At 44.1% G+C, this 72,089-nt stretch overlaps 3 long non-coding RNA genes, 1 other non-coding gene and 7 pseudogenes across 4 annotated transcripts in view; 4 read left to right on the top strand and 7 right to left on the bottom strand.

Moving 5' to 3' along the window:
• Nucleotides 1-1,294, bottom strand: part of LOC140582426 (uncharacterized) — a 2,624-nt gene extending 1,330 nt beyond the window's left edge. Inside the window, exons 1-2 of the long non-coding RNA XR_011985395.1 lie at nt 1,100-1,294; nt 1-649 (exon numbers count right to left, since the gene is read on the bottom strand). The exon at nt 1-649 is cut by the window's left edge and continues 1,330 nt beyond it. This is a non-coding gene — a long non-coding RNA (uncharacterized lncRNA). The remainder of the gene's footprint in view (nt 650-1,099) is intronic.
• Nucleotides 1,295-18,299: 17,005 nt separating this feature from the next.
• On the top strand, nt 18,300-19,874 carry LOC140582428 (uncharacterized). The gene is made up of 2 exons (XR_011985397.1): nt 18,300-18,487; nt 18,926-19,874. It is a non-coding gene; the product is annotated as an uncharacterized lncRNA (long non-coding RNA).
• A 5,481-nt stretch (nt 19,875-25,355) lies between these two features.
• Nucleotides 25,356-25,493, bottom strand: LOC140582644 (U2 spliceosomal RNA; annotated as a pseudogene).
• On the top strand, nt 25,460-25,565 carry LOC140582648 (U2 spliceosomal RNA; annotated as a pseudogene).
• A 6,727-nt stretch (nt 25,566-32,292) lies between these two features.
• On the bottom strand, nt 32,293-32,472 carry LOC140582618 (U2 spliceosomal RNA; annotated as a pseudogene).
• An 8,173-nt stretch (nt 32,473-40,645) lies between these two features.
• LOC140582606 (U5 spliceosomal RNA) lies at nt 40,646-40,776 on the bottom strand (annotated as a pseudogene).
• A 364-nt stretch (nt 40,777-41,140) lies between these two features.
• LOC140582530 (U2 spliceosomal RNA) lies at nt 41,141-41,335 on the bottom strand. Its single transcript, XR_011985453.1, has one exon. It is a non-coding gene; the product is annotated as a U2 spliceosomal RNA (small nuclear RNA).
• Nucleotides 41,336-42,067: 732 nt separating this feature from the next.
• On the bottom strand, nt 42,068-44,659 carry LOC140582431 (uncharacterized). Its single transcript, XR_011985401.1, has 2 exons — nt 44,409-44,659; nt 42,068-43,548 (listed from the first exon to the last, which is right to left on the bottom strand). It is a non-coding gene; the product is annotated as an uncharacterized lncRNA (long non-coding RNA).
• Nucleotides 44,660-49,930: 5,271 nt separating this feature from the next.
• LOC140582632 (U2 spliceosomal RNA) lies at nt 49,931-50,108 on the top strand (annotated as a pseudogene).
• A 5,544-nt stretch (nt 50,109-55,652) lies between these two features.
• LOC140582496 (U2 spliceosomal RNA) lies at nt 55,653-55,758 on the bottom strand (annotated as a pseudogene).
• LOC140582643 (U2 spliceosomal RNA) lies at nt 55,725-55,862 on the top strand (annotated as a pseudogene).
• The last annotated feature ends 16,227 nt before the right edge of the window (nt 55,863-72,089 follow it).

The raw sequence follows: 72,089 nt of genomic DNA, 5'->3' as shown, positions 1-72,089 counted from the left end.
GGGCGTCCCCTGCGTCAGTCCCCTCCTCGTCACTGGCGTCCCACCTGGCGACCTCATCACTGGGCGCAGTTTAATGTGCGGCAGCTCCGCCAGAACATCCACCATGTTGGGGCCATTGGTGGGTCCTGCGCCACTTCCCTGACGATGACTCGTCTTCTGCTTCGGGCCCTGGATATTAGCAGGCGGAGGAGGAGGAGGCGGTGGAGGAGGAGGAGGGGGTGGGAAACAGCTTGGAGCTGAAGTGGGGACTATAAGAGTCCCAGTGGTCTCCGAACTGCTCCGGGGCATATTTGGGTCAGTCAGGGCACCAGCAAGCTGGGAGATCTCAGACCGTAAACGGTCCACCTCGTCTTCGAGGGCTGCAATCTTCTCCCAAACTGCCACCCACTGATCCCCGTGATCCCCGTGTCCACTGGGGAGGTGGATGCCACTCCCGACCTTTGCAGAGGCGTTGCCATTTATAGCAACCCCCGTTGCAACACTTCAGGATGTCTTCACAAAGCGCTGGGAAAGAAAAAAATCTCCAGTTGCAAAAAACTTGTTGCATTGCGCAGTTCAACGCAGAGGGGGCGACTCTGTGAAACAAGCGATCTTCCTTGGTCGAAAAAATACTGAATTCGGAACGGAATCAAATCCAAAAAAAAACAGTCTGCACACAAAGTACAGAGAGTTAGATGTCTTATTTAAACATCACACAAAATTATATTTTTTTCCATCATCCATTAACATACAGCGCAATCTCAGATCCACATTAGGCCATACTATACAGATTTCCTGAATAACATTAATATACACATATACATGTATATATTTATATATGCACATTATAAACATTTAAACCTGCAATGGTACTAACAGGGTGGCTAAACTGAATAACACCATATCACAGTCAACGTATTCCGATCAATTAGCAAGTAGCCTTATAGGTAGCTTTAGCATTTTACATACAACTACAAAAAATGATACATTAGCAAAGAAAATAATCAACCACACAATCAACAAAGGTTCACATTCATATCCTGACTGTTTTTCCTTCACACTAATGATCCCTATATCTATATTTTCCTTAACATTTAACCAAACAGGTAAATTGACCTACCAGGATATCCAAAAGAGAGCAATTGCACCAAAATCTTTCTATCCACTAATTGCTGCAATTGTATGCTTCGGCCAAAAAAAATAAACAGTGCTCTAAACGTTGATATCTACACAAATATATATATATATATGTAGATATATACGTTTATTTCTCTAAGTTGCCGTTCACTCTTCTTTCCGCTCTCTTTACCCGCCTTCCTCCGTCTAGAAAAGCCCGCCGGAAAAAAAACTCCCACCCTACCTTTCGGCACTCAGGAACGTCTTAAAGAGACAGCTGCCCACTTTGGTATACACACACTTATTGTAAGGTTCATGTCTCCCTCTTTACAAATTACGCTCTATAATAGCTTCAAATCATTATGGTACTTTAGCTTTATAGACCTGGCTTCATATGGTTTTGTTATTATTATTTTTGGTATTAGTATTATTATTTTAAGAATGAAGCTAAATAATATAGCCGCCCACTAATATGTCACATATGGGTTAAAATGCAGAGGACACATTTCGTCGTTGTGTGATGTGCCAAGAATGGCACTTGATCACAAAGTACAAATACTTTTTTACTTGCCAACATTCATAAGCAACGTTATTTTTCAGTACAGTGGCGGTTTTTATAAATCTTGGTGATTAATATTCGCGGAGAGCGTGGGGTTTCCATTTATCTATAACATTTATATTGTTAAAGGAAACACAGCTTAGCAAGCTGTTTAATTTTAATGACTGATTGTTTTCAGTATTAACTAGTATTTGTTTAACATTGGTTTAAAGTTGACTGCTGCTACTTTAGCAACAGCTCGGCATGCGCTCTCTGAGCTGATCCTAATCACTTTCATCCTTGATATTTCAGTCAGTCATGAATGGAGGTGTTTGTGAGAAACTTATTTATTTATTTTTTTAAAAAGATCCTTTATAAACACTCCAATACTTACTGCAGAAAATGATTTTACGCAATGTCCTGCAGTCCAGTTATGAAATACTAATCTAACAACATACAATGTGCTGCCCACAGAAACGCTGTCTGTGCGCAGCCTGCTGGCAAAAAGCGGAACTACAGTTACAGCAAATAAGGCAGAACGGAAACATCGGCGTCACTCCTTGGACTGATGATAGCTTATAAACAGTTCTCAGTGAACCAAATAGAATGAACCAAATTTCACTGGTCCCATGCAAACTGACACCCATCTGGAACAACCCTGACATCCTGTTAAATAAAAAAAGTGTTAAACTTCCTGGCTTGGCATAATAAAGGAATCAAGCGCCTCGAACATATAATCCAAGACAATTGCATGATATCATTTGACAAAATTACAGAAACTTATAACATTGAGAAAAACAAATACTTAGAATATCTTCAACTTAAATCAATAATACATAATAGATGGTGCCGTAAGCAATTAGATCTGGAGCTTTCACCAAAAATAGCAAACTTTTTAATAACTCCAACTAAAAAACTACTGTCTAGGATTTACGTGCATCTAGCAGAATCTGATACAACGCTCTCACTCCCTACCCACAAATGGGAAAGGGATTTGCTCATCAATCCAGACACTAACTTCTGGAGGCAAATTTGCTTGAATACCTTTCGAATGAATCAGAACTCCAACCTGCAGCTATTACAGTACAAAATTTTACACAGAACACACTACACAGGGCAGAGGATGTTCCAGATGGGTATCAGAGATACTGACATATGCCTAACTTGTAAGAAGGATGCACCAGATAATTACCTGCATGCTTTCTGGTATTGCACACCGGTCAACGAATTCTGGCAAAGGATTTGTGAAGACTCATCTACACACCTAGGGCACCCCATCCCACCCTCCCTCTCACTCTGCCTGCTTGGGGACCTCACCCCGCCTGGCTGGACCGGCTCCCCGTTTGCCGGGGGGTCTGGGGTTGTCCCGTCCTTGGCTGCTAGCTGGGGTCTCATCGGGCGTGGTGGGGTGGGTCTCTCCCGGTCTGCGCCTGGGGGGGGGGGGGGGGGGGGCGGTTCCCTACTGCCGGGCTGCTTGTGGCGCCCCTGAACACCTCGGTTGGCCGTCCCTGCCGGCTGTGCGGGGTCGGGGATGGGGACTAATTGGGGCCAGTCGGGGATTCCAGTCGGGGGGGGGCCCACTCCTGGCACACCCTTATTGCTCCCCTGGGCCCAACATCACATTTCACACAACACTAGGGCCTTGAGGGGCGGTGGGGAGGTGCGCCGAGAATTTTTACTTGCATGTTAGACACCACATGACACTAGGGCTGAGGAGGTGGGTTGAGGCAGGTGGGGCTCTGCCGTCTGCCAGCGGTGGAGCCCTCATACCCGAACTGCACCCACTAATTTTAATGCATTGTAGACATAAACACACAACTCTCTCACACATGTACATGCACACTTCACACCAACATGGGTCGGGGAGGGGATGGGGGCTGAGGAGCCCCCCCTAACTCTCTGTCTCTGGCCCTGTGCGGGGGGGGTGGCCCGCCGGGTGGAAGACCCATCATGGGGGGGTTCGGGCGGCCCTGGCGGGTGTGGGCGGCCTCCTCTCTTGGGCTGCGGGCCGGGTGGTGCTTGGCTCTGCTGCGCCGTGGTGGGGCCCTGGCGGGCGGTCCGGGGAATCTTGGGACGCTCTGGGCCCTGCTAGGCAGATTGCGGGGTTCGGTTTGGGCTGGGCGGGGGGTCTGCCGGTCGCCGCGGGTCCGCTCCCGGGTGGGGGGGGGGGTTCTTTGTATGGGCCCCCCTTGGATCGTCCTGCAGTGTTGGGGGGGAGGCGTGCCGGGTCGCTGCGGTGGGCGGCGGCCCGTCCTGCCGGGGGACGGGCTGGGGCCCCTCCGGTGTGTAGGGGGCCGTCCGCCGGGGGGGGGGTTGGTCCTGGTTGGTGGGGCCCTTTGGCCCTGGACCCGCGTGCCTCGGTGGGGGGGTTGCGAGTGGGGCTGGGGGGCTCGCCGCCCGTCCTCCCTCTGCGGGCCTCCCTGTGCGGGGGTTGGCGCCCCCTTAGTCCCTCGCGGGCTCCCTCTCGGGTTGGGCGGGTGGTTGTCTCTGGGATGCGTGGCTGTGGGCCCTTGTGCCGGGGGGGCGGTAGGGTGGCCTCGGTTGCCTGGTTCTCCTGCCTTCGCCTTGGGCCTGGGGGGGGGGGGGGGGGGGGGTGCTGTCACCTCCCCTGACGGCATCATATGCCAGCACATCCAATGACAAATCAGGTCACACCTGCACTTGCACATACATACAAGAATGGTTGAGCGATCAATATCATTATTATTATGACTTTTTAGGGTATGTTATAGATTTAGGAATTGAAATATACATATATAAGGGTACGGTCACGTGTGTGTATGCTACATATACACTCACCTAAAGGATTATTAGGAACACCTGTTCAATTTCTCATTAATGCAATTATCTAATCAACCAATCACATGTCAGTTGCTTCAATGCATTTAGGGGTGTGGTCCTGGTCAAGACAATCTCCTGAACTCCAATCTGAATGTCAGAATGGGAAAGAAAGGTGATTTAAGCAATTTTGAGCGTGGCATGGTTGTTGGTGCCAGACGGGCCGGTCTGAGTATTTCACAATCTGCTCAGTTACTGGGATTTTCACGCACAACCATTTCTAGGGTTTACTGGAAAAATTGTTGCCTGGTGTGATGAGTCTCGATTTCTGTTGAGACATTCAATTGGTAGAGTCAGAATTTGGCACAAACAGAATGAGAACATGGATCCATCATGCCTTGTTACCACTGTGCAGGCTGGTGGTGGTGGTGTAATGGTGTGGGGGATGTTTTCTTGGCACACTTTAGGCCCCTTAGTGCCAATTGGGCATCGTTTAAATGCCACGGCCTACCTGAGCATTGTTTCTGACCATGTCCATCCCTTTATGACCACCATGTACCCATCCTCTGATGGCTACTTCCAGCAGGACAATGCATCATGTCACAAAGCTCGAATCATTTCAAATTGGTTTCTTGAACATGACAATGAGTTCACTGTACTAATATGGCCCCCACAGTCACCAGATCTCAACCCAATAGAGCATCTTTGGGATGTGGTGGAATGGGAGCTTCATGCCCTGGATGTGCATCCCACAAATCTCCATCAACTGCAAGATGCTGTCCTATCAATATGGGCCAACATTTCTAAAGAATGCTTTCAGCACCTTGTTGAATCAATGGCACATAGAATTAAGGCAGTTCTGAAGGTGAAAGGGGGTCAAACACCGTATTAGTATGGTGTTCCTAATAATCCTTTAGGTGAGTGTATGTTGTCTTTCTCTTTTTAGCAGACATGGAAGCAGATTATCTGTTTTGTTTTTTTTCTTTTCTCCCTTTCTTTCCCCTCTCTCTCCCTCCCTCTCTTCCCCCCTTCTTCTCCTTTGTTCCCCCCCCCTTCTTTCGAGGAAGTAAATAAAAATAAAAAATAAATAAATAATAAAATAAATAAATAAATACAAATAAAGTAGTCCTCCGCAGAGGGGGGGTGGAGGAGGGAATATTTATTAAAAAAAAATAAAAAATAAAATAGAAAGAAATTACCATGCGAATGCGATCTGAATACGCGCTAATGCGGCTATTTAGAATGTGAATAGTGATCTTCGAGTGACAGTGGTACTACACACCCCCGATGCAGGTAAAACAAAGTAAGGTGACATGGTTTACTTTTTTGCCGATTTAACCTAATTTTTAAAAGTTTAATACTTCCGACAATGGACGTTTTGAAAAGAATGCAGATTACGGATTTAGTCAGCGTTTTTTTCATGTTTCTATAATAAGATTTCAGCGAGTCATGAGCTGAAATACACAAGAAAGATCGCGGCATTGCCGACGATGCCGTCGACTCCAGAGGGTTAAAGGTCTTAACTTTTTAATAGCATGCATATAAGGTGACATTTTAATTGTTTTATTGACCATATAGTTTTAATTAGGTTTAAATGGTGTATAATTGTATTTGCTGGTCTTATTGCCCTTTTCCTATTTTATGGGTAATAGTTCCCCAGCAGGCATTTTCTGTTGTAAAGATGTTGTTACAACGTTGTCTCTCAACATTGAATAACCGTTATCAGAGTGTTGGTTTACATAATATTTCCATATTGATTCAATGTTGAGATTCAACTTTGTTTATACAACAAATGTAAAGAGAATTAGTTAATGTAAACAGTGCAACAGTTAAGGCAGTAAATGATGTAAATAGTGCAGTACCACTAACACTGCCAAAAAAATGTAAATGTTCATGTTGGTTGTAGAAGAAGAATTAAGATTTAACATATGCTGTATCAAAGACACTTGGGTTTTTTCCTAACTGGAATTCATTTTGTGTTTGCCATCACCTCCTGCTCTGCACAGCAAATGTGCCAGTGTTAAATTAACACTGCATGGTGTCTATATGGGTCCACACCATTCAGTGTTGTCTTTAACACTTTTCAGTGTGCAGTGACTGTTGTTTGTACAGTGTTAATATTTATGAACTCTTATAGTGTTCAATTTACAACCTAGAGTGTTAAGACAATGTGTCTCCACCTCTTTCCAGATTGCAAGCCCATAAGGGTGGCACACAGGTACAAAATGGGTGGCCCATATCTGCCCTATTTTAATGTCTCTCATTTGAACTCATTTGGGCATTCAGCTGCTGTGTTTTACTAACCCACCATAATAAGAAAGACTCAGACCAACATAGCCTTTTATCTTTTTATGCAAGTTTCATTTCAGTTCAGCTCTTAATAACCAACAAACTGTGCTGAGAACCATCTGTGGTATAAAAGTGTGTGAAATATATGGCACCAAACACCGACTATGAAGCTAATCTGTGTTAGACTGCATAACATAGTTGTTTAGCAGGGCTGAAAGAAGGTGAGAGCTATCTTAATGACTGAAGGAGTGTATTTCGCTAAAACAGATACAATGGGTGGTGGCCTCATTGCTTTTAGACTACAACTTGCGATAGAGGAACAAATCAAATCACTTTGCTCATTTAATATTAAGACTTTCATTAAGCTTAATTTTTAGAAACCCACCACGATTGAGGATGGTATGGCACTGATATTAATCTTTACTAAATTACCATATGTGTTTTTCTGTGTTGGTGTAAGCTGATTTGTCTGAGCAGTGTAGTTCTTATATATCTGCATCCCCAAAGAAATCTCAATTGACAAGGCACATAATGTCCAAATGATCTTCCTGGAGGGCCAGGCTTAGAAAAGAAACAAAATGATTGGTTTTCTGTAGCATTTTTCACCCAGCCAATACCTTCTCTTGTTAAGCCATAGAGGCCAAACCATCCCTCCTGGTCCCTGGCTGGCACGCAGGAGCCATTTCTGGGGTTTTTGTTCTTGCCTTATTCATCACAATCGCGGTGGATTAAAAAAAAAAAAATCTATTAAATCAACAACAGTACTGTGTCATGCTATGCAAATATACATCCAGCACCACTGGTCTACTGCGGAGGAGGTGGTACCAGGAGCTGCACAAAAAAAAGAGTATCACAACTTTCCTGACACCTTTCTACATATGTTAATCATCCAAGGGAAGGACTGGCAATCAAACATATCCCCACGCCATTAAAATATAGACTACTCCGGAGAGATACCCTATACTTCTCCAAGAGTTTTTTTCTCTGACTCAATAGCAAGATGCTATAAGACCACAGCTCTCTATTCTTCAAGATCAATCAGAACCAAGCCAGTAAAACCTTAATATGAAACAAGAAAAAGCTGTAAGATCCTGTTTGGTCAGAGTCTTTCTCTTGATGGTGGGTAAATCTGAGATGGCTCTTCTGATCCTCATGACGTCTTGTGCGCATATTAAAATGGGGCAGATATGGGGCTGTGTAAAAGAGCGTGAACGATTGGCCTCACAAATAACAAATCAATGAATGAACATTAATAACTTTTACTTTAGATGTTGGTCAACTTCATGATTGCCTATGCTTACCTTTTGGATTGCCTGTGCCTAGGATCCACCTCTTCGACAGCTTCCAAGTGTTTGCAAAACCAGAGCAGCGCTCAAGCGGGAGACCGTTGGAGAATGCAGGAAGTGCGCATGCGCGAAGGCGGTTCGGCGCTCAGTCCAAACCGAGAGATTACAGCATTTTTAAAAAATATACCTCCAAAATATTAATAAATGTTTGCAGAGTGCTACCAGAATGATTTTTTCAACTTTAAAAAAAAATATATTATATTGTTATATTTCGACGCAAGATCAGCATAGTGCCAACACTGTTCCTGCTTGCTCACAGCAGGCATTGAAATCTCAACATCATATTTATGTTGAAACAATGTTGTCAACATAAAGACAGGATTTCAACTGTCATTCAACGTTGTGACAATGTCGGATGCCTGCTGGGTATGTATATTGGTTTGTATGTTTAGTGTCTGTCCTGTGCTGCCTTATGCTGTCTTACAAAGTCTTAATTACTTCTGTGTAAGAAGTGAAATTTTCTTTGTGTTATCCATATGTTGACTATGTGCATCTTTTTATGTCTGCACATTGAGCCTGGAGATACGCAATTTTGTTCAGCTATGCTTCCGTTGTTGTACTGTTGTATGGAGTGAATGACAATAAAGTTCACTTACTTATATAAATGATTTGATTCAATAGTCAGTTCTTGATGCCAGCATTTGGATTGAGTGGGCTGCTAGCCTTGGTGCACATGAACCTTTCCAGCGTTGCCATTCTCTATAGTAAATGCTGTTCTGCATATCAGGCAATCTGTGCACTGACTGGTGTGTTTTTATAGGTGAAGTACCCCTACGGAAATGCAGGCGGCCCAATCCGAGACCAGCGCGTAAGTCTCCCAAGCATTCGTTTCCTGTCTCCAATGAGACAGTGAGACGGCAGTATTTTTCTCAATGTGCAGTACTGACTGCCAAGTGTGCTGTCTGTCTGTCACTAACAGCCATCAATTGATTTGATTCTTGTATTTTTACACTTTATTTTGCATAATTGTACCGTCATTCTTTTATCAGAATGAAGGAGGAAACCTAAAGGACGGAAGGGGGCCATATACCAAGAACTTACAAAAGCTGCTATTCTCCAGTAACCCCTTCGATTCAACCCATGTGGGATCGCTACCATCCTGCATCGAGTCCCAACAACGTCGCACCCTGAGCCCTACTCACCAGCCTTATCATCAACTTCCTTCTTAGTTCCCTCACCAGTCCCATCCTCTTTTGTTTTACCTCCTTCTCCATCTCTTTTTATGGACTCCCCTCCTTCATCCCCATGCGTAGCCTCACCAGTTAGCCCAGCTCCAGAACCATCTTCAGCTCCAGCCGTAGTTCATCCCACCCCTCTGCCTCACGTTCTGGTGCAGGCCCCCTCATCTCAGCTGGTCATGGGTCCAACACCACCGTTTTTGTCCCCTTCTCTTGTTATTGAAAAAATGGAAAAATTCAATCATTACTATATAAGCAACTACAATAAGATGACCTATGATGCCAAGTGCTCTGCTCATTACTGGTGCCAGCAGTTCTGGAACGACTTCATGAGCTCAGCTCACATCTGCAAGCAACAGAGGAATGGAAACTCTGAGGCTCACTATTCGTACGGGGATAATGAGGGTGCCCCTGCGACCGAGACTTGATGAAGATGAGGTCAAATTTCCTAGTGATGTGCTGGACCAGCTGAGTGACATCCCTGGGGTTCTGGAGATGGCTGTGGAGATGGGCTATCTGTCAGATGTAAATAGCGACACTTCACATAACGTAAGATAACATAGGATAAGATAAGACAGGTAAAGGTATGTTTAAGAAACAATTGCATGGGAACTTCCGGTTGACGTTCGACATGTGAGGCTGTGAGGTCCTGGAGCTCAGTGAGCAATTTCATTTTCATTATATTTACATACTTGCAGAAGCCATATTGATAGATAAATATTTATCCGAAAAGTTTAACATCACTAATTGAAGGACTAAGGCAGCAAGAAAACGCGTTTAAAAGTTTTGTTTTCCTCCTCGTTTAAAAATGGCTAGTCGCTCACAGAAACCTGCTACAGCTAGCAAGAAGGCTACCACTGAGGGTGATGCACAGCAACTTTCTTCGGATTCGGTTGAGAAAATTATGACAGCGATTGAACTATTGGGCACGAAAATAGATACACAAACTGCTGTCCTCTGGCAAGAAATAACTTCTATCCGCCCAGAGTTGCATTCTACGGCTAGCTCCTTACAGACTGCTAATGCACAGCATTCCGAGCGTTTGGACGACCTCGAGCAGTCTACCACGGTGTGGAGCTCTACAGTCTTTACTTTGGAAACTGCCGTGAAAAAACTGCAGTCAGATGTGTGTAACCTGACAACTAAATGCATTGTTGGAATAGAGGAGGGCCAAGAGGGGACCAACCCGCGGCAATTCTGCGCAACTGCTTTGAAGGAGATACTGAACCTGGAGGAAACTCCATGTCTGGACCGGGGCCACAGTTCATTATCACCGAGGCCGTGGGAAGAGAAGAGGCCAAGACCATTCATAATCCGTGTACATTATGGTGACGTGAAGGATCGCATCCTTCGCCTCTCCAGCCAGAAGAAGCAGCTGTTTTACAAGGAGAAGCGTGTGCACATCTTTCCGGACTTCACTCTGGCGATAGCAAAGAAGCGAGCTGCCTTTAAAGAGCAAAGCAGCTCCTTAGAACTGTTAAGGATGTGAAATTTGGTCTCTGTTATCCAGCTACATTCCGTTTCACATTTGATGGCGAGGAAAAAATCTTTACCGATCCCCATCAGGCCATCTCGTATATAAAGACTACCATTCTCCTCCATCATGATCAGGTACAGACATAACTTTCAAAAACGGTCAGTGTTTTTTAAGTGACCAAACTGTACAGGTTTATTTCACCGTCAGTGTCAAAGTTGAATTAACCAGGTCTATAGCCTACTAAATGCAGATAGTGCTATGTTGCTCAATTTATGAGAAAGACATTTATTTTCCCTTTTTTCTCTCGGTTCTTATTAGTCTATGGAAAGGTTTGGTGTAGGCACTTTTTTCAACATGCCGGGAATTCTGGTTCTCTTCCTCATATAAATGGGCTATAACATATGAATAGTTGATTTTCTTGAGCTGCTTTTGTTTACTATAATTTTAAACCATTAAACCATAGTATTTCACATTAGGCTACTGAATTGAAAACCAATGGGCTGCTCTTTGATAGTACACTATGTTTAGTGGCCTAATATTAGTTTAGGCCTACTTCATTTGAGACATTACAAAATACATGGTATTTTGCACTATACTGTGGTACCTCGGTTCTCGAACTTAATCCGTTCCGGACTCCAGATCGAATCCTAAAAAGTTTGAGTTCTGATCTAATTTTTCCCATAAGAAATAATGGAAAACCAATTAATTGGTTCCCGGCCCCCCAAAATTACACCTAAATATGTGTGTGTGTGTGTTTTTAAGCATTTCAACACAAAATGAACAGGATAAAACAAGAAGAGCATTTTTTTTCTTAATGACTTCCAAAACGATAAAGATATTATCCCAACATTACCCCTGCCCCGATCGTCCGCTCCTTCCGTGTGCCACGCCCCCTCGTTAAGCTCGTGTGGGATCCCCATGTGATCAGCTGTTTCTGGTTGTTGTCATTAGTCCTCTGTATTAAGTCCGCTTGTAAATTTTGTTTCCCCAGTCCGGTCATTGGGTGCGTTCGACTTGCTTACAGCGCTGGCTTAAAGCAACGCATTCTGATCCTGACGCAATGCATTACGATTAGATGCATTGCGACCTCTCACCCGGCTGCACAAACTGGAACCGCCTCCGTGACGACACACCTTTGCCCTTATTGGCTGAAGAGTTTAGTTACATGCATGACGTTTGTATCCTAGGCAGTTCTTTTTTTTTTTTTTTTTTTTTATTGCCCACCACCACCCCTCCTCTTCGGAGGACAACTTTATTTTACATTACATTCAAGAGCAAAGAGTGTGGCTGCTCCGAACTCACCGGTACCATGGAAAAAGGAAGAGAAAAAAGAAAAAAAGAAAAACAGGGGGGGATACAGAAACAACAAGCGTAACAATAACAACAGACATCAATCACTATGGGGAGAGGGGGAGAAAAAAAAAAAAGGTATACAGAAATAATAACACTAAAAATGTAGGTAGGGGTGGAAAAAAATTAAGTGTAGGGGAATACAGAATACAAACAAGCATAAGAAACATAACACTCATCAAACAACAAAAATTATAACAACATCAGTGGTAATAATAATAATTAATAATGTGACAAATCGGCATTATATACACTCACCTAAAGGATTATTAGGAACACCATACTAATACGGTGTTTGACCCCCTTTCGCCTTCAGAACTGCCTTAATTCTACGTGGCATTGATTCAACAAGGTGCTGAAAGCATTCTTTAGAAATGTTGGCCCATATTGATAGGATAGCATCTTGCAGTTGATGGAGATTTGTGAGATGCACATCCAGGGCACGAAGCTCCCGTTCCACCACATCCCAAAGATGCTCTATTGGGTTGAGATCTGGTGACTGTGGGGGCCATTTTAGTACAGTGAACTCATTGTCATGTTCAAGAAACCAATTTGAAATGATTCGAGCTTTGTGACATGGTGCATTATCCTGCTGGAAGTAGCCATCAGAGGATGGGTACATGGTGGTCATAAAGGGATGGACATGGTCAGAAACAATGCTCAGGTAGGCCGTGGCATTTAAACGATGCCCAATTGGCACTAAGGGGCCTAAAGTGTGCCAAGAAAACATCCCCCACACCATTACACCACCACCACCAGCCTGCACAGTGGTAACAAGGCATGATGGATCCATGTTCTCATTCTGTTTACGCCAAATTCTGACTCTACCATTTGAATGTCTCAACAGAAATCGAGATTCATCAAACCAGGCAACATTTTTCCAGTCTTCAACTGTCCAATTTTGGTGAGCTCGTGCAAATTGTAGCCTCTTTTTCCTATTTGTAGTGGAGATGAGTGGTACCCGGTGGGGTCTTCTGCTGTTGTAGCCCATCCGCCTCAAGGTTGTGCGTGTTGTGGCTTCACAAATGCTTTGCTGCATACCTCGGTTGTAACGAGTGGTTATTTCAGTCAAAGTTGCTCTTCTATCAGCTTGAATCAGTCGGCCCATTCTCCTCTGACCTCTAGCATCAACGAGGCATTTTCGCCCACAGGGCTGCCGCATACTGGATGTTTTTCCCTTTGCACACCATTCTTTGTAAACCCTAGAAATGGTTGTGCGTGAAAATCCCAGTAACTGAGCAGATTGTGAAATACTCAGACCGGCCCGTCTGGCACCAACAACCATGCCACGCTCAAAATTGCTTAAATCACCTTTCTTTCCCATTCTGACATTCAGATTGGAGTTCAGGAGATTGTCTTGACCAGGACCACACCCCTAAATGCATTGAAGCAACTGACATGTGATTGGTTGATTATATAATTGCATTAATGAGAAATTGAACAGGTGTTCCTAATAATCCTTTAGGTGAGTGTACAGTCATTGACAAAAGTCTTGTCACATAAGGACATAGTAACTTAAAAAGGCATATAACTTTATTTCTAATCAATCAATTGTTACAATGAATGGATCAATTTAATGCCAAGGGCTTTCACATTAATAACTGGGTACAAAATGAAACAGTCAAAAAGTGTCCTGATGTTCACAGCTTGTTAAAGTCCATAACACCTGTTTTTGCAAGGACAAAAGTCTTGTCATGTCTTTTAATTATTCAACCAATCACAAATTAGAGGTTCACCTGTGACAAATATTGTAATTAACATAATCCCAGGTGTGTATAAAAAGAACCCCAGCACACCAGACCTTCACTTGAAGTGCAACCTAACTTCTGACAACATGCCAAAGATTCAACCACAGACCAAGTCTGCTGCTGAGGTGGCAGACATCGTTAATGTATTCAAACGTCAAGTGGAGAGGATTAAAAAAAGATATGAAGAAACTGGTGATGTTCATGACAAGCCCAGGTCAGGCAGACCCCGTAAGACAACTCTTTGAGAGGACCGTTTGTTGCTTCGAAAGTCCAGGGCCAACCCTTTTTCAACTGCAGCAGAGCTACATCAGAACTGGTCACCAGAAATCGCTGTGTCTACAAGAACAGTTTCTCGAATTCTCGCACGCAGTGGTCTCCATGGCCAAATTAGTGCTCAGAAACCAGCATTAACAAGAACACAACAAAAAAAGCATGTTGAATTTGCCAAGGCCCACAGCTTGCAGCAAGGATGGACAGAGGCAAAGTGGCAGAAGGTTGATTTTTCTGACGAATCATCCATTGAACTACATACCAAATGCCGCAAATACTGCAGAAGACCTGTTGGAACCCGCATGAACTCAAAATTCACCCAGAAAACAGTCAAGTTTGGTGGAGGAAAAATCATGGTTTGGGGTTACATCCATGGGGGTGTTCGAGAGATCTGCAGAGTGGATGGCAACATCAACAGCCTGAAGTATCAAGATATTCTTGCTGCCCATTACATTCCAAACCACAAGAGAGGGCAAATTCTGCAGAAGGATGGCGCTCCTTCTCATACTTCAGCCTCCACATTGAAGTTCCTGAAACTGAAGAGGATCAAGGTGCTCCAGGATTGGCCTGCCCAGTCACCAGACATGAACATTATTGAGCATGTCTGGGGTAAGATGAAGGAGGAGGCTTGGAAGACGAAACCAAAGAATCTAGACGAACCCTGGGAGTCCTGCAAAACTGCTTTCTTTGCCATTCCTGATGACTTCATCAACAAGTTATTTCAGTCATTGCCAAGACGTATGGATGTGGTCCTCCAAGCTCATGGGAGTCATACACATTATTAATTTTTTTTCCAAGGCACCATGACTTTATGTTCTGATGTTATTGTAGCATGTTTGGGAGCCCCCCAGCCCCACCCGCAACCCCCCCACCGAGGCAGGCGGGTCCAGGGCCGAAGGGCCCCACCAACCAGGACCACCCCACCCCCCCCCCGGCGGACGGCCGCCCACACACCGGAGGGGCCCCAGCCCATCCCCCGGCAGGACGGGCCGCCGCCCACCGCAGCGACCCGGCACGCCTCCCCCCCCAACACTGCAGGACGATCCAAGGGGGGCCCATACAAAGAGACCCCCCCCCACCCGGGAGCGGACCCGCGGCGACCGGGGAGCGGCAGACCCCCCGCCCAGCCCAAACCGAACCCCCCAATCCGCCTAACAGGGCCCAAGAGAGGAGGCCGCCCCCACACCCGCCAGGGCCGCCCGAACCCCCCCATGATGGGTCAGGGCCAGAGACAGAGACAGAGAGTTATGGGGGGGCTCCTCAGCCCCCATCCCCTCCCTGACCCATGTTGGTCTGAAGTGTGCATGTACATGTGTGAGAGAGTTGTGTGTTTATGTCTACAATGCATTAAAATTAGTGGGTGCAGTTCGGGTATGAGGGCCCCACCACTGGCAGACGGCAGAGCCCCACCTGCCTCAACCCACCTCCTCAGCCCTAGTGTCATGTGGTGTCTAACATGCAAGTAAAAATTGAGGGGCAGTGTCTCGGCGCACCTCCCCACCGCCCCTCAAGGCCCTAGTGTTGTGTGAAATGTGATGTTGGGCCCAGGGGAGCAATAAGGGTGTGCCAGGAGTGGGCCCCCCCCCGGCACCGGGGCCAGATCCCCGACTGGCCCCAATTAGTCCCCATCCCCGACCCCGCACAGCCGGCAGGGATGGCCAACCGAGGTGTTCAGGGGCGCCACAAGCAGCCCGGCAGCAGGGAACCGCCCCCCCCCCCCCCCCCCCCCCAGGCGCAGACCGGGAGAGACCCACCCCACCACGCCCGATGAGACCCCAGCTAGAAGCCAAGGACAGGACAACCCCAGACCCCCCGGCAAACGGGGAGCCGGTCCAGCCAGGCAGGGTGACCCCCGCCCCCCGGCCACCCCAGGCCCCCCCCCCAGGCGAGGCAGACGCTCCTCCCACCTCCCCCCCCAAACCACCCCACAGTGTCCGAGGGCCCCGCACCGGAATCGCCAACGGCAGACAACGACCCACCCCCACCAGGCAACGGGCCCGGGCAGACCAGGCCCCCCAGCATGCGGGCGACCACCCGCCCGGGAGCCGGAGCAGCGGCCCCAGCAGATAGAGCCCACGCCCCCAAACCCACACACCCCAGCGCAGCGGCCCAGGCGGAACCCAGAGGCCCCACCCTCCGATCCCCCCCCAGCGCGCCACCCACCCCGGGGGGGCAGAACCTCCCATCCCCCGCTCCGCCCCCAACAGGCCAGGCCAGCGGCCACCCAGAGACACTGACCACGCGCCCTCAGCCAAGAGAAACACCAGAGGACCCCAACAACCCAGCCTCCAACCCGGGACGGTGACGGCAAGGCCCCACCACCCGTGACGACATTACATTAAAAAATTAATTATTGGAGTCCAACTGTCTTCAACTGTCTTCATCGATCAAATGATTTTTCTTACAGGCAGACATCCTCTCCATGGAAACATAATCCAAGAGTAGATTTTTGAACAGATTTATGTTTAAATTCTCTTTTGACTTCCAGTTCAGAAGGATTGTTTTCTTAGCAACGGTTAGTACTGTGAGAAGCATGCAAGATTTATTCGTGTCCATATTAGTGCTAGTGAGGTCCCCAAGCAGGCAGAGTGAGGGGGAGGGTGGGATGGGATGCCCTAGGTGTGTAGATGAGTCTTCACAAATCCTTTGCCAGAATTCGTTGACCGGTGTGCAATACCAGAAAGCATGCAGGTAATTATCTGGTGCATCCTTCTTACAAGTTAGGCATATGTCAGTATCTCTGATACCCATCTGGAACATCCTCTGCCCTGTGTAGTGTGTTCTGTGTAAAATTTTGTACTGTAATAGCTGCAGGTTGGAGTTCTGATTCATTCGAAAGGTATTCAAGCAAATTTGCTTCCAGAAGTTAGTGTCTGGATTGATGAGCAAATCCCTTTCCCATTTGTGGGTAGGGAGTGAGAGCGTTGTATCAGATTCTGCTAGATGCACGTAAATCCTAGACAGTAGTTTTTTAGTTGGAGTTATTAAAAAGTTTGCTATTTTTAGTGAAAGCTCCAGATCTAATTGCTTACGGCACCATCTATTATGTATTATTGATTTAAGTTGAAGATATTCTAAGTATTTGTTTTTCTCAATGTTATAAGTTTCTGTAATTTTGTCAAATGATATCATGCAATTGTCTTGGATTATATGTTCGAGGCGCTTGATTCCTTTATTATGCCAAGCCAGGAAGTTTATCACTTTTTTTATTTAACAGGATGTCAGGGTTGTTCCAGATGGGTGTCAGTTTGCATGGGACCAGTGAAATTTGGTTCATTCTATTTGGTTCACTGAGAACTATTTATAAGCTATCATCAGTCCAAGGAGTGACGCCGATGTTTCCGTTCTGCCTTATTTGCTGTAACTGTAGTTCCGCTTTTTGCCAGCAGGCTGCGCACAGACAGCGTTTCTGTGGGCAGCACATTGTATGTTGTTAGATTAGTATTTCATAACTGGACTGCAGGACATTGCGTAAAATCATTTTCTGCAGTAAGTATTGGAGTGTTTATAAAGGATCTTTTTTAAAAAAATAAATAAATAAGTTTCTCACAAACACCTCCATTCATGACTGACTGAAATATCAAGGATGAAAGTGATTAGGATCAGCTCAGAGAGCGCATGCCGAGCTGTTGCTAAAGTAGCAGCAGTCAACTTTAAACCAATGTTAAACAAATACTAGTTAATACTGAAAACAATCAGTCATTAAAATTAAACAGCTTGCTAAGCTGTGTTTCCTTTAACAATATAAATGTTATAGAAAAATGGAAACCCCACGCTCTCCGCGAATATTAATCACCAAGATTTATAAAAACCGCAACTGTACTGAAAAATAAAGTTGCTTATGAATGTTGGCAAGTAAAAAAGTATTTGTACTTTGTAATCAAGTGCCATTCTTGGCACATCACACAACGACGAAATGTGTCCTCTGCATTTTAACCCATATGTGACATATTAGTGGGCGGCTATATTATTTAGCTTCATTCTTAAAATAATAATACTAATACCAAAAATAATAATAACAAAACCATATGAAGCCAGGTCTATAAAGCTAAAGTACCATAATGATTTGAAGCTATTATAGAGCGTAATTTGTAAAGAGGGAGACATGAACCTTACAATAAGTGTGTGTATACCAAAGTGGGCAGCTGTCTCTTTAAGACGTTCCTGAGTGCCGAAAGGTAGGGTGGGAGTTTTTTTTCCGGCGGGTTTTTCTAGACGGAGGAAGGCGGGTAAAGAGAGCGGAAAGAAGAGTGAACGGCAACTTAGAGAAATAAACGTATATATCTACATATATGTATATATATTTGTGTAGATATCAACGTTTAGAGCACTGTTTATTTTTTTTGGCCGAAGCATACAATTGCAGCAATTAGTGGATAGAAAGATTTTGGTGCAATTGCTCTCTTTTGGATATCCTGGTAGGTCAATTTACCTGTTTGGTTAAATGTTAAGGAAAATATAGATATAGGGATCATTAGTGTGAAGGAAAAACAGTCAGGATATGAATGTGAACCTTTGTTGATTATTTTCTTTGCTAATGTATCATTTTTTATAGTTGTATGTAAAATGCTAAAGCTACCTATAAGGCTACTTGCTAATTGATCGGAATACGTTGACTGTGATATGGTGTTATTCAGTTTAGCCACCCTGTTAGTACCATTGCAGGTTGAAATGTTTATAATGTGCATATATAAATATATACATGTATATGCGTATATTAATGTTGTACAGGAAATCTGTATAGTATGGCCTAATGTGGATCTGAGATTGCGCTGTATGTTAATGGATGATGGAGAAAAATATAATTTTGTGTGATGTTTAAGTAAGACATCTAACTCTCTGTACTTTGTGTGCAGACTGTTTTTTTTGGATTTGATTCCGTTCCGAATACAGTATTTTTTCGACCAAGGAAGATCGCTTGTTTCACAGAGTCGCCCCCTCTGCGTTGAACTGCGCAATGTAACAAGTTTTTTGCAACTGGAGATTTTTTTCTTTCCCAGCGCTTTGTGAAGACATCCTCAAGTGTTGCAACGGGGGTTGCTATAAATGGCAACGCCCCTGCAAATGTCGGGAGTGGCATCCACCTCCCCAGTGGACACGGGGATCACGGGGATCAGTGGGCGGCAGTTTGGGAGAAGATTGCAGCCCTCGAAGACGAGGTGGACCGTTTACGGTCCGAGATCTCCCAGCTTGCTGGTGCCCTGACTGACCCAAATATGCCCCGGAGCAGTTCGGAGACCACTGGGACTCCTCTTATAGTCCCCACTTCAGCTCCAAGCTGTTTCCCGCCCCCTCCTCCTCCTCCTCCACCGCCTCCGCCTGCTAATATCCAGGGCCCGAAGCAGAAGACGAGTCATCGTCAGGGAAGTGGCGCAGGACCCACCAATGGCCCCAACATGGTGGATGTTCTGGCGGAGCTGGCGCACATTAAACTGCGCCCAGTGCTGAGGTCGCCAGGTGGGACGCCAGTGACGAGGAGGGGACTGACGCAGGGGACGCCCATGCCCTCAGAGGACATTGCTGCCATCTTAGCAGAGGCTCTGAAGAAGAAGTTCAAGTATCAGATCCACTCTGATGAGTAGGAGCAGCAGGCCTGAGCCCTTAAACTTTTTTTACTTAAACTTTTTTTTACTTAAACTTTTTTTAAACTTATAACATTTTTAAACTTATAACATTTTTAAACTTATAACATTTTTATACTTAAGATTTTTATACTTATATACTTTATGTACTTAAACTTTATATACTTATACTTTGTGTACTGATTCTATATACTTATTAATAAATAATATATTTATATCACTATTATTTTTAAAAGAGTTGCTGATTTTGTAATACTGCTGCAGCATTCTCCACATGCTAATCACTGCCCCACATCGAATTGGCACTTTGATCTGCCACATATCACTTCACTACCCCCTGTTGAATGTTGCATCGTATGTTGTTAGATATCTCGTAGTAGTAAGTACTTCATTATTAGGCTGCACAATATTGGAAAAGATGTATTTCTGCAATGAGTATTGCAGTATTTATTTACATTTAAAATGCTTAAAACAAACCAATTTCTCACAAAGACATCTATTCATGAGTGATTTAAACGGCAAAGATGAAAATGATTAGGATTAGCTCTTATGATTAGCTCTTGCCAAAAGAGGGCTTGTAAACTTTTGTGGTAGTCAGAATTAACCCAAACAACTATGACTCTATAATCCTCTATAATCACTCTCACTCTGTCACACTTGAATCAAACTCCAGACCTCGCATGTAATGTGTGGGGGAGGTTTAGGTGGACTAATGAAATCGTGGTTCCGGATGAGGTAGTGTTCTCAGAAGAGTGCCGGTCAGAGCACTGGGATCACAGCCAAGGTGGGTTTAAGGTTTTTACTCGCAATTCTGTGGTTACAGCCCAGCAACTAACAATAGGCACCATCCAATCCAATATGTGGGCGTGGTTCTGAAATAAACCAATAAAGGGAATAACGACTGAACATTCTGGAAAAGGTAAGCGAATTATGGTAGTTTCAAATATGTCCACAAGATGGCACTGAAGGATTACCAGTAAACTATATAATAAGTTGGAGGTGCTCCTTTAACTTGATTAATAGCAATAACAAATTATAATTACCACATACAAATGCTGACCCACGACAAATTGCTACATCAACGATAACAGGGCATGTAAATCCAACAAGCTGCCATATACGCAATCTAGCAACACTACACCGATACTGCGCATACAGAAAGAAATCAACTACATTAAAAGTATAGAAAACATTACTTACTGAACATCATACACGCACACCCGTAATCACGGACAGAAAATGAACTACCAAACGAGAGGGGCACATAAGATAATAACTATGAAATGTCTCTGGAGCGCAGGTGAACTTCTGGAACTCTTGCTCTTTGGAGGCTGCGACCAGGCAAGCAGTGTGCCGTAAAACGATCCAGCGCTGCTGCAGACTGACGTAACTCCCAATTCCGCTTCCGTCTTAACATAATGACCAAAGTTTTCTTCTTTATTCAGCAATCCAGCATAGTGTTCCAGCCACACTCGGGTACAATGCGCAATGCACCCCGCACCCAGAAATCAGCAGGTTAATATACTATAAGACGAATTCCCCTATATGGACTTCTAAGTCCCGATTGGTTACCAAACATCTGCAAACCAGGTTTCGACCATACAACAAACATAATACGCCACTATTGGTCTACTTCAAGGATGTTGAGCTTCCAATCCTCGTTAGGCCTAGGCCTCCTATGAGTCCCACACATAAGCCTGTCTATCCAGCCTAGGAAGGAGGGCAAAAACCCTAAACATTAGGGAAATTCCACTCCCAACCCAGCAAAAAGGTGCAACCCCCCCTTCGGTGTCCATGGCTGGCATGGCTCACAATGCTATCAGTAAGGGAAACCCCAACCCTATATTACCTAAATAAAGACTTCAGCGTAAACATATACAACCCTTATGGATACATAACTTGCTTGTGTGTTCAAATGCTACCATACAACAAACTGCGTCTAGCATAGTATAGCAGCTACATTTCAAGGCTTCCTGCAGGTCCCCTTTCTCCCCCCGGCGATGTTCCCTTCAGCCCAGTTCTCCAAGGTCTGTGGCCTGCAAAGCTGGTTCCATGCAGGTGGCTGCGAGGCAAGGACACACGGCACCATCCCCAAAACAACAAAACCTGAGACACAAGAACAATCCCACAATGCCTCCCAACCCTGGCCTACCATCACTTTAAATTTCCCTTCCACACTTTGAACTAATGTTAAACATATACTACATAATCCTGAAAAGGAGCGGTCACTAAAATTAAACAGCTCGCAGATCTTCACACTGCAAGAAATGCAAAGATGGAGAAAGCGAAGAACAGTGAGAGTACGCCACTGTCTATGGTGTCCTCGTCGACCCTCATGAAATGCCAGCAAACACATGGACAAGGGATCCCGATGCGCTACCTTGGCTTTCTTATGGGGACACTGTCAACCACCTAGTGTCTGTCATTAGTGCGTACACTTTTAAAGAGTTTAAAAACTACAAATCTCTTGAAGCGCATGAACAGTTCACAGCTGGCTGGGCACATTGTCATCGTCAAGGATTTTAGGCATGTTTATTTATATAGCACAATTCAGGCACAAGGCAATTCAAAGTGCTTTACAAAGACAAGGATACAATCACATTAAAACTTCAAAATCACATTTCAAAGAAAAGTGAAAAAGAAATAATAATGAAAATAAATAATTTTATTAATCAATTACAATGAACACATAGATAATAATAAGAAAAAGCCAAAACAAATAAATAGGTAACTGAAAAGACGTCACATTTTAATGACAGAAAATGACTGGTGCTGCACTAGGAAACTCTGACCATGCAACAATTTATCTAATTCCAGCATACAGACAAAATCTGAAAACTGCTAAACCTGTCGTTACTAGAGTGAAACACTGGACATGTGGAGCTGTAGAGCAATTAAAATCATGCTTTGACTCGACAGACTGGAATGTTTTCAAAACTGCTATTAACAGCGTGGATGAATACACGGACACTGTAACATGGCACATAAGCTTCTGCGAGGACTCTCGCATTCCCAAAAAGTCTGTTGTCAGCTATAATAATGACGACCCATGGTTTACAACTGAACTCAGGCAGCTTCATAAAACAAAAGATGTAGCCTACAGGAGTGGTGACAAAAACCTGTTCAAATTCTACTGCGGGTTTGAAAAGCCACATTCGCGCATCATACAGCCCTCACCTTTTCAATGGCCTTCTTCACACCTGGGTACCTTCACACCTCGCCCACACTCTCCCCAGCTCACGCCCCCCCCCCACGTCCAGCCACCTTCCCAGGAGAATCAACGACAGAGATGTAAACAAGATCTTTAGGAGTCAGAATACAGGGAAAGCTCCTGGTCTCCCCAGCCACTCTGAAGCACTGTGCAGATCAACCATCACCTGTCTTCACAGATATTTTCAATTAGTCACTGGATCTTTGTATCTTAAGTCATCCACAATAACACCTTTTCCAAAGAAACCCAGAGTCTCTTGCTTCAGTGACTACAGACCAGTGGCTCTCACATCAGTGGTAATGAAGGCTTTTGAGAGACTTGTGCTGTCATACCTTAAAACCATCACAGACCCATCGCTTGACCCTCTATAGCACAGGTGTCAAACTCCAGTCCTGGAGAGCAAGAGCCCTGCACATTTTTGGGTTTCCCCTCATTTAACACACCTGATTCAACTCCTTGTGCTAATTACCACACAGCTCTTGAGCTGAATCATTAGTGGTGGAACAGGGAAAGAACTAAGCTATACAGGGCTCTGGCCCCCCAGGACTGCAGTTTGACACCCCTGCTCTATAGTCTGCCTACAGAACCAACAGACCTGTGGACGATGCAGTTAACACTGGACTACATTTCTTGCTCCGACACTTGGAGTGCCCTGAGACATATGTTAGGATTCTGTTTGTGGACTTTAGCTTTGCAAATTTATACTGTTCTATCAGAGCTAATGCGGACTGAACTCTCACAACTGTCCGTGCCTGATCCAAAATAATATGTTATAACCACGATGGCCCAGTTTTACGCTACAATCATTGAGTCCATCCTTAGCTCCTCCATCACAGCCTGGTTTGGATCAGCCACTGAACGAGACAAGGCCAGACTGCAACACATCATCCACTCAGCAGAGCGAATAATCGGCAGTAACCTGCCTACCCTCCAGACACTGTACATCACCAGAACCAGGAAACGGGCATACAAAATCTTTGAGGACCCATCTCACCCTGCTCACCACATCTTTCAAGCCTTACCCTCCAGGAGTAGACTCATGGCAATCAGAACCAAGACCACAAGGCACGCCAAGAGCTTCTTCCCTTAGGCAGTCTCTCTCATTAACCAAGCCAGTCTCTGACTGGACGTTCAATTAATCGTCAGCTGCAGTGAAATATCCACCAGCATAACCAGTAAACAACTGATAAACTTCCTCTATGATTATATTCTGCACTCTTGCACATTATGCACACATACTGCAAACTCTGTATACATATTGCACTCTTGCACATATAGTTGACTTGGCTGCTACTTAATAACGGCACCATTTAAGAGCCCTTTAAATTCTTATACCATTTATATAGTTTATATTCATACTACAATGATTACTATGTACACACATATATAAATATCATAATACCATCATTACTGCCATTAATAAACTTAATTATCATATAATTATCATATTACCCAATTGCCAGTCTATTGTTTATTACCTGGCTGCATATGTCTTTGCTAAATGTGGTATGTTCTTTGTAATGTCATGTAAAAGCACCACCAAGGCAAATTCCTTGTATGGAAACATATCTGGATTCTGATTCTACATCCTTCATCAGGACTAGAAAACTTCCATCCAGCGTTGCATTTCATTTTGAAGCTGTCGTTTTTGAAACACTTTTCTGTGATCTAGCTCTTGTTTTGGTCGCCGACTATCATCCAACAAAAGGTTCATTTGAGCTCTCCTAATCTGACATAAACCACACTCACAAACACTTTTGGGTTACTGTGCCACCGGGAAGGGATGGACTCCGGTCGGGATGGGTTTCCAGCATTTCCTATCCTGGCTGTTCTCTTTAGGGACAAACACAAGAATGGAGTCTAGTGATCACACCGGAAGCTGACTTACCTGAACGGAGATGTATGGAGCAGACTCTCATATGCGCGGGGATGCTCTGGAATGCAAGGTCTTACGCCCCACCGCTGGAAGCTATGCCATCCGTCGCCATTTCGTCAACTCTTCCACTTTTGCTCCTTCCTGTCTTTTCCAATCTGGAAAGGAGAAGAAACGTATACCGGTCCTGAAGACCGAAGAGAGACCCGAGTCGATATGGGGCCGCCGCTTAGCGGGTCGCCGTTAGCCGGGCCTCCGTGACGCCCCCCGCTCGGAGTAGAATGCCCAGGGATGTCGCAGCCGCCAGCCTCGGGGCCCAGACTCCTCCCTGTCCTCCTGTCCTCTCAAAAAACAGCAATCATTTAAACAAACATGAGGGAAAATTCAAAAGGCAAAGATGACGTCATTCCTTACCTCAGCACAGCTGCCCACCGCACAAACGACAGCGTGTCACCTTCCTTTAAAAAAAAAAAAAAAGAGAAAAACAGCAGGAAACGGGGGCTGTGCACGGACAGGGCCCCTCCCTCACAGCACATGCAGCTAATTAGCTGGCCATCCAGAGGCACTCAGTCTATTAGTCACCCACTCAGTCAGTTCTGCCTTTCAACAACAGGGGGCAGTAGAGGTGCACCGTTCCCGGAAGCACTGCAATACCGGGTCGATGCGTGGAGCGGACGGGACAAGCCCCACTTCCGGCTCCCTGTTCCAAAAATCCATCTAATAAAAGGCTTCTCGGCCTTTTGGCTAAGATCAAGTGTAGTATCAGTTTAATATCTGATACGTCCCCCATGGAGGGGACCACATATTAAACAGACTGACTCAGACTGACTGACTGAGTGGGTGACTGAGTGAGACAGGGTCTGCTTATCGAACCGGAGCACCTGAAGTAAAATGGTGAAAAACAGAAATCATTCATATTAATTTTCGGGGCGTGAGATACCCCCTTGCTGACGAGATGTGATTACAGAAATGTATCATGACTGTGCAAAAGGGAATAAGGCACCTTTCATCCTGATTTTTTTTAAGTTTAAACACATGTGTGCTTCATATGTAACCGTGATACACGCGGAGCCCAGAGAAATTTGGTTTCCTACACACATGCAATAAGGTCTTTAATTGGGCAGAGTCCATGCCTTCTTCCTTTTTATTGGTTCCCCAGCATGTTGGGGAGCAAGGGACCCCACAATGACGATTGTCTGTACTTGTATTGACACTGATGTCTCCTAGCACCTTGCCCTGACTTCACCTGCATCATCTTATATATTTCCAAGGCCGGACTCTCAGCAGTTGGAGGGTAACACAAATACAAGCAAACATAACAAGCACACATCAGCTATAGGTTTGTGAGGTTAACCGCTATTGCTTCGATGTGTCATGATGATGGACATTCCTGTAAGCTGTAAACTCCTTGGTGATAGATGAGGTACCAGGGCAGGAAAGAGCCAGGGAGAGACTGAGGGCTAAAAGACAGTGAAGGAGAATTAACAGTTCTTTGATGCTGAAAATTTTGGGTATGGGTTTGATTGGGTATTGGCCAAGTTGACTTCTGAGTAAGGAGTGGATCCTTTGCATGGCTTCTTGGGGTATTTCTAAAGTACTAAAGTAAGATATGGTGTCCCGCAGGGATCAGTGCTGGGCCCCCTACTGTTCAATCTATATATGCTACCGCTTGGTAACATAATTGGTAACATAATTTAACATACTGAAAAAACTGAGGTTCTTTTAATCGGTCCTAAGGAGGCCCGCAATAAGTTTGTAAACCCCAACCCTAGCGGCCTCCCTACTCAATTTAAAACAGTGGTCAGAAATCTTGGTGTCCTGGTAGACTCCGACCTCTGCTTCAGTGCTCACATAAATAGCATTACCAGTACGGCATTTTATCATCTACGGAACATAGCCAAGCTTCGGAAGTTGCTGTCCTTTCAAGATGCAGAAAAACTAATACATGCCTTTATAACTTCTAGATTGGACTACTGCAATGCCCTCCTTTCGGGTTGTCCATCTGGATCCCTACATAAACTTCAGTTAGTACAAAATGCAGCTGCCAGAGTTCTAACAAAAACTAAAAAATTTGATCACATTAGCCCTATCCTGTCTTCCCTGCACTGGCTACCGGTCAAGTTTAGGATTGACTACAAATTATTACTATTGACTTACAAAACTCTGAATGGCCTTGCACCACAATATCTCAATGATCTTCTGGTCCCTTACAACCCTTCTCGCCTGCTTCGTTCACAAGGAGCAGGATATCTATTAGTTCCTAAAGTAGACAGGGCTACGGCAGGCTGCAGAGCATTCTCTTACAGAGCTCCACAGCTGTGGAATGGTCTCCCGGCGGATGTGCGGGATTCAGGCACACTCTCGCTTTTCAAGTCTAGATTAAAAACGCACTTGTATAGCTTAGCATATAGGAAACCTAGTTCTGGTTCCAGCTAGTCCCTCACTCCCAGTCAGACTAACAGTATGAGGTGATGAGCTGGGTGGGGATTGGTGTCATTGACTTTGGATAAACTGAGGCATCAGTGCTGTCACTCTAGCTCTACACTAGAGTGCTGATGTTCAGGGAGTCCCCATGCCTGTGTTCCCGCCTGTCTCTCCCTCTTTCTCATGCTGCTATACTCAGATCTGCCGGAGCCTAGACGAATATTGCACTCGATCATTTTGCTTGCACTGCCTCTGGTTTCCTCAACTCTGGCTAATACACAATTATTCTTACTTCCTCCCTCACCCCTTCTGGGGTGTGCTCCATGGAGCACAATGTCGTTGAAGAGTTTATGCTTCTGCGGCCTGCAAGACAACTACCTCCACCTCCGGCAACTACCCTCCAACCTGCCTGCCCTTGGCTCAACACGATGCCTCGCCATCCATCCTGCGGCTGTGTGTCTATTAATCCTGCCATCGTGCATCAAGCACCACGTGCCTGCACCGGTCGGCCGCTGCATTGAGACATATATTTCAACCCCTGTATTAGCTTAGTCATTTCATCTTGTCTGTATTAGCTTAGTCATTTCATCTTGTTTGTTTGACTCATCTGCCGGCCCCTGGAGGATGGGCTCCCCCTTTGGGTCTGGTTCCTCCCAAGGTTTCTTCCTCTTAGGGAGTTTTTCCTTGCCACCGTTGCCTTTGGCTCACTCAATGAGGGGTCCTTACGAGGCAGAAATGTAAAGCGCATTGAGACAATATAATGTTGTGATAATGCGCTATATAAATAAAATTGAATTGAATTGAATTGAATATTTCCTGCATTATGCAGGCCATCCTGTACCTGGTGGCCATCCTCTTTTTCCCTTCCGGTGTTTCGTGTCTGTTTCTCATCCCAAACCTGGGGCTCCTCTTCAAGTTCATACCCATACGTGTCAGTGGTTCTCTGCATGACGTCTTCTACAATCTACCTGTCTCTTCCTCTCTTCTCTTCCACATGATTAACTCTTCTTTCATTTCATGGGTCGATAAATTTGGTGCATGAGTACAAATATCAATGCGCAATTTTGCCGTCCTCTGTAGAGCCAGGATCAGCATATAATCTTGCCTGTGTGGTTTTATGAAGCTTTGAGTATAAATAAACATATATTTTTATTATTAACAACTGAACATCCATAATTGCCATGGAATTGCCATTTTGAGGTAAATTTGTAGTTTATTTGTAGCTCATTTTTGCTGGAAGGACCTTAAAACATTTAAATTCTATATGGAAAATGATCACTGCACACATCTAGTTGAAGCCCTTTCTGAAATTAGTCTGTTGCTGCCTTTCAGGTCCCCAAGCTGACGACAATGTCCCTAGGCGCCCTGGCCACTGCATAGTGGCGCCCCCCGGTGGCCGTTCCAACATCACCAGCCTTGGCTGAGCTATGGTCCTGTGGGGGGGGGGGGGGGGGTTGACCTTTCAGTGACAGATCAGTCAGGAGAGTTGTGGGGTTCTTTTCTGTCTGTGTCCAGTTTTGTTTCACCAGCCAACTTTCCCAGTGTTTGAAAAAAAAAAGTATCCTTCCATCCAGCTGACAGGATGTGGTGACTGTAGCGTTATGTTATTTTTGTGTTTTGGGGATTTAACACGATCACATGTCTGTCCTATAACTAATGCAAGCATGGTGCTTCAATGGCCTCGCCCCCCCTTTAGTGAACACAAACTAAAGTATATGAGTATTGTTTTGTAAATGGGCATGGTATTGTTGCACATCCTGAGTCTGATTGAATAGTTGGTTAGTTGCATGTAGATACACATATTTGACATCGATAAGTATTATTCGAATTTTACGTTGTCAGTACACGCCAGAGTTGATCACTTGCTTCCCACTGTGCAGCAGTGAACTTAAACGGGTTTACATTCACAAAATATAATGGGGGTCAGGAGATGGACCATGGCTGAGATCACCGTCGAGTCAGGTAGCAAAAATCACCAACTGTGACAGCAGCCCAGCAGCAGTGGCCAACATCATGCTGGGTCCTCGTTTAGGGTGGCCAGCAACATGCCTATCTGCCATATATGACAAACCACAAGATGGCACTGCTTGTGCATGCCTTTTGAAATGAACTGGAATGCCGCTAGCAGGCACGCAAGTTACTTCACAAGTTCTAGAGCACAGCAATGCGTTTTGACTTTCTGTTAGCTATGTACGCAGTGATGGACATAACTGGTTCACAAGTACGCATTAACCTTTAAAAGCGATACATGCAGCAATCGGTTGTACATTTTTTATGTGCATTTGCGCCAATATGACAAATTACCGTGCATTTTAACCTCTATTTTCCTTACTTCTTTATTTTACGTTTTCTCTGTTTCATTTCAGTCAGTCTAACATATTGGTACATGTTTATATCACTCTCTACGTGTAAAGGGAGCAGACACAGGAAAAATGTACTGAAGACCCTTGAAATGATATTTATTCCTGATGTGAAATTGCTGTTTTTGTTTTAGATTCCAAATTTAACCTTTTATTTAATTTATCCCTTTTTCCCAAATAAAACGATGCATTTAGTTATAATCTATATTATTTTGATTTGGGGTCAGAAGTTCCAAAATCACCAGGTAAGTTAATTGATTTTATGTGTTTTAACTCCTAGACAGATATAAATGAAAACTCTATTTTTAAATAATTTATTGTCCTTTTTTTTTTTTTAATTAAAAATTGGATCCCTCATGGACCAAGACTTCAAGGGCATTTGTACAATTCACCTGTAACTGGATCTGCAGTCTTTTTCTCCCCACACCCTCTGCTTGTTCCCTTCTTCTCTTTTGTCTTCACTCCAGGAGAGCTCCTCAGACATCTCCAGCCTGTAATTCCTGGGAAATGCCACCTGCCACTCACCCTTGGAGGCGTAGCCCATTCTCAGGATCTCATACGTCACCATTCATCACAGAGTCACAACGCCTGCAAACATCTGAATAAAAGTAAGAGCCCGTTTTTTGAAACTTACACATTAAATTTTCCTCTCTTTACCATTTTATTCTTTTAAGCTTCATTCTGTTTAATTACATTTAGTATGGATTAAGGCACAGGCGGCCCGGAGGACATGGAGTGGGACCCTCCAGTTCTTGCCCTGAGTCCGAGTCCGTGGTGTCAGCCCCGTGACCAGAGTTTCCCCAGCCGAGGAGGTTATCGCCGTGACAACGGCAGGGTCAACGGAAAACTGGTCGGGGGTTCGGCTCCAGGAGGAAAGATCTGGGGTATGCTACCCAGACTTACCGCCTGACCCCAGCTCGGTCCAAGGGGGTCTTTTCGGGGGACCCCATCCATTGGTTCCCGAAAGGAACCACCTGCGGTTTCCTCCGGCACTGGTACTGGCCTTTGCTTTTGTTCTGCAGGGTCCACGGTGTGGTCCGGTTCCTGTCCTGCCTGCTCCTCGATGCCCTCCGGCTCTGCCGACCCCTCGCCGTCTACCGATGCTGTTCTTCCCTCGGCTGGCGCAGACGAGAGGAGCTCGTCCTTCTACAGACCCAGACAGGACTCCGAAGGCCCCCCTGGCCGCGACCCTTCTGCGGCACCTCGGAGCTTGATCTGTAGTCTTGCTTCCCCGTGGCTCTCCCTGGTTTCACCTCTTAGCCCGATTTCACTCTTCCAGCCCCCACTCCAGTCACTCTTGCTTCCCACTTTAGGTTCCCCCTGGCTCCCTCTCCTGGCCCTATTCTTGTTGCACATTGTTTGTCTGGTTGTGTCCTGCCCTGTCTGTCCTGTGCCACCTTTGGTCCTTTTGGTGCCCAATCCCTCCCTTTGTCTCCTTCTTCTGTTTCCTTTGTTGCCACTTGCCCACTGACACCCGCTGTTTGTCTTTTAGTCCCTAGTCTGCATCCCTGTCGGGTTACCTGGCCTGTCATGAGTTGTGTCCTGGCGGTTTGTCTCCCCTGCTGTCCTTGGTTTTGCCCTGGTCAGTGTGTCCCCTTAATGATGCCTTTGCACCAGGAGGGCACAGGATTGGGGGATGGGGGGGTGTTACTGTCATGGCCTGCCCGTCCTGTCAACCTTACTCTCCAGTTCTCCTCCCTGACGTGGCCCTAATGAGCCACGCTTGGTCTTTATTAGTCTCACCTCATGTTCCTGTCCTTCTGTCAGTCACTACCAGCTGCCTTGTGTTTTCCCATTCCTTAGTTTGGTAAAGTGCCCAGGCCAATGTTCTCCAGTTCTGTCCTTGTCTGTTTGCGTCTCTGTGCCCAAGCCTGCCTGCCAGAAAAGCTCCCCGCAAAGGGGGTTCTGCCCTACAGCTTGCATTCGGTTCCTACTTCCCACCGGTCATGTGACAGAGGAATACAAGGTTAGTGCCAGGCAGAAATTAATAGCCTATCTTTGATTTTGCATTCATTTGGTAACTTGTTGAAGTTATCTGATAGTTCTCTCGATTCCAAAGACATATGATTCTTGCGTGTGCATTATGCATATCCAAAGTTAACGCATGTTGTGTTTATCTTACGCCGTACATGACTCATTGTCGTTATGGACAGTAAGCACTTTATGTCAGTTATCCATTGCTCCTTTTCGTTATGCTATACAGCCGCTTTATACATGTGGAGACTTATATGCACACACATTTTTCACATTCCATTAGTTTCACACATTTTACTGTCATCGTACTTCTCTTCTGATGCCATTTTATTTATTTGTTTGTTTATTTGTAACCTGGTAACTGCACACTGAATCTTCTTATATTTGTACAATGACACCAAATCTTATTTGGTAATCATGAATTACCAAAACCTTAAATACACAAGGATAGACTCAATTATTGCTGAAAAAATCTACGCAGAGATATAAAAATGTAATATTCTCATCAAAATCACATGCACAGCAAAAAATGTAGGCAGTAACTATATACTGCTCTTCCAAAAAAACAACCTTTAGGTTCAAAACGACATCCATCGAGAAAAGAAATATATCCTCCTTGTATCGACAGGAATACTTTATCTGCATTGTAAAATAGCATAAATAATTTATGACAAAACAAAAAGCTTTTAAATTTACTGTACATGATTGTTAGCAAAATCAGAAATGTCAGTGTGGTAAGATCATGTACTTTATATAGTCAGTCAGTCAGTCAGTTCTGCCTTTCAACAACAGGGGGCAGTAGAGGTGCACCGTTCCCGGAAGCACAGCAATACCGGGTCCATGCGTAGAGCGGACGGGGCAAGCCCCACTTCCGGCTCCCTGTTCCAAAAATCCGTTTAATATGTGGTCCCCTCCATAGGGGACGTATCAGATATTAAACTGATAAAACAGATTTTTTTTTTTCAGATCCAAATACTTTATTAAACAGTTCTGCACAATTATTTACATCGACACAAACACATTAAAACATATAATAGAAACTGCACTTAAAAAATTGGCACTGTCAACAAGGGAATTAAAAACATTTTCCTACTAAAACAATGATATTCAGAAATAGTCATAATATAACAGGCTGAAATTTTCCCACATCATACAAGTGAATGCCAATACAATTTTCAGACATTACTGAAAATATTTTAAAATAGTATTAAACAAACTATCTGCAGAACCATTCACCATAAAATAAGCAAAAAAAAAAGCAATAAAAGCAACCAATATATTTACACACCATTAAAATGTAAAGTAAACACATATGGCCACTTTTACAATTAAAATGTCATCTCAAATGCATGCTTTTGATGCAAGATGAGCATCCTGGTTTCTTTTTATGAGCCCAAGTTATTTATGGCAAAATTAGGTTTTACAGGGGATCGGTAAATAACATGTTCGTGCAGTCTAGTAACATTCGGGGTGAATCATGGACGATTGATCTGAATTTCAGGACGATCAGTCCACATACGATCAGAATTAATCCACAATTACAACTTCCCAGAATATTATAGTAAAAGGATTAATTCCATGCCACGTGGGTGACGTAATCGTCCGTGAATTCATCCTAATACATGCCCCCATTGTTGTAAGTGGCGTATTCATCCCGCAACCTTCTCTCCAGCTGCAGAATGGAGAATTTCTTCTCCATCCTGCGCTGCTTGCTATACTGCATGGAGAAGGTTTGGATCCTGTCCTTCACACTCTCCCACCATTCGGCCACAGAGGGGAAGGTAGGCTTGTCCTTCTGCCACTCGGAGAAGTGATCTAAGAAAAGGTGTCTAAAATCGCTCTCCTCCAGGATCTGCAGGTTCATTTTCCAATAGACGCCCCCATATACAGCAGCGTCTATGGAGGCAGTGGCCTCCACTGCCAAGTGGTCAGTGGGCCACTGTGGGGAGAGGGACACCTTTTCAAAAACAACGGGGGGTGAAGCTAAAATGTAGTCGATGTGACTGCTGGCTCCGCGACTATTATGCCAGGTGAAGCCCGGCATGCTGGGGTTGCATGTTTTAAAACCATCCACAAGTTTAAAGGAATGAATAAAATGGCGAAAATGCCCTGAGCTGACATCCTCTCTACCCTCCAACGCGATGTTAAAGTCCCCTCCTAAAATCAAGTGTCGATCTGTGACACAGAACAGGGACAACTCTTCAGAGAGAGTTATACGGGACGAGGCCTCCACTGGAGCGTAGATGCATATGGCCCGGAGGCGCTGTCCCCTCCATGTGGCGTCCACTCCCAAAACCCTGCCTTGAAGAACGGTAAATTAACTTACTTCCTCAAAGGCGCGGTCGCCAAAAAGAATCCCGACGCCTGAGGAGTGGACACCACCTACGCTCCAGTAGGATCTACCCCTCTTCCATTGTCGTGAAAAGAGAGCCTCGTCCCGCTGGTCCCGGAGGTGGACTTCCTGCAGAAAACAAATGCTGAAGGGGAAGATGCCAGCTGATTAAAAACCAACGTGCGTTTTAAAACGTTCCTCAAACCCCTGACATTCAAAGTGACAATATTAAAATTGGCCATGAAATATTAAAATGATCAAATACAATTAAAAACAACAAACTAATTAGACAAAATGTAGATATTAAAGGAATTCAAACAGAAAAAACAGACCATAAGATAAGCCTTTATGCAGATGACGTATTACATTTTCTTAGGAATTCTCCAACCTCTCTTCTGAAGACAATATCACTTATAGATAAGTTCTCATCTATATCAGACTACTCCGTCAACTGGAGCAAATCAACAGTTTTGCCTTTGAATTGTAGTTTCCAAAACACAACTACTACTCCTTTACAGTCAGGTAACCTTAGATACTTAGGCATAAATTTTTCCACCAGACTCTCAGATCTAGTACAGATGAATCATATTCCTTTGTTAAAAAAGGTGGAAGAGGATCTTGTGCAGTGGAAATCTCTACCTATATCACTCATTGGAAGAGTTGCCACCATTAAAATGATGGTCCTGCCTAAAATCAATTACTTGTTCTCAATGATCAATAATAAACTCTCTATGGCTTGGTTTAAATCACTAGACTCAAGCATCTTGTCATTTTTATTGAAGAACAAACCATCACGAATCAGCTTGAAAACTCTGCAAAAAGCCAAAGGTAATGGTGGTCTAGAACTACTGTACCAAGTTTCTATCACTACTTCTTAGCCAACAGACTGCAGTATATAACAAATTGGATCAAATCAAGCCCGGTAGATAGTCCATGGCTGGACTTAGAACAAGCAATCTGCGGAGAAGTAAAATTGTCTGATCTGCCTTTTATAAGTGTTTTAAGAGCCTTAGTATTAACACCTCATTAACAGCCTGGTGGGAATTTTTTTTAAATAACTAGGTCTCCACTTATCCCCTGCAAACTAACACCCATTTGGAACAATCCAGATATTTGCCGAAAAAAGATAAAATTGAGCTTTCCCTTATGGCATGATAAAGGGATTAGAAATCTTGAACATGTTATGCAAAACGGAAAATTTATTTCATTCGAGGAACTAGTCTCAAAATACGGAATTAGCAACAGTAAATTTCTTGAGTACCAGCAATTCAGGCAAGGTTCAATCTTAATCAGTTTAACTTAGAAATACCTCCATGGGTGCTAGAATTTTTAAATCTTTCTAGCCCCAAATTATTGCAAAAAATGTATAAGTTATTGTCAAAAATGGATGACTCAATTTCCCTCCCAACCTCAAAATGGGAGCAAGATCTATCCATCGATCCAGATCAAAACTTTTGGAAAGAAATATGTTTAAACACCTTCAAAATGACTAAAAACCCCAACTTACAGCTTATACTATACAAAACTCTGCATAGAGCTCATTATACAGGACAAAGGATGTTCCAAATGGGCCTTATACACTCAAACCTATGCACCCACTGCTCAGGTAACTCTGTAGAGAACTACATGCATGCCATATGGTCCTGCACACCGGTGCAGAAGTTCTGGCAAAGGATATGTGAAGATCTATGAATTTGGTTTAATTGCTATATCCCAACCTCACCTACATTGTGCATTTTAGGTGATGCAAGTGTATTAGATATGGAAGAAAATAAAGTGCACATGATCCTTACTGCCTTAGGCATTGCAAAGAAAACTATCTTCATGAACTGGAAATCAAAAAATAATTTATGTGTTACTCAGTATAGAAATTTAATTCTAGACCACATAAGTTTGGAGAGAATGTCTAATTCCCTCCAAAAAAAACAATTGGGCGAATTGGATTCTCTCTGGTCCATTCTGGCCAATTCCATTATGTAGGAGGGGGTGGTCGGCTGTGGTCTCGTCTCCTCATGATTCTGGCGGGTGGTGGGGTTGGGCCCCCGGGCTATGGGCGGCTAGTGGCTTCTTGGAGCTGGGGGGGCTGTGGCTGCCATCCTGTGATGTCTGGGTGTCTGCCCTGGCTGGTGGTGGGGGGGGGCTATTTGTCGTCGAATGAGTGGGTGACTGAGTACGGGCTGCCCTTCGGGGTGGGGGGGGAGGGGGGCTAGCTCTTGGCGTCGGCACTGCTCCGGGATGTTGTCGCCGGGGGTCTCAGGTCCGCTCCTTCCAATGTAACGGTGGGGGGCTGGGGTGCCTACTGAGCCTCAGTGGATTTGTTAATGTAGGCTGTAACAGTCTCTGAGTACTCCTGGAGGTCAGTGGTGTTGTCGTATGTGGCAGCCTGCTTAAACATACTCCAGTCTGTGGTGTTAAAGCAGTCCTGTAAAGCCTCTGAAGACCCTTCCGGCCACACTTGTATCTGCTTCCGAACCGGTTTGGTGACTTTAACAAGCGGTCTGTAAGCAGGCATTAGCATGACAGTAATGTGGTTTGAGGCACCGAGCTGGGGGAGGGGGAAAGCCTTGTAAGCTCCTCTTTGGGTGGTGCAAACAAGGTCCAGTGTGTTATTTCCCCGTGTAGGAAAGTCTATGTGTTGCTGTATTTTGGGAAACACACTCTTTAAGTCTGCATGATTGAAATCCCCAGCCAAGATGAGAAAAGCATCTGGGTGGGCTGTCTGCTGCTCACTGATACATGCTGGTACAGTTCATTCAGTGCCTCCCTCCTGTTGCTGCCATTGGAGGTGGGAGGGATATACACAGCAAACAACAGTATAGCTGTATATTCCCTCGGTAGATAGAACGGCCGGCACTTAATAACCATAAACTCCAACACTGGTGAACAGTATTTGCAGACCGCAACAGCATCGCAGCACCAGGCGTCATTGATGTAAACACAAAGCTCGCCACCGCGGGTCTTACCTCCCGCGACGACAACTCTGTCAGCACGGTAGCATGTTAGCTGGTCAAGCTGAATGCCGCGGTCCGGGACACAGTCACTGAGCCATGTTTCCGTGAACAAAAAAACACAACAGTCCTTTACATTCCTCTGAGATGAACATAGTAGTCGGATGTACTCCAGTTTCTTATCCAATGAGCGTACGTTGGCCAGAACGATGGAGGGGATAGCGGGTTTGTGTGGGCAAGCCACCAGCCTAGCTCGGATATCTCCACTCTTATCCCTCTTCTGCTTTCTCTCACGCCACTTGAGGCACCTCCATTTTGGGCGAGGTGCAGGAGTGGGGGTCGGTGATTGAGTAGGCCTGCGGAGCAGACCCAGATCATTCAGCTCTTCGGCGTCCACAGAGTCTAACTTAAAAAGTTTGTTTCTGCCGATGTTGAGCAAAAATGTTCGGCTATATATGGGCTTAAGAACAGATAAACGCGACAAAGGCGTACAGAAACACTGCAACGTCCAGGACGAAAAACACTGTTTAGTCGGGAGAGAGAGAAGCCGCAGTGTGTGCACGCGTCGCCATTTTGGGAGAGAAAAAAAAATAAAAAAATAAAATTTGACTTCTGAGGTACCACTGTACCCTGTAAATTTTAGAACGTGAAACAGTCGGCTAAGTTGACCTCGAATGGTTCTGCGTGCTCATTGGTTATTGCTACGTACATCTGGAAGCAGAAGCTGTAATTTTTATTTCTCTCGGTCTTGATTTGGGCGATCTTCATTTACTGTTTGTGTTCCATTGCTTTAAATAACGTCTGCAAAGGGTCCTTTCAGTCGCTTGCGTGGTTTTCTACACACCTGTCTGGGATGCTTTAAGCGTTCCAGCTTTCGTGTGCGCAAGCCCACTGCACCATCCTTGACTGTTGCAACGGGGGTTGCTATAAATGGCAAAACCCCTGCAAAGGTCGGGAGTGGCATCCACCTCCCCAGTGGACACGGGGATCACCAGCATGCTCCTGTTGCAGCAGAGGCAGGGTCCGAGTGGGCGGCAGTTTGGAAGAAGATTGCAGCTCTCGAAGACAAGGTGGGCCGTTTACGGTCTGAGATCTCCATGCTTGCTGGTGCCCTGACTGACCCACATATATCCCGGAGCAGTTCGGAGACCACTGGGACTCCTGTTGTAGTCTCCACTTCAGCTCCAAGCTGTTTCCCACCCCCTCCTCCTCCTCCACCGCCGCCTCCTCCTCCTCCTCCACCTGCTAGTATCCAGGGCCCCAAGCAGAAGACGAGTCATCGTCAGGGAAGTGGCTCAGGACCCACCAAAGGCCCCAACATGGTGGATGTCCTGGCGGAGCTGCCCTGCGTTAAACTGCGCCCGGTGCTGAGGTCGCCAGGTGGGACGCCAGTGCCGAGGAGGGGACTGACGCAGGGGACGCCCATGCCCTCAGAGGACATTGCTGCCATTTTAGCAGAGGCTCTGAAGAAGAAATTCAAGCAATAGAACCACTCTGATGAGTAGGAGCAGCAGGCCTCTGAGCCCTTAAACTTTTTTTACTTAAATTTTTTATACTTATAACATTTTTATACTTATATCATTTTTATACTTATATACTTTATATACTTAAACTTTATATACTTATACTTTATGTACTTATATACTTTATATGCTTATATTTATATACTTATACTTTGTGTACTGATTCTATATACTTATTAATAAATAATATATTTGTATCACTATTATTTTTAAAAGAGTTGCTGATTTTGTAATACTGCTGCAGCATTCTCCACATGCTAATCACTGCCCCACATCGAATTGGCACTTTGATCTGCCACATATCACTTCACTACCCCCTGTTGAATGTTGCATCGTATGTTGTTAGATATCTCCTAGTAGTAAGTACTTCATTATTAGGCTGCACAATATTGGAAAAGATGTATTTCTGCAATGAGTATTGCAGTATTTATTTAAATTTAAAATGCTTAAAACAAACCAATTTCTCACAAACACATCTATTCATGAGTGATTTAACACTAGGTTTGCTAAACCTACGCAAATCTACGTAAAATCCCCTCGGCCCGACCTCGGGTTGAGAGGCCATTAGCTCCATTGTCCTCCTGCTTTTGTTGTGCAAAAACACTAGTTACCTGTGAACCCTGCCACATTTGCATTTCTTTACCCTCACTGCTGCTGGCAAGCTTGCCATGTTGTCCCGAGATAGATTCCTTTCCATCATGAAACACCTTCGATTTGACGACAAGGACACGAGGGCAGAACGGGTGAAAACAGACAGATTTGCGGCGATCTTGGACATCTGGAAATGCTTCACTAGGAACTGTATTGAGAGTTTCACTGCAGGACAACACATCACCGTAGATGAGCAGCTGTTCCCGACCAAGGTTCGTTGTCCATTCACACAGTATATCGCATCCAAGCCGGACAAATCTGGAATCAAGTTCTGGATGGCGATGGATTTGGAGACCAAATACGTCTGCAATGCATCCCCTTACTTGGGAAAGGACCCCAATCGTCAGAAGGGGGAGAGGCTGGCAGAGAATGTGGTCATGAGTCTGATGGAGCCATTTCTGGATGACGGGAGAAATGTCACAACAGACAATTTCTTCACCTCACTGTCATTGTCACACAGTCTGCTTCAGCGCAAAACCACACTACTGGGCACGATGAATAAAGCTCGTCATGAGCTTCCTCCATCGGCAAAGGACACTGCAGGCCGAGAGAAATTCTGCACGTCAGTGTTTAGAAGCGGCAGTGTCTCCTTGACAATCTACGCGCCAAAAAAAAAGAAAACTGTGTGTCTTCTGAGTTCCTTGCACCGAGACGTGATGATCGGGGATGGTATAAAGAGGAAACCCAACACGATAACAGACTACAACCATATGAAGGTATGTGAATGTGCATATAATTTTATACCAGTGCTACAATGTTTCCTGATATGTACTATACAGGCCTATATCGGGTAGAAAAAAATATACTTATGTCTCTCTCTCTCTCTCTGCTTTTACAGGGTGGTGTAGATGTGTTGGACCAGATGGCACGCAAGTATACAGTACGAACAGCAACACACAGGTGGCCAGTAGCCGTATTTTATAACATGCTGGACCTGGCGGCAGTGAATGCCTATGTTCTGTACAAGGCGTGCACAGGGTGGAAAGGCAAAAGAAGATCATTTCTGAGTCTTCTAGCCATGGAACTCAGTAACCGATTCATGCTGCAAAAGGCAATGGAAGCAGAGAGGGAAGCTTTTGCAGCTGCTGCATCATTTGCTGCTGCTGTGCCAGGAACTGTTCAGACAACTCAGTGCCAGGTACAAGAGAGCTGCAACAGGAATCGCAGCAGATATCTCTGCGCAAAGTGTTGCAAATTCACCTGCGCCAAATGCAGGCACAGAGGTTACTGGGTCTGCAAACGCTGCAAACACTGACTATGAAACCACTGAGATGATGAAGAGGAACTGAGGGACTGAGAATTTTTTTTTACTTCTTTTATTATTATTATTATTATTGATTCTGTTTTCAGTCTATTTTTGACAAATAAAACACTTGTGTTTCTATATTTTGTGAAATTGTGTCTTTCATATTTGTGGGTCAGTCAGAGTGTGGGATATTTTGTATAGATATGGCAAGCTTGCCAGCAGCAGTGGCGGTAAAGAAATGCAAATGTGGCAGGGTTCACAGGTAACTAGTGTTTTTGCGCAACAAAAGCAGGAGGACAATGGAGCTAATGGCCTCTCCACCCGAGGTCGGGCCGAGGGAATTCTCACCAGAAAATAAAAAGCTCAGTATTAAAAGCTCAGTAACTAGTAACTAGCTCAGTAACTAGCTCAGTAACTAGTGTTAAACGGCAAGGATGAAAATGATTAGGATTAGCTCTTGCCAAAATAGGGCTTGTAAACTTTTGTGGTAGTCAGAATTAACCCAAACAACTATGACTATACCCCACGGAAATCTTTAGTAAAAACCGAAAGATTTATACGGGATGAAGAGAGATCCGAGTCGATATGGGGCTGCCGCTTAGCGGGTCGCCGTTAGCCGGGTCTCCGTGACGCCCCCGCTCGGAGTAGAATGCCCAGGGGCTCCTCCCTGTCCTCCCGTCCTCTCAAGAAACAGCAATCATTTAAACAAACATGAGGGAAAATTCAAAAGGCAAAGATGACGTCATGCCTTACCTCAGCACAGCTGTCCACCACACAAACAGCGTGTCACCTTACTTTAAAAAAAGAAAAAGAAAAAGAAAACCGGCAGGAAACGGGGGCCACGCCCCTCCCTCACAGCACATGCGGCTAATTAGCTGGCCATCCAGAGGCACTCAGTCTATTAGTCACCCACTCAGTCAGTTCTGCCTTTCAACAACAGGGGGCAGTAGAGGTGCACCGTTCCTGGAAGCACTGCAATACCGGGTCGATGCGTGGAGCGGACGGGGCAAGCCCCACTTCCGGCTCCCTGTTTCAAAAATCTGTTTAATATGTGGTCCCCTCCATGGGGGACGTATCAAAATAACCTTTTCATACCAAAACAAAATGTAAATCAGCTCAAATACATGATTAATAAATATTATGCTTGTGCTACTTATATTAACACATAATCACAATCTATGAGGTTGAAACATTCCCACACTATGCAAATCATGCCAACACAGTACAATAAGACTTTCAAAGATAATATTAAACAAATAGAACTACCTGCAGAACTATTACCAATAAAACAGGAAAAGGGCAATAAGACCAGCAAATACAATTATACACCATTTAAACCTAATTACAATTATATGGTCAATAAAACAATTAAAATGTCACCTTATATGCATGCTATTAAAAAGTTAAGACCTCTAACCCTCTGGAGTCGACGGCATCGTCGGCAATGCCGCGATCTTTCTTGTGTATTTCAGTTCATGACTCGCTGAAATCTTATTATAGAAACATAAAAAAAAATGCTGACTAAATCTGTAATCTGCATTCTTTTCAAAACGTTCATTGTCGGAAGTATTAAACTTTTTAAATCGGCAAAAAAGTAAACCATGTCACCTTACTTTGTTTTACCTGCATCGGGGGTGTGTAGTACCACTGTCACCCGAAGATCGCTATTCACATTCTAAATAGCCACATTAGCGCGTATTCAGATCGCATTCGCATGGTAATTTGATGAACAACGCAACGGTGAAACGCGATCCAGATACATCCCCTTCAGCGCCATAAAAGGGGGGAGGGACGTGGCCAGGTGATAATGGCTCATTCATTCACATGAAAGTTGCTACATATTCAATGAAAGGAGCCAGAAATAGTGACACGAGTTAGGTTTTTCTTATTTATTTATCCAAATGAATATTGCAACTACACCATTTAGTCATCTTCGTGTAGCCAAGACTTTGGTGATCAGATATCTGGGATCAAAACAAACTGCCAGCATTGCTTACAATGTAGTTTTATAATGTTTCTGCAAGTGTTCCAAACTGCATTTTGCCATGTCTATACTTTGAATGTCAAATTACAAACTTCACATAAATCTAACATATTTACAAAGTACACTAAGATTAAGATGAGTTTGTTGCCAAACCAAATATATAAGAAATAATTTATTTGCCAGGAATTAAGTTTTTGATATTGAATGAAATGTGTGAGCATGCCCCAGTTAGTGAAAGTGTGTCCCCTACCCCTAGACTCCAGAGGGTTAAAAAGGAACACATCCGCATGACTTCCAAGCTCTGCACAAGGGTCGGGCTAAAACGGCATCATACACCTTCCCAAAACACATAAAATCAGTAACCTTGGGAACAAAATAGGTTAATCGCACAATAAACAGCACAACAGATCAAAATGTTAATAAATATCAATAATGTTAATATTGATGAATAAGTGCTAACAGTGATCAACCAAAACAGTGCTCAGTAAAATCTTTACATGTCAATAAATAAAATCCATACCAAATAAAACACACGCACAGAAAAACAAAGCACACTTACCTAAAACCCGATGTGTCCTCTGTGTGCTTCAGGAAAATGCATCATGTCAACCCTGTAGGATGGAGTGTCACCACCTAGACGTACCGGGGCAGCTTTCGCCTAGGATCAAGGCAGTTGGATGGATGTCAACTTACCTCTGGGGGTAGGTCGTTTAGGTAGATGGCAGCTTCCTTCTGGGGCCTGGGGGTTTGGGTGAATGTCAGCTTACTTCTGTGATCAGGGTGTTTGGGTGGAAGCGAGCTTACCTCTGGGGTCAGGGGATTGAGTTGAAAGCAGCTTGCCTCTGGGGTTGGAACATTTGGGTGGATGTGAGCTTACATGAGGGGCCTGCATTTTTGGATGGACAGCAGCTTGCCTCTGAGATCAGAGCGTTTGGGTGGATGGCAGCTTGCCACTGGGGTTAGGGCATTTTGGTGGATGTGAGCATACCTCAGGGGCCTGCGTGTTTGGGTAGACTGCAGCTTGCCTCTGGGATCAGCATGGTTGGGTGAATGGCTGATTACTGGGAACAATGTGTTTAAGTGGATGGCAGCCTACATCTGGGATCAGGGTGTTTGGGTGGACAGCGGCTTGCCTCTCTGCTCAGGGTGCTTGGATGGACAGCAGCTTACCTCTGTGGTTGGGCCGGTTGCGTGTTTGGGAGCTTACCTCTAGGGCCAGGGCGCTTGGTGGACGGCAGCTTACCTCTGGGATCAAGGCGTCTGAGTGGATGAAAGCTTACCTCTATTATCAGGGTGTTTGGGTTTATGTCATCTTAACTCTGGGGTCAAGGCGCTTGGTTGGATGCAGTTGGTTGGGTTGGAGCTTCACCTCTGGAATTAGGGCATTTGAGTAGATGACAGCTTAACTCTGTGATCATTGTGTTTGGGTACATGTCAGCTTACCTCTGGGGTCAGAGCGTTTGTGTGTAGGGCAGCTTATCACAGCTAACTATCGATTAGTTTAACTGAATTTATCCAAAAATTATTATTATTTCTATACCTGACAGACAAAATATTGTGACTTACATATAATGTGACATGTTGTTAATGCAACCAGTAATCAGAAGACAGTGTGACATGTGCTGCACACCAGGGCAATTTCAGAATCACTAATCAGATCTGCAGTTAACACCAAGTTATGGTAAACCAAGTGACGCCTATATAATATACATGTATGGAAATCACACAATCCGAAAAATAGTTTCCCGAAATATTAACACAGAGGTATTTCTCACTCACTATAAAACACGATGTAAATTTCCCTGTAGTAATTAATAGATTAACAGACAAAAAACCCAGAGTCACACCAACGAAAACACAACGCAATGCTAGGGCCAACTAGCAAGAACTGGCTAACCAGGTAAAAATTCGCAATGAACTTCTAAATTATCGAAACTCAGTTACATCAATAAGTACATAAGTTACCACGAAACATACATGTATTAGTTTAATAAAGTCTAAGCAGAAATGATCAAAATAAATACGGTTTTGGTTTTGTTTGCCGGAGCTCAAACATCGGACATCTCCCTTAGTAAAAGGGTGTGGACTCTGGCCGTTGACAACCACGTGCCGCTCGCGCCACACAACGTCGTTGACCGCAGTCTGTCATACTCTCGCGTGTTACGTCTGACTGACACGCGCCGCAATAGTGAGATTTAGCAGTACTAACGTTAAAAAAAGCTCTTACTGACCTCATTTTACTGTATCATATGCGCAGTAATTTATCTTGCTTTCTTAAAATAACCAATAAATTTTGGTGCTACTGCTCTGTTTGAGTCCATGAATTATGTCCTGCATAGAAATGTGTAGTGGCAGAACATTTAAACAACTGGATCGCATTTTAAAACATAATCTTATGTAGACATCACACCTCTCCCGGAAGACTCCCGCAAATGCACCACAGCTCCCTCACACCCCCGAATAATGTGCAGCATCCTGGAAATCTGTCCACACAGAAATAAAAGCAATCAAACGCAGGGAAGTGGCCACGTGCCTACAGATCGTATGTTGGGCGTGGCTACGGATCGTCTGTCGCCGCCCCCCAACTTTCACAGCCAGCACCCCCCCCCCTTCCCTAAGGTGGGATAATTCAGACATCCCAACCTGCAAAAACTCAATTCAGGGAGGTGCCCCCAACCCCCCGACAAGGAGAGAGATAACTTCAACAAACTTGATTTCACAGTTTAATTTGTTCATTAATTTCCTCTAGTCAGCGCACTAAATTACGAAGGTCAAAATTATGTATTTTGACAATAATATAAGTAGATTATTTTACCATTTATGCAAATTCCTTAATTATATTCCATTGCTACTTTACAAAAGTCTTTCATGACAGCATTAGCAACTAACCAAGTGTCTAACTAGTGTAGACCTGAATAATACAGCACATGAAATGACACTTGTTAAACTCACCTCAACATGCCTTTTACAATCGTTTAAACCGTCATGGGCAATGCTGAAATCACTGTTGCAAACAGTACAGCCTACTTTAATGTAAAATCAGACAGATTGCTTAACTTGCAGCTGCCCAATTACGCGTACATATTTTATTGCCGCAGATAATTAAGGTAGGTAATACAACGCTGAAGGTTAGAGGTATAGTACGATTACATATGTACAACATGTGGTCATTTCAGTCAGACAAACGTTTAAAATGGAAAACCAGCTTTTACCGGCAATTTCCATAGCACGTCCTAGTCGAAGTACTACACTGCCATCTATTGGACAAGTCAGGTTACTGAATCGTGAAATGTGTCTGTACTGAAATGGATAAAACAAACATAATATCTTCAGTCATGTTTTCTTTTAGGACCACTACAAGAGGATTATCAGTATGAAGGTTTATCAATAAAAATAATTTATTAAAATAAATATTACAGGGCTCTCCCTGAAAATAAGATGCTCTTAGCTTCCAAAGCCAAGGACACATTCTAGTGTTTTTCCAGGAGACTGGACCTAACTAACCTGGGGCCTTATGAAAAACAATCAATCAGTTCATGTTGAAGCTCACAAGGTGTGGAGAACAAGAAACACAAGTAAGGGAGAAAGGCAAGGTGCAAAGCATACACAAGCAGTGTAACGACATATCAGTTACAATGTATGATTAAACATACATCATTTCTCACAGTATGAATAGTGGCCCGTTGCTCCTACTATAGCCTCACGCCTCCAGGGTCATGGGTTCAATCTGCACCCCTGCTGTAATAAACAGTGAAGTTATTACAGTAACATGATGTTTATCAGTAAAATAGTACACTCAAAAAAATATTTAGGCCTAATATTTAGGATTTATGTAATTTAATTGCATATAAAATTTCCATGCATTTGGATTACATAGTTTTAAAGAAAGCAAATTAATAAACGTAATATAATGTGTATTCATCAGTTTAATATAAATAAAACAATTACGAATGAGATTTATGTAATTGTGTTATGTCCAATGTTTTTTAAATAGATAATAACTAAGATTATGCATTTACAATACATACAATTTGTTTTAAATTCATATGAACCAGATTTATGTATAAATTTTTTATAAAGATTATATAAAACTCATTAATAAATTCAAAATGTTTAAAATGCATTTATAAAAATTATATTTATGCAATTCTCCCAATGGATCAAATGTAAAAAAAGACAACTGTTTCACATTTTAACCATTTATTGATACTGAAATGCATGTAAAACTACATTAAAAAAACAGAATTGGTAACACTAAGTTAAACACTGTTCAGTCTTTGATTATGTAAAACTTCTCAAAGTGTAAATGAGCAGCTGTGACAAAAACCATGACACTTTTCTCCATTTTTCTATAACAAAAAAATAAAGCAAGCAATTGTAAACAGAACTAAGCAGCGATAAGTCAAATATTAATAAAAGATTGTTCTTAACAACCTTGTTAAACTGGAGGTACACTTAATTGGATTTACTTAATTTAATAGTGGACAGTGGTTGCACACAGATGTTTTGCTTTGGCAGCAACTTGAACAATTGAGTTAAATTAACATAACTTATTCATATTCAATAAACCTGTGTACTTTCTGTTTATACAGTGTGATTGAAACATGTTTTGTTAAAGTAATTTGAGCTCTTGGAACATTTTATTCCTTCTTGATTTTATCACTTTATTCCAACACTATTCAATAACTTTTCCTCCAATACTATTTGGTCACTTAAAAACTACATGTTATTTTCATTTTACATGTTAATATTATATTTGAGTGTCAATTACACAATTTTACAATGGTATTTTTATTTTTCTTTCCCATCAATATAATTTAGAGCAGCAAAACAACTCTCCCATTTTCCAATGGTTTCAGTTCTAGACAACAGCTGATTTATTTTCAATTTCTAAACCCAAATGAATACAAAATGAATAATGAAGAAAATGACAAAATCCAAGTTACGTTATTTTCTGCAAAATATTTTCATTCATTGTGCGTTATTATTATAATTCACATGTTCCCAACATTTTGATATTTTATGTACACAGCAAATGTGCCAGTGTTAAATTAGCACTGCATGGTGTCTATATGGGTCCACACCATTCAGTGATACATTTAACACTTTACAGTGTGCAGTGAGTGTTCTTTTTACAGTATTAATCTTTATTAACTGTAATAGTGTTCAATTTACACCATAGGGTAAATCAATGAGTCTCCACCTCCACATATCTTATAAAAGGCAGATCAGACAATTTTACTTCTCCGCAGATTGCTTGTTCTAAGTCCAGCCATGGACTATCTACCGGGCTTGATTTGATCCAATTTGTTATATACTGCAGTCTGTTGGCTAAGAAGTAGTGATAGAAACTTGGTAGTTCTAGACCACCATTACCTTTGGCTTTTTGCAGAGTTTTCAAGCTGATTCGTGATGGTTTGTTCTTCAATAAAAATGACAAGATGCTTGAGTCTAGTGATTTAAACCAAGCCATAGAGAGTTTATTATTGATCATTGAGAACAAGTAATTGATTTTAGGCAGGACCATCATTTTAATGGTGGCAACTCTTCCAATGAGTGATATAGGTAGAGATTTCCACTGCACAAGATCCTCTTCCACCTTTTTTAACAAAGGAATATGATTCATCTGTACTAGATCTGAGAGTCTGGTGGAAAAATTTATGCCTAAGTATCTAAGGTTACCTGACTGTAAAGGAGTAGTAGTTGTGTTTTGGAAACTACAATTCAAAGGCAAAACTGTTGATTTGCTCCAGTTGACGGAGTAGTCTGATATAGATGAGAACTTATCTATAAGTGATATTGTCTTCAGAAGAGAGGTTGGAGAATTCCTAAGAAAATGTAATACGTCATCTGCATAAAGGCTTATCTTATGGTCTGTTTTTTCTGTTTGAATTCCTTTAATATCTACATTTTGTCTAATTAGTTTGTTGTTTTTAATTGTATTTGATCATTTTAATATTTCATGGCCAATTTTAATATTGTCACTTTGAATGTCAGGGGTTTGAGGAACGTTTTAAAACGCACGTTGGTTTTTAATCAGCTGGCATCTTCCCCTTCAGCATTTGTTTTCTGCAGGAAGTCCACCTCCGGGACCAGCGGGACGAGGCTCTCTTTTCACGACAATGGAAGAGGGGTAGATCCTACTGGAGCGTAGGTGGTGTCCACTCCTCAGGCGTCGGGATTCTTTTTGGCGACCGCGCCTTTGAGGAAGTAAGTTAATTTACCGCTCTTCAAGGCAGGGTTTTGGGAGTGGACGCCACATGGAGGGGACAGCGCCTCCGGGCCATATGCATCTACGCTCCAGTGGAAGCCTCGTCCCGTATAACTCTCTCTGAAGAGTTGTCCCTGTTCTGTGTCACAGATCGACACTTGATTTTAGGAGGGGACTTTAACATCGCGTTGGAGGGTAGAGAAGATGTCAGCTCAGGGCATTTTCGCCATTTTATTCGTTCCTTTAAACTTGTGGATGGTTTTAAAACATGCAACCCCAGCATGCTGGGCTTCACCTGGCATAATAGTCGCGGAGCCAGCAGTCGCATCGACTACATTTTAGCTTCACCCCCCGTTGTTTTTGAAAAGGTGTCCCTCTCCCCACAGTGGCCCACTGACCACTTGGCAGTGGAGGCCACTGCCTCCATAGACGCCCCTGTATATGGGGGCGGCTATTGGAAAATGAACCTGCAGATCCTGGAGGAGAGCGATTTTAGACACCTTTTTTTAGATCACTTCTCCGAGTGGCAGAAGGACAAGCCTACCTTCCCCTCTGTGGCCGAATGGTGGGAGAGTGTGAAGGACAGGATCCAAACCTTCTCCATGCAGTATAGCAAGCAGCGCAGGATGGAGAAGAAATTCTCCATTCTGCAGCTGGTGAGAAGGTTGCGGGATGAATACGCCACTTACAACAATGGGGGCATGTATTAGGATGAATTCACGGACGATTACGTCACCCACGTGGCATGGAATTAATCCTTTTACTATAATATTCTGGGAAGTTGTAATTGTGGATTAATTCTGATCGTGTGTGGACTGATCGTCCTGAAATTCAGATCAATTGTCCATGATTCACCCCGAATGTTACTAGACTGCACTATTTACCGATCCCCTGTAAAACCTAATTTTGCCATAAATAACTTGGGCTCGTAAAAAGAAGCCAGGATGCTCATCTTGCATCAAAAGCATGCATTTGAGATGACATTTTAATTGCATAAATGGCCATATGTGTTTACTTAGATTTTAATGGTGTGTAAATATATTGGTTGCTTTTATTGCTTTTTTTTGTGCTTATTTTATGGTGAATGGTTCTGCAGATAGTTTGTTTAATACTATTTTAAAATATTTTTAGTAATGTCTTATTGTATTGGCATTCACTTATATGATATGGGAAAATTTCAGCCTGTTATATTATGACTATTTAATAATAATAATAATAATAATTGATACTTTATTGATCCCCGTGGGGAAATTGTTTTTACGCCTCCCTCAACTTGCTCTTTGTAGAGCAAGCTGTCCGCGAAGGGCAGCCACCCGTAGCGGCGCCCAGGGAGCTGGGGATTGAGGGTCTTGCTCAAGGACCCGCAGACGTGCTGAGGCTGGGCTTGAACCGGCGACAATGATATTTCTGAATATCATTGTTTTAGTAGGAAAATGTTCTTTTTAATTCCCTTGTTGACAGTGCCAATTTTTTAAGTGCAGTTTCTATTATATGTTTTAATGTGTTTGTGTCGATGTAAATAATTGTGCAGAACTGTTTAATAAAGTATTTGGATCTGAAAAAAAAATCTGTTTTAACAGTTTAATATCTGATACATCCCCTATGGAGGGGACCACATATTAAACGGATTTTTGGAACAGGGAGCCGGAAGTGGGGCTTGCCCCGTCCGCTCCAGGCATGGACCCGGTATTGATGTGCTTCCGGGAACGGTGCACCTCTACTGCCCCCTGTTGTTGAAAGGCAGAACTGACTGACTGACTGACTATATAAAGTACATGATCTTACCACACTGACATTTCTGATTTTGCTAACAATCATGTACAGTAAATTTAAAAGCTTGTAAGAAGATTCAGTGTGCAGTTACCAGGTTACAAATAAACAAACAAATAAATAAAATGGCATCAGAAGAGAAGTACGATGACAGTAAAATGTGTGAAACTAGTGGAATGTGAAAAATGTGTGTGCATATAAGTCTCCACATGTATAAAGCGGCTGTATAGCATAACAAAAAGGAGCAATGGATAACTGACATAAAGTGCTTACTGTCCATAACGACAATGAGTCATGTACGGCGTAAGATAAACACAACATGCGTTAGCTTTGAATATGCATAATGCACACGCAAGAATCATATGTCTTTGGAATCGAGAGAACTATCAGATAACTTCAACAAGTTACCAAATGGATGCAAAATCAAAGATAGGCTATTAATTTCTGCCTGACACTAACCTTGTATTCCTCTGTCACATGACCGGTGGGAAGTAGGATCCGAATGCAAGCTGTAGGGCAGAACCCCCTTTGCGGGGAGCTTTTCTGGCAGGCAGGCTTGGGCACAGAGACGCAAACAGACAAGGACAGAACTGGAGAACATTGGCCTGGGCACTTTACCAAACTAAGGAATGGGAAAACACAAGGCAGCTGGTAGTGACTGACAGAAGGACAGGAACATGAGGTGAGACTAATGGCGCTTTTCCACTGCATAGTACGGCACAGCACGGTTCAGTACAGCTCACCTTGGTTTGGCTCAGTTCGGCTCGGTTTGCGTTTCAACTGCAGTTTAGTGCCGCTTTAGAGTGGGCGGGATTATTCACATGTCGTTATAGTTGCGCCGCCTCTACTGCCGTGACATCATCGTAAACGCGCCACAAACAAACACACAACAATGGAGCATATCGACGGAATGGTGTTCTTCATTCTCGGCATGTGGATGTTTTTAACAGCAAGGCGAAGGAGTTTGTTTCAAAAGAGGCTGATGGCAGCCAAAGAAAACACAGCTAAAAAAACTAAGAGAGTTTTGGTTTTTCACTTTTTCATTCCGCGTCGCCCCATCCAGCTCTCGCTGGATCCGCTCCTCGGCTACCAACGAGAGGAACGTCTGCACTTCCTCAATAGACCACGAAACAGCCATTTTTGGTTAAAACAAAATGGTGCGTCCGAACCTTCGCTGGCTGTGCTAAAAATCTAGCGGGTCTGTTGTGTCTCGTGTCGCAAGTTCAGTGACGCAGTAATGACGATTTTCTCCGGCCAATCAGTGACCAGTAGAGTTTACACGTCACTTTTTGGTAACGGTTCGGCGCGCTTGGAACCTTGGATAAGATGGTACTAAAAAAAGGACCAGGTACCGGGTACTGTTCCCAGTGGAAAACCCCTCAAAAGTGAGCTGAACTGAACCGTGTCGTGCCGTACTATGCAGTGGAAAAGCGCCATAATAAAGACCAAGCGTGGCTCATTAGGGCCACGTCAGGGAGGAGAACTGGAGAGTAAGGTTGACAGGACGGGCAGGCCATGACAGTAACACCCCCCCACCCCCCAATCCTGTGCCCTCCTGGTGCAAAGGTATCATTAAGGGGACACACAGACCAGGGCAAAACCAAGGACAGCAGGGGAGACAAACCGCCAGGACACAACTCATGACAGGCCAGGTAACCCGACAGGGATGCAGACTAGGGACCAAAAGACAAACAGCGGGTGTCAGTGGGCAAGTGGCAACAAAGGAAACAGAAGAAGGAGACAAAGGGAGGGATTGGGCACCAAAAGGACCAAAGGTGGCACAGGACAGACAGGGCAGGACACAACCAGACAAACAATGTGCAACAAGAATAGGGCCAGGAGAGGGAGCCAGGGGGAACCTAAAGTGGGAAGCAAGAGTGACTGGAGTGGGGGCTGGAAGAGTGAAATCGGGCTAAGAGGTGAAACCAGGGAGAGCCACGGGGAAGCAAGACTACAGATCAAGCTCCGAGGTGCCGCAGAAGGGTCACGGCCAGGGGGGCCTTCGGAGTCCTGTCTGGGTCTGTAGAAGGACGAGCTCCTCTCGTCTGCGCCAGCCGAGGGAAGAACAGCATCGGTAGACGGCGAGGGGTCGGCAGAGCCGGAGGGCATCGAGGAGCAGGCAGGACAGGAACTGGACCACACCGTGGACCCTGCAGAACAAAAGCACAGGCCAGTACCAGTGCCGGAGGAAACCGCAGGTGGTTCCTTTTGGGAACCAATGGATGGGGTCCCCCGAAAAGACCCCCTTGGACCGAGCTGGGGTCAGGCGGTAAGTCTGGGTAGCATACCCCAGATCTTTCCTCCTGGAGCCGAACCCCCGACCAGTTTTCCGTTGACCCTGCCGTTGTCACGGCGATAACCTCCTCGGCTGGGGAAACTCTGGTCACGGGGCTGACACCACGGACTGGGACTCAGGGCAAGAACTGGAGGGTCCCACTCCATGTCCTCCGGGCCGCCTGTGCCTTAATCCATACTAAATGTAATTAAACAGAATGAAGCTTAAAAGAATAAAATGGTAAAGAGAGGAAAATTTAATGTGTAAGTTTCAAAAAACGGGCTCTTACTTTTATTCAGATGTTTGCAGGCGTTGTGACTCTGTGATGAATGGTGACGTATGAGATCCTGAGAATGGGCTACGCCTCCAAGGGTGAGTGGCAGGTGGCATTTCCCAGGAATTACAGGCTGGAGATGTCTGAGGAGCTCTCCTGGAGTGAAGACAGAAAGAGAAGAAGGGAACAAGCAGAGGGTGTGGGGAGAAAAAGACTGCAGATCCAGTTACAGGTGAATTGTACAAATGCCCTTGAAGTCTTGGTCCATGAGGGATCCAATTTTTAATTAAAAAAAAAAAAGGACAATAAATTATTTAAAAATAGAGTTTTCATTTATATCTGTCTAGGAGTTAAAACACATAAAATCAATTAACTTACCTGGTGATTTTGGAACTTCTGACCCCAAATCAAAATAATATAGATTATAACTAAATGCATCGTTTTATTTGGGAAAAAGGGATAAATTAAATAAAAGGTTAAATTTGGAATCTAAAACAAAAACAGCAATTTCACATCAGGAATAAATATCATTTCAAGGGTCTTCAGTACATTTTTCCTGTGTCTGCTCCCTTTACACGTAGAGAGTGATATAAACATGTACCAATATGTTAGACTGACTGAAATGAAACAGAGAAAACGTAAAATAAAGAAGTAAGGAAAATAGAGGTTAAAATGCACGGTAATTTGTCATATTGGCGCAAATGCACATAAAAAATGTGCAACCGATTGCTGCATGTATCGCTTTTAAAGGTTAATGCGTACTTGTGAACCAGTTATGTCCATCACTGCGTACATAGCTAACAGAAAGTCAAAACGCATTGCTGTGCTCTAGAACTTGTGAAGTAACTTGCGTGCCTGCTAGCGGCATTCCAGTTCATTTCAAAAGGCATGCACAAGCAGTGCCATCTTGTGGTTTGTCATATATGGCAGATAGGCATGTTGCTGGCCACCCTAAACGAGGACCCAGCATGATGTTGGCCACTGCTGCTGGGCTGCTGTCACAGTTGGTGATTTTTGCTACCTGACTCGACGGTGATCTCAGCCATGGTCCATCTCCTGACCCCCATTATATTTTGTGAATGTAAACCCGTTTAAGTTCACTGCTGCACAGTGGGAAGCAAGAGATCAACTCTGGCGTGTACTGACAACGTAAAATTCGAATAATACTTATCGATGTCAAATATGTGTATCTACATGCAACTAACCAACTATTCAATCAGACTCAGGATGTGCAACAATACCAGGCCCATTTACAAAACAATACTCATATACTTTAGTTTGTGTTCACTAAAGGGGGGGGCGAGGCCATTGAAGCACCATGCTTGCATTAGTTATAGGACAGACATGTGATCGTGTTAAATCCCCAAAACACAAAAATAACACAACACTACAGTCACCACATCCTGTCAGCTGGATGGAAGGATACTTTTTTTTTTCAAACACTGGGAAAGTTGGCCGGTGAAACAAAACTGGACACAGACAGAAAAGAACCCCACAACTCTCCTCACTGATCTGTCACTCAAAGGTCAACCCCCCCCCCCCCCCACACACACACACACACAGGACCATACAGTAGCTCAGCCAAGGCTGGTGATGTTGGAACGGCCACCGGGGGGCGCCACTATGCGGTGGCCAGGGCGCCTAGGGACATTGTCGTCAGCTTGGGGACCTGAAAGGCAGCAACAGACTAATTTCAGAAAGGGCTTCGACTGGATGTGTGCAGTGATCATTTTCCATATAGAATTTAAATGTTTTAAGGTCCTTCCAGCAAAAATGAACTACAAATAAACTACAAATTTACCTCAAAATGGCAATTCCATGGCAATTATGGATGTTCAGTTGTTAATAATAAAAATATATGTTTATTTATACTCAAAGCTTCATAAAACCACACGGGCAAGATTATACGCTGATCCTGGCTCTGCAGAGGACGGCAAAATAGCGCATTGATATTTGTACTCATGCACCAAATTTATCGACCTATGAAATGAAAGAAGAGTTAATCATGTGGAAGAGAAGAGAGGAAGAGACAGGTAGATTGTAGAAGACGTCATGCAGAGAACCACTGACACGTATGGGTATGAACTTGAAGAGGAGCCCCAGGTTTGGGATGAGAAACAGACACGAAACACCGGAAGGGAAAAAGAGGATGGCCACCAGGTGCAGAATGGCCTGCAGAATGCAGGAAATACCCCAAGAAGCCATGCAAAGGATCCACTCCTTACTCAGAAGTCAACTTGGCCAATACCCAATCAAACCCATACCCAAAATTTTCAGCATCAAAGAACTCTTAATTCTCCTTCACTGTCTTTTAGCCCTCAGTCTCTCCCTGGCTCCTTCCTGCCCTGGTACCTCATCTATCACCAAGGAGTTTACAGCCTACAGGAATGTCCATCATCATGACACATCGAAGCAATAGCGGTTAACCTCACAAACCTATAGCTGATGTGTGCTTGTTATGTTTGCTTGTATTTGTGTTACCCTCCAACTGCTGAGAGTCCGGCCTTGGAAATATATAAGATGATGCAGGTGAAGTCAGGGCAAGGTGCTAGGAGACATCAGTGTCAATACAAGTACAGACAATCGTCATTGTGGGGTCCCTTGCTCCCCAACATGCTGGGGAACCAATAAAAAGGAAGAAGGCATGGACTCTGCCCAATTAAAGACCTTATTGCATGTGTGTAGGAAACCAAATTTCTCTGGGCTCCGCGTGTATCACGGTTACATATGAAGCACACATGTGTTTAAACTTAAAAAAAATCAGGATGAAAGGTGCCTTATTCCCTTTTGCACAGTCATGATACATTTCTGTAATCACATCTCGTCAGCAAGGGGGTATCTCACGCCCCGAAAATTAATATGAATAATTTCTGTTTTTCACCATTTTACTTCAGGTGCTCCGGTTCGATAAGCAGACCCTGTCTCACTCAGTCACCCACTCAGTCAGTCAGTCTGAGTCAGTCCGTTTAATATGTGGTCCCCTCCATGGGGGACGTATCAGATATTAAACTGATACTACACTTGATCTTAGCCAAAAGGCCGAGAAGCCTTTTATTAGATGGATTTTTGGAACAGGGAGCCGGAAGTGGGGCTTGTCCCGTCCGCTCCACGCATCGACCCGGTATTGCAGTGCTTCCGGGAACGGTGCACCTCTACTGCCCCCTGTTGTTGAAAGGCAGAACTGACTGAGTGGGTGACTAATAGACTGAGTGCCTCTGGATGGCCAGCTAATTAGCTGCATGTGCTGTGAGGGAGGGGCCCTGTCCGTGCACAGCCCCCGTTTCCTGCTGTTCTTCTCTTTTATTTTTTTTTTAAAGGAAGGTGACACGCTGTCGTTTTGGTAAGGAATGACGCCATCTTTGCCTTTTGAATTTTCCCTCATGTTTGTTTAAATGATTGCTGGTTTTGAGAGGACAGGAGGACAGGGAGGAGTCTGGGCCCTGAGGCTGACGGCTGCGACATCCCTGGGCATTCTACTCCGAGCGGGGGGGGGCACGGAGGCCCGGCTAACGGCGACCCGCTAAGTGGCAGCCCCATATCGACTCGGGTCTCTCTTCGTTCTTCAGGACCGGTATACATTTCTTCTCCTTTCCGGATTGGAAAAGACAGGAAGGAGCAAAAGTGGAAGAGTTGACGAAATGGCGTCGGATGGCATAGCTTCCAGCGGTGGGGCGTAAAGACCTTGCATTCCAGAGCATCCCCGCGCATATGAGAGTCTGCTCCGTACATCTCCATTCAGGTAAGTCAGCTTCCGGTGTGATCACTAGACTCCATTCTTGTGTTTGTCCCTAAAGAGAACAGCCAGGATAGGAAATGCTGGAAACCCATCCCGACCGGAGTCCATCCCTTCCCGGTGGCACAGTAACCTGAAAGTGTTTGTGAGTGTGGTTTATGTCAGATTAGGAGAGCTGAAATTAACCTTTTGTTGGATGATAGTCGGCGACCAAAACAAGAGCTAGATCACAGAAAAGTGTTTCAAAAGCGACAGCGTCAAAGTGAAATGCAACACTGGATGGAAGTTTTCTAGTCCTGATGAAGGATGTAGAATCAGAATCCAGATATGTTTCCATACAAGGAATTTGCCTTGGTGGTGCTTTTACATGACATTACAAAGAACATACATCATTTAGCAAAGACATATGCAGAAAGGTAATAGACAATAGACTGGCAATTGGGTAATATGATAATTATATGATAATTAAGTTTATTAATGGCAGTAATGATGGTATTATGATATTTATATATGTGTGTGTACATAGTAATCATTGTAGTATGAATATAAACTATATAAATGGTATAATAATTTAAAGGGCTCTTGAATGGTGCCGTTATTAAGTAGCAGCCAAGTCAACTATATGTGCAAGAGTGCAATATGTATACAGAGTTTGCAGTATGTGTGCATAATGTGCAAGAGTGCAGAATATAATCATAGAGGAAGTTTATCAGTTGTTCACTGGTTATGCTGGTGGATATTTCACTGCAGCTGACGATTAATTGAATGTCCATTCAGAGACTGGTTTGGTTAATGAGAGAGACTACCTGAGGGGAGAAGCTCTTGGCGTGTCTTGTGGTCTTGGTTCTGATTGCCATGAGTCTTCTCATGGAGGGTAAGGCTTGAAAGATGTGGTGAGCAGGGTGAGATGGGTCCTCAAAGATTTTGTATGCCCGTTTCCTGGTTCTGGTGATGTACAGTGTCTGGAGGGTAGGCAGGTTACTGCCAATTATTCGCTCTGCTGAGCGGATGATGTATTGCAGTCTGGCCTTGTCTCGTTCAGTGGCTGATCCAAACCAGGCTGTGTTGGAGGAGGTGAGGATGGACTCAATTATTGCAGCGTAAATCTGGGCCATCGTGGTTATAACATGTTATTTTGGATCAGGCACGGACAGTTGTGAGAGTTCAGTCCGCATTAGCGCCGATACAATAGTATTCAATGCAAAGCTAAAGTCCACAAACAAAATTCAAACAAACAAACAAAATTCTAACATATGTCTCAGGGCACTCCAAGTGTCAGAGCAAGAAATGGAGTCCAGTGTTAACTGCATCGTCCACAGGTCTGTTGGTTCTGTAGGCAGACTGTAGCCTGGGGTCAAGCGATGGGTCTGTGATGAATTTAAGGTATGACAGCACAAGTCTCTCAAAAGCCTTCATTACCACCGATGTGAGAGCCACTGGTCTGTAGTCACTGAGGCAAGAGACTCTGGGTTTCTTTGGAAAAGGTGTTATTGTGGATGATTTAAGACACAAAGATCCAGTGACTGGTTGAAAATATCTGTGAAGACAGGTGATGGTTGATCTACACAGTGCTTCAGAGTGGCTGGGAAGACAGAGTCGCTTTCCTTGTATTCTGACTCCGGAAGATCTTGTTTACATCTCTGTCGTTGATTCTCCTCGGGAGGTGGCTGGACGTGGCGGGGGGGGCTTGGGGTGAGCTGGGGAGAGTGTGGGCGAGGTGTGAAGGTACCCAGGTGTGAAGAAGGCCATTGAAAAGGTGAGGGCTGTATGATGCATGAATGTGGCTTTTCAAACCCACAGTAGAACCCACAGTATCACCACTCCTGTAGGCTTCATCTTTTGTTTTAGGAAGCTGCCTGAGTTCAGTTGTAAACCATGGTTTTTTCGTTATTATAGCTGACAACAAACTTTTTGGGAATGCGAGAGTCCTCGCAGAAGCTTATGTGCCATGTTACAGTGTCCGTGTATTCATCCACGCTGTTAGTAGCAGTTTTGAAAACATTCCAGTCTGTCGAGTCAAAGCATGATTTTAATTGCTCTACAGCTCCGCATGTCCAGTGTTTCACTCTAGTAACGACAGGTTTAGCAGTTTTCAGATTTTGTCTGTATGCTGGAATTAGATGAATTGTTGCATGGTCAGAGTTTCCTAGTGCAGCACCAGTCATTTTCTGTCATTAAAATGTGACGTCTTTTCAGTTACCTATTTATTTCTTTTGGCTTTTTCTTATTATTATCTATGTGTTCATTGTAATTGATTAATAAAATTATTTATTTTCATTATTATTTCTTTTTCACTTATCTTTGAAATGTGATTTTGACATTTTAATTTGATTATATCCTTGTCTTTGTAAAGCACTTTGAATTGCCTTGTGCCTGAATTGTGCTATATAAATAAACATGCCTAAAATCTTTGATAATGACAATGTGCCCAGCCGGCTGTGAACTGTTCGTGCGCTTCAAGAGATTTGTAGTTTTTAAACTCTTTAAAAGTGTACGCACTAATGACAGAAACTAGGTGGTTGACAGTGTCCCCATAAGAAAGCCAAGGTAGCGCATCGGGATCCCTTGTTCATGTGTTCGCTGGCATTTCATAAGGGTCGACGAGGACACCATAGACAGTGGTGTCCTCTCACTGTTCTTCGCTTTCTCCATCTTTGCATTTCTTGCAGTGTGAAGATCTGCGAGCTGTTTAATTTTAGTGACCGCTCCTTTTCAGGATTATGTCGTATATGTTTAACATTAGTTCAAAGTGTGGAAGGGAAATTTAAAGTGATGGTAGGCCAGGGTTGGGAGGCATTGTGGGATTGTTCTTGTGTCTCAGGTTATGTTGTTTTGGGGATGGTGCCGTGTGTCCTTGCCTCACAGCCACCTGCACGGAACCAGCTTTGCAGGCCACAGACCTTGGAGAACTGGGCTGAAGAGAACATCTCCGGGCGGAGAAAGGGGGGCTGCAGGAAGCCTTGAAATGTAGCTGCTATACTATGCTAGACGCAGTTTGTTGTATGGTAGCATTTGAACACACAAGCAAGTTATGTATCCATAAGGGTTGTATATGTTTACGCTGAAATCTTTATTTAGGTAATATAGGGTTGAGGTTTCCCTTACTGATAGCATTGTGAGCCATGCCAGCCATGGACACCGAAGGGGGGATTGCACCTTTTTGCTGGGTTGGGAGTGGAATTTCCATAATGTTTAGGGTTTCTGCCCTCCTTCCTAGGCTGGATAGTGTTGGGGCACGGCGTCTCCACCGGGTCCGTGGATGAGAAGAGATTCACAGCTGACATGGGGAGAAGTTGCAAATCACCGGTTTATTGTCTTGACTGATTATAATCAGGGAGCGGCCGTCTGACATACATTCAGCATGTACAGGAGGAGGCTCTGCCATATGTATCAGCTGTATCCCTTTTAAAGCCCTTTGGGCACCCCCCCCCCCCCCCCACCCCTTTCTCGGTACCTTCCGTGTACGTGACAACCACATGTGTGATTCCAGCCGGCTCGTAGTTGTCCTTCTGGAAGGCTAAAAGATAAGTAGGGGCCGCTGATATTCTCTGTCGCCCCCCCTATCTGTTCCGATTAGGTAGCCTTGCCTTGCCGGCGCGCCAGTCAGTTCTCATTTTGATTAGTTATAGCATTATAGAATCATTCCCTTTATTTTATTAATTATTCCCTCAATTCCCCCTTTTGATCTCCGCAAGGAGATCACCCTGATTATGCTGATTAGTAATATTTTCCCTTATTTATGAAATTTTGCATTCCGCCTTTTGATCTCCGCAAGGAGATCACCCTATTGGCGGGGGAGGTGTAGTTCAAAGCTGTCCAAATGACCTTTGCCCCTCTCCGGCCCGACAGGCAGGAGAGGCATCATCCGCGCATAGGTGTCATCACGGTAGTGATGAGACGAACTGACAGTGCGCGCAGGCAGGGAATACAACAACACCCACAAGTGACTAAAATCGCAGCAAAAGTAGCAAAGGATAATAAAAGCGAGCCCATTAAGCCTTTCCACTGTCCGAACGCTGAGGTCAGCCAAGCATCCCAGATGTTATTGATCCCGGATTGTGCATGCATTGTTTTGGAGAGGGTCCGGAGACCCTCGAGTGCCCTGGTCACTGAGCCGTCTGGTGCTGTGTTGTTGGGAATGTAAGTACAGCATACTTCCCCAAACATAGCGCACACTCCCCCCTTTAGGACTCTGAAGAGTTCCACACACAATCCTTTCCATCCAGCCTAGGAAGGAGGGCAAAAACCCTGAGCTTCAGGGAAATTCCACTCCAAGTCCGCCACAGGTCTTATAGTATATTAACCTGCTGATTTCTGGGTGCGGGGTGCATTGCGCATTGTACCCGAGTGTGGCTGGAACACTATGCTGGATTGCTGAATAAAGAAGAAAACTTTGCTCATTACATGCGAGGTCTGGAGTTTGATTCAAGTGTGACAGAGTGAGAGTGATTATAGAGGATTATAGAGTCATAGTTGTTTGGGTTAATTCTGAGTACCACAAAAGTTTACAAGCCCTATTTTGGCAAGAGCTAATCATAAGAGCTAATCCTAATCATTTTCATCCTTGCTGTTTAAATCACTCATGAACAGATGTGTTTGTGAGAAATTGGTTTGTTTTAAGCATTTTGAATTTAAATAAATACTGCAATACTCATTGCAGAAATACATCTTTTCCAATATTGTGCGGCCTAATAATGAAGTACTTACTACTAGGAGATATCTAACAACATAAGATGCAACATTCAACAGGGGGTAGTGAAGTGATATGTGGCAGATCAAAGTGCCAATTCGATGTGGGGCAGTGATTAGCATGTGGAGAATGCTGCAGCAGTATTACAAAATCAGCAACTCTTTTAAAAATAATAGTGATATAAATATATTATTTATTCATAAGTATATAGAATTAGTACACAAAATATAAGTATATAAATATAAGCATATAAAGCATATAAGTACATAAAGTATAAGTATATAAAGTTTAAGTATGTAAAGTATATAAGTATAAAAATCTTAAGTATAAAAATGATATGTATAAAAATGTTATAAGTATAAAAATGTTATAAGTATAAAAAATTTTAATAAAAAAAGTTTAAGTAAAAAAAGTTTAAGGGCTCAGAGGCCTGCTGCTCCTACTCATCAGAGTGGATTTGTTGCTTCAATTTCTTCTTCAGAGCCTCTGCTAAAATGGCAGCAACGTCCTCTGAGGCCATGGGCGTCCCCTGCGTCAGTCCCCTCCTCGGCACTGGCGTCCCACCTGGCGACCTCAGCACCGGGTGCAGTTTAATGCGGGGCAGCTCCGCCAGGACATCCACTATGTTGGGGCCTTTGGTGGGTCCTGCGCCACTTCCCTGACGATGACTTGTCTCCTGCTTGGGGCCCTGGATACTAGCAGGTGGAGGAGGCGGCAGTGCAGGCGGGGGGGCGGTGGAGGAAAAGGGGGCGGGCGGTGGAGGAGGAGGGGCGGCAGGCGGAGGAGGAGGCGGCGGTGGTGGCGGCAGTGGAGGAGGAGGGGGCGGCGGGCGGAGGAGGAGGCGGCGGTGGTGGCGGCAGTGGAGGAGGAGGGGCGGTGGAGGAGGAGGCGGTGGAGGAGGAGGGCGGTGGAGGAGGCGGCGGCAGTTTAGGAGGAGGAGGGGCGGTGGAGTAGGAGGGGGCGGCGGGCGGAGGAGGAGGCGGCGGTGGTGGAGGAGGAGGCGGCGGTGGAGGAGAAGGAGGTGTCCCCTGTGTCAGTCCCCTCCTTGGCACTGGCGTCCCACCTGGCGACCTCAGCACCGGGTGCAGTTTAATGCGGGGCAGCTCCGCCAGGACATCCACCATGTTGGGGCCTTTGGTGGGTCCTGCGCCACTTCCCTGTCGATGTCTCTGCTTGGGGCCCTGGATACTAGCAGGTGGAGGAAACGGCAGTGGAGGAGGAGGAGGCGGGGGTGGAGGCGGCGGAGGAGGTGGTGGCGGGCGGTGGAGGAGGAGGAGGGGGCGGCGGCGGACGGAGGAGGAGGGGGCGGCGGACGGAGGAGGAGGGGGCGGCGGACGGAGGAGGAGGGGGCGGTGGTGGCGGCGGTGGAGGAGGCGGTGGCAGTTTAGGAGGAGGAGGGGGCGGTGGAGTAGGAGGGGGGCGGCGGGCGGAGGAGGAGGCGGCGGTGGAAGAGGAGGCTGCGGCGGTGGAGGAGAAGGAGGTGTCCCCTGTGTCAGTCCCCTCCTTGGCACTGGCGTCCCACCTGGCGACCTCAGCACCGGGTGCAGTTTAATGCGGGGCAGCTCCGCCAGGACATCCACCATGTTGGGGCCTTTGGTGGGTCCTGCGCCACTTCCCTGTCGATGTCTCTGCTTGGGGCCCTGGATACTATCAGGTGGAGGAGGCGGCAGTGGAGGAGGTGGCGGAGGAGGAGGGGCGGTGGAGGAGGGGTGGTGGAGGAGGAGGGGGCGGAGGAGGGGGCAGCGGCGGTGGAGGAGGAGGAGGAGGCAGCGGTGGAGGAGGAGGGGGCGGGAAACAGCTTGGAGCTGAAGTGGGGACTACAAAAGGAGTCCCAGTGGTCTCCGAACTGCTCCGGGATATATGTGGGTCAGTCAGGGCACCAGCAAGCATGGAGATCTCGGACCAGAAACGGCCCACCTTGTCTTCGAGGGCTGCAATCTTTTTCCAAACTGCCGCCCACTCGGACCCTGCCTCTGCTGCAACAGGAGCATGCTGGTGATCCCCGTGTCCACTGGGGAGGTGGATGCCACTCCCGACCTTTGCAGGGGTGTTGTCATTTATAGCAACCCCCGTTGCAACACTTGAGGATGTCTTCACAAAGCGCTGGGAAAGAAAAAAATCTCCAGTTGCAAAAAACTTGTTACATTGCGCAGTTCAACGCAGAGGGGGCGACTCTGTGAAACAAGCGATCTTCCTTGGTCGAAAAAAAACTGAATTCGGAACGGAATCAAATCCAAAAAAAACAGTCTGCACACAAAGTACAGAGAGTTAGATGTCTTACTTAAACATCACACAAAATTATATTTTTTTCCATCATCCATTAGCATACAGCGCAATCTCAGATTCACATTAGGCCATACTATACAGATTTCCTGAATAACATTAATATACACATATACATGTATATATTTATATATGCACATTATAAACATTTCAACCTGCAATGGTACAAACAGGGTGGCTAAACTGTACAACACCATATCACAGTCAACGTATTCCGATCAATTAGCAAGTAGCCTTATACTGTAGGTAGCTTTAGCATTTTACATACAACTACAAAAAATGATACATTAGCAAAGAAGAAAATAATCAACCACACAATCAACAAAGGTTCACATTCATATCCTGACTGTTTTTCCTTCACACTAATGATCCCTACATCTATATTTTCCTTAACATTTAACAAAACAGGAAAATTGACCTACCAGGATATTCAAAAGAGAGCAATTGCACCAAAATCATTCTATCCACTAATTGCTGCAATTGTATGCTTCGGCCAAAAAAAATAAACAGTGCTCTAAACGTTGATATCTACACAAATATATATATATATATGTAGATATATACGTTTATTTCTCTAAGTTGCCGTTCACTCTTCTTTCCGCTCTCTTTACCCGCCTTCCTCCGTCTAGAAAAACCCGCCGGAAAAAAAACTCCCAGCCTACCTTTCGGCACTCAGGAACGTCTTAAAGAGACAGCTGCCCACTTTGGTATACACACACTTATTGTAAGGTTCATGTCTCCCTCTTTACAAATTACGCTCTATAATAGCTTCAAATCCTTATGGTAGCTTTATAGACCTGGCTACATTTGGTTTTGTTATTATTATTATTGGCATTAGTATTATTATTTTAAGAATGAAGCTAAATAATATAGCTGCCCACTAATATGTCACTTATGGGTTAAAATGCAGAGGACACATTTCGTCGTTGAGTGATGTGCCAAGAATGGCACTTGATCACAAAGTACAAATACTTTTTTACTTGCCAACATTCATAAGCAACGTTATTTTTCAGTACAGTTGCGGTTTTTATAAATCTTGGTGATTAATATTCGCGGAGAGCGTGGGGTTTCCATTTTTCTATAACATTTATATTGTTAAAGGAAACACAGCTTAGCAAGCTATTTAATTTTAATGACTGATTGTTTTCAGTATTAACTAGTATTTGTTTAACATTGGTTTAAAGTTGACTGCTGCTACTTTAGCAACAGCTCGGCATGCGCTCTCTGAGCTGATCCTAATCACTTTCATCCTTGATACTGTATTTCAGTCAGTCATGAATGGAGGTGTTTGTGAGAAACTGATTTATTTATTTTTTTTAAAAGATCCTTTATAAACACTCCAATACTTACTGCAGAAAATGATTTTACGCAATGTCCTGCAGTCCAGTTATGAAATACTAATCTAACGACATACAATGTGCATGCAGTCCACAGAAACGCTGTCTGTGCGCAACCTGCTGGCAAAAAGCGGAACTACAGTTACAGCAAATAAGGCAGAACGGAAACATCGGCGTCACTCCTTGGACTGATGATAGCTTATAAATAGTTCTCAGTAATCGCTTGTGTGATTATAAATGTCCTGTGTGTTATGTCATGTATAGTGGTTAATGTTTATTGTTGTGTGTATTGTGTGTGTATGTGTGCGTGCGCCCACCGTGTGTATGAGGAGTAAACGGGGCGACGTGCATGGTGAGCAGTGCCGGTGTGTGGGTTGTAGTAGTGCCATTGTAATAAACGCATGCATCTGATGATTAATTATTGCGAGCATGACTCAGCGACCCACTATTAAAATACTTTATTAGAAATATTATAGTGTGTGTGTGTGTGTGCGCCCGCGCATGTTTGCTAGCCTGGCGCCGCTGAGTAATGTGACAGCTGGGAGCGGCAATTGAGAGCAGCAGCGCGAACACACAGCCGCAGTGCATTCGGGAGAGAGATTGAAACTGAAGTATCGATCTTATTAAACTGGTATTGATCAATATAAATACCAACATTATTATCGATATTATCGATACTTGGATCGATCCGCCCACCACTATCGGACAGTATTGCTGTGTTATAATCACTTCAGCATAAATGTTAAACCTAGTGTTACTGTTTCTGTCATGTTGTCGATATCAAACAGTAAACGTTGTAATGGGTTGTTTCTACAGTATATATGTGCTTTTAAACAGTATGCCTACATGTGGGGCTAACAGAACACATCTACCCTATAGGTATACATATATACTATAAACCTGTTGTGGGTTATAAATCCAAATAAGGAAATATAACAGTGGGCTATAGGTAGCATAGTGAGCACATTAAATTGTGCCGTTATTAAGTAGCAGCCAAGTCAACTATATGTGCAAGAGTGCAATATGTATACAGAGTTTGCAGTATGTGTGCATAATGTGCAAGAGTGCAGAATATAATCATAGAGGAAGTTTATCAGTTGTTCACTGGTTATGCTGGTGGATATTTCACTGCAGCTGACGATTAATTGAATGTCCATTCAGAGACTGGTTTGGTTAATGAGAGAAACTGCCTGAGGGAAGAAGCTCTTGGCGTGTCTTGTGGTCTTGGTTCTGATTGCCATGAGTCTTCTCCTGGAGGGTAAGGCTTGAAAGATGTGGTGAGCAGGGTGAGATGGGTCCTCAAAGATTTTGTATGCCCGTTTCCTGGTTCTGGTGATGTACAGTGTCTGGAGGGTAGGCAGGTTACTGCCGATTATTCTCTCTGCTGAGTGGATGATGTGTTGCAGTCTGGTCTTGTCTCGTTCAGTGGCTGATCCAAACCAGGCTGTGATGGAGGAGGTGAGGATGGACTCAATGATTGTAGTGTAAAACTGGGCCATCGTGGTTATAACATGTTATTTTGGATCAGGCACGGACAGTTGTGAGAGTTCAGTCCGCATTAGCTCTGATAGAATAGTATTAAATGCAAAGCTAAAGTCCACAAACAGAATCCTAACATATGTCTCAGGGCGCTCCAAGTGTCGGAGCAAGAAATGGAGTCCAGTGTTAACGGCATCGTCCACAGGTCTGTTGGTTTTGTAGGCTGACTGTAGCCTGGAGTCAAGCGATGGGTCTGTGATGGTTTTAAGGTATGACAGCACAAGTCTCCCAAAAGCCTTCATTACCACCAATATGAGAGCCACCAGTCTGTAGTCACTGAGGCAAGAGACTCTGGGTTTCTTTGGAAAAGGTGTTATTGTGGATGATTTAAGACACAAAGATCCAGTGACTGGTTGAAAATATCTGTGAAGACAGGTGACTGTTGATCTGCACAGTGATTCAGAGTGGCTGGGGAGTGTTGGAGTACGCCGTCTCCACCGGGTCAAGAGATTCACAGCTGACACGTGGAGAAGTTGCAGGTCACCAGTTTATTCTCTGACAGATTGCAATCCGGGAGCGACCATCTGACATACATTCGGCATGTACAAGAGGAAGCTCTGCCATATGTATCAGCTGTTTCCCTTTTAAAGCCCTTTGGGCATCTCCCCCCTCTCTCGGTACAGTACCTTCCGTCTACGTGACAACCACATGTTTGACATTTGCTCTAGTTAGTCGGTTAGTACTTGTCCTTCTGGAAGGCTAAAAGATAAAGGGGCCGCTGACGTTTTCTGTCGCTCCCTCTATCTGTTCCGATTAGGTCCCCCTGCCCTGCCGGCGCCAGTCAGTTCTTGTTTCAGTTAACTGCATTTTCTAGAATCAACCCCCCCCCCCCCTTTCATCATGCCCTGCTTTAAGCTATATTCTCCTTTTCCTCTATTCATTGTATGTTCTTTATAATTCTATTGAATCCCACACTAACTAGCAATGGTGGTAGTAACGCGTTACTGTAATTCCACTACTTTTGTCTGTAAGGAGTAAAGTAACTAATTACCATTTCAAATTAAAAAACGCAAAGTACTGAAATTTCAACGGACTCGTTACCTTTGTCTTGCGTGAAAATATTAATGGATAAAGGCAGCATGTTCCCCTAATTTCCTGTTTATGATGTAACGCCATCCGACCTTACCGTGGCGCAATGAATGGGTGATATTATAGGTACGCTGATAGGTACAATTAGACAGTTGTATTGTCTGGCACTGTCACAGCAGCAACACTAAAGTAATATAACTATCCAGAGAGCACACATGCATTGGCACTATGTCTCCGCGGTACTTGAAAATCCATCGGCAAACATCTCTGTGTTGCAGAAACATCACCACCGAACATTTGAGCCCATATTCCCCCGATGGTAAAGCGATCAATATGCAACATCTAGACCACTATTATTTTCCTTTATTAGGCTATATATACAGGTTAGGTCAGGCTGGTGGAGCATGCGCTGATCGATGCAGCGCGTTTCGCCGCACCCGTGCACCACACGTCGAAACTCCTCACGGACACACGGTCCAGTCCCACCCTCATTATAATTACTTTTATATGCAGTAATTGATAACTAGTCTGAAGTCTGACGGTTTTTTTCCTGACACCCGAGGTCCGTTTTGTCTGAGTCCGATGTCTGATGCCGTTTTGTCTGAAGTCTGACGGTTTTTTTCCTGACACCCGAGTCCGTTTTGTCTGAGTTCGATGTCTGATGCCGTTTTGTCTGAAGTCTGACGGATTTTTTCATAAGACCTGAGGATGTCCTAAAATGAACACCGTAGAAGGGGATGCGGTTTCGACAGAATGCTGTAGAGGGCACTGTGTATGCTAAATTGAAGGCTCCAGGAATGTTGTCGGCATTTCATTTCATTTCATGGTCACACGGCCATTGGCTCTGAAATTAAACTGTTCTTTTAAATAGAATTGTTTAAATTTGCAAACTGAATTGTATGCTGTGTTTAAATGTTCAGATATCATTAGATATTTCACTGCAGATTTTTCAGCTTAATGGCCTCTGAAATTGGTACTCTGTCACTAAGACGTACTACACAAACAAAGCATTTTCTGCCCAAGGTAAAGGCTTCTTATTCAGTTTCCCTACAGTGGATAGCTGGGGTCCGTGGGATGTTTGGATGTTAGTGTCAGGGCATTCTAGTAGAATGTGACCATTGGCAACAATGGGCTGGACAGCTCTGTGCTCATCTTGTCTCATGTGGGACTCCCACCATCACTGCCACTGAGCATCTCCTCTACAAGCAAACACTGGGGTGCCACCAAGACCAGCAGGCTGCTGGTGGCTCTGGGATGCAACCACTACTGAGGCCAGATGAGGGAGCCACTAATGATGGCTTGAAGACATATCAGTGTCAGAATGACATGTTTGAGATAAATGTAGAACTACAGGATAAATTTACAGTTATACCGCCAGGTGTTTTCATAACAGCTCGCTTATAGTAACATTATCACTAGCATCCATTTCACTTGTTTGACACAGAGAAAACTGACAGACTTTTGTCTCTCATACGTTCCCTGCATGTAATTATGCACTAAATAATGAATTGTCATGACTGTTATTTGATAATGTGTGTGGTTTTTATGTTGTTGTATGATAAAATCTTGTCGGCACGGTACTGACAGTAATTTTGTGTCACCAATTAGCTAGCATCGCTCACTTGGTTAGTTTAGACGTCCAGTCTAAACTAGGTGACCTAAGAGCGAGGTTGGTGTTCCAGCGTGATGCAAGAAACTGCAAAATATTTCACGGAAACGTGGCTGACCCCCCTGGTACTGGATCTAGTGGTGACTCCGTCGGACTCTTTCTCTCTTTTTCCTGTTTCATAACTGCTTGCTGTTGGTCATTTAGGACTTGCTCTTTGTCCATGAAACTATGTCACCACTATGCTTGCAAATTTAAGGATCTAGGAAATTAGCTTATATAATATAATATTATAATATAAATATAATTTTATATATATAATAATAATATACAGCTGCAGACTCTTAATGCCACTCTCAGGCCCCTTCCGTTTGGTGGACACATGTGCAGAAAACAAAGAAACATGTACTTTATCAGTTTCACAAGTTTTCAAAGTAGAGTTGGATGGCACCTTTAACCTTAAAGGCCTGTATTTGCGGCAGAATGGTCATGCAATTTGGGTTTAACACCAAAATCATGTCCCTGTGCTTGCATCATTTAATGAATTGCCCCTCTATGTTTTTTGCATTGCACTTGAGAACTGAAGAAACCTTTAATTCAATGGCAAGTCCACTACAATTCTCTACATGTACATGAGTTTAACCAATCATTATTTAAGCTAATCAAATTTTGTTTCAAACTTCACAATGTTTTAAATAACCACACAGACACAAACCAAATGCAAAATAATCCACATTTATTTATATCTTAGTCTTATCTAATTCTATGTTACCATATGTTATACAAAATCTTATCTTAACCTTATCTTAACTTACTCTATATTAGTCTTATCTTATTCTATGTTACCTTACGTTATACAATCTTATCTTAACCTCATCTTACTCTATATTAGTCTTATCTTATTCTATGTTACCTTATGTTATACAAAATCTTATCTTAACCTATATTAGTCTTATCTTATTCTAATCTTATGTCATACAAACTTAGGATAAGTTAAGGTTAAGATAGTTTAACCTTAACTTATCCTAAGTACTTGTGAGATCTCTCACCTAATTATTTACAGGTTCTATAAAAAACTATTTACATCACACAGATAGCCCATCTCCACAGCCAACTCCAGGACCCCGGGGATGGCACTCAGCTGGTCCAGCGCATCATTAGGAAATATCACCTCAGCTTCATCAACCCAATTGTCAACATACGTGTAGTGAGCCTCTAGGTTTTGGTCCCTCCCCTGCTTGCAGATGGAAATTGCATTTAAAAACTCACTCCAAAACTGAATACACCAATGGTAAGTTAAGCACTTGGCCTCATAGGTCATTTTAGGGTAGTTGCTAAGATAATAGTTATGCAACTTATTGAATCTTTCCATTTTTTCAAAAACAACAGAAGGGGACATAAATGGGGGTGTCGGACCCGTAACCAGCTGAGATGAGGGGTGCGCTGGAACCTGATACGGAGGGGTGGGATGAACCATGGCCGGAGCTGAAGATGGATGTGGGGCTGGGCTTACATGTGAGACTACGTGTGGTGACGGAGGAGGAGAGTCTGTAAAAAAAGATGGAGATGGAGAGGAGACAAAAGAGGATGGGATGGGTGACGGAACTAAGAATGAAGTGGAGGAGAAGGCCGGTGAGCAGGGCTCAGGCTCTGACATAGATGGAGTGCGACACAGGATGGTTGCAACCTCGTCGTCACTCTGGGTGAGATCCTCACACGGGATCTTCTCACCCACTTGGGTTGAGTCAAACGGGTTTCCCAATTTGCAGTTACTGAAGCGTACTAGATTCTGTAAATTTTTTGTAAATGGCCCCTTTTGTTTTTTACACCAATTTCTACGTCCTGACCGGCCTCCCGCCGTATTTCTACGGCGTCCTGAGCCCTGCTGACCCCTGCTGGTTGCCACCAGGGAGGGAGTAGACGAAGTGGCGGCAGACACGGTGATGGAGCTGGGTGCCGGCGGCCCAGTGCGGCATTTCCTCCGATGGCCTCCACCACTGGTGCTGGTTCGTCCTTTGGGGTTAAAAAGACAGGGGACAGCACATTTAAATAAAGTGAATCCTTATGTCACTCTACAACAAAACTACATCACATACATCACAGATATCACACTTGGCAGTCAGTATTGCACATTGAGAAAAATTCTGCCATCTTATTGGATACAGGAAATGCAAGCTTTGGAGACTTATGCGCTGGTCTTGACACAAAACACAAAATACTGTACATGTATGAAGTAATTGCCAGTTTATTGGTAAAATATTTTTGTTAAAGCTTTTTAAATATTACATAATAATATAAGTGATATAAAAACCTGTGAGAATCCAAATACTATCTACAACTTCATAGAGTATGATACTCAATGCAGCCTCTGCAAATGTTTCCAGAATCTAGCCGGGGCAATTTCTTCTGATGTAGCAGCAGATCTCCATCATGATCTCCAAACTGCAGCTGACAGTGTGTGAGGAGCAGGAGAGAGATCTCTACTCAGTACCACTGTAATGAGAGACACTCACCTGTGAGCCCAGCAATGAGAAGAAACAGGAGCATCAGAGGATCCATACGTGTGTGTGTCACTGAGCCCAGATCTGAGGAAAACTGACCCTCACTTCCTTATCCTCTGGACCTTCACTGTCTCTGTCGTTTCTATTCTCACACACAGCAGGCAGAGTGAAAGGGGAGTGGACACTTTAAACAGGAAGTGAGAAAACCACAAGGCTGAATATTTAGCACCAAATACTTCAGCAAGTCATTCTATTATTATTACTATATACAGCGTAAAACTTATAATAAAATGCATCATAATTTTTCTTTATGCTGCTAGGACACTAAAAGATTTACTATGCACAAGGCATATATATTTGCTTATGATGACAATAGAATTTGTAGTATTAAACAAGGGAGCCATGGTTTGAATAAAAGAGGCTCTGTGATGCACTTTGTGTGAGAGAATGGAAGGGAATAGCTGTGCAGACATCTGACATGGGCATGGGCGTAAATCCCGGGGGGGACGGAGGGGACATGTCCCCCCCTATCCGAGGGTTGTCCCCCCCAAAAAAAAAAAATAAATAAAAAAAAAATCGCACTATCTATTGTGAAAAATATATGTATGTATATCTAAAATAATTCTGTAAGTAGAAAAAAAAACAAACGCAAAAAATGCATTTA

The sequence above is a fragment of the Paramormyrops kingsleyae genome, chromosome 24 (assembly GCF_048594095.1).
Source record: "Paramormyrops kingsleyae isolate MSU_618 chromosome 24, PKINGS_0.4, whole genome shotgun sequence".
Classification (NCBI taxonomy): Eukaryota; Metazoa; Chordata; class Actinopteri; order Osteoglossiformes; family Mormyridae; genus Paramormyrops; species Paramormyrops kingsleyae.
This window is presented reverse-complemented; position numbering and strand designations above follow the sequence as displayed.